The sequence below is a fragment of the Adiantum capillus-veneris genome, chromosome 8 (assembly GCF_014529385.1).
Source record: "Adiantum capillus-veneris isolate H3 chromosome 8, ASM1452938v2, whole genome shotgun sequence".
NCBI classification, from domain to species: domain Eukaryota; kingdom Viridiplantae; phylum Streptophyta; class Polypodiopsida; order Polypodiales; family Pteridaceae; genus Adiantum; species Adiantum capillus-veneris.
This window is the reverse complement of record NC_140938.1, coordinates 51,997,837-52,049,984: the sequence shown is the minus strand read 5'-3', so window position 1 is coordinate 52,049,984 and position 52,148 is coordinate 51,997,837. Positions and strand designations below refer to the sequence as shown.

At 45.9% G+C, this 52,148-nt stretch overlaps 1 protein-coding gene and 1 pseudogene across 3 annotated transcripts; both read left to right on the top strand.

Annotated features, from left to right (window-relative positions):
* Positions 1-5,437: 5,437 nt before the first annotated feature.
* On the top strand, positions 5,438-51,462 carry LIP2 (lipoyltransferase 2). Of its 3 annotated transcripts, none has more exons than XM_086518888.1 (3): positions 5,438-5,805; positions 50,373-50,430; positions 50,530-51,462. In XM_086518888.1, exon 3 carries the CDS (start codon positions 50,560-50,562, stop codon positions 51,241-51,243), a length of 684 nt encoding a protein of 227 aa, XP_086375014.1. In that variant the 5' UTR covers positions 5,438-5,805; positions 50,373-50,430; positions 50,530-50,559; the 3' UTR covers positions 51,244-51,462. The 3 variants fall into 3 exon arrangements, with proteins under 3 accessions (XP_086375014.1, XP_086375013.1, XP_086375012.1); XM_086518887.1 differs by lacking the exon at positions 50,373-50,430 and adding an exon at positions 14,093-14,257; XM_086518886.1 differs by lacking the exon at positions 50,373-50,430 and having other exon boundaries at positions 5,445-5,805.
* LOC147452132 (uncharacterized) lies at positions 14,435-16,021 on the top strand (annotated as a pseudogene).
* Positions 51,463-52,148: the final 686 nt, after the last annotated feature.

The following is a 52,148-nucleotide window of genomic DNA, read 5'->3' as shown; positions in this document are numbered from 1 at the left end:
ACCAAGATTTTGCAATGAACACTGAAGACCTGAAGGTCATTAATCTTGTCTTGATTTTTTGGGTTTCTTAAGAAACATTATCCATCAATTTGATCTATATGCTGCTTTAAATCTACCCCCCCCCCCCCCCCCCCCCCCCCCCCCCCCCCCCCTTCCTCCCAAAAAAAAAAAACAGGGGGATGATGCCCACCAACTTAAGCTACTAACGGTCTTCACCAAACATACAAATACACAAGGATTGGACCCCTTCATAACTTGTGATTTGCGATAGTGAAACACGAATCAAAACTCATCTTAAACAACTAATTTTTTTGAGCTAATTAAAGCCATAATTCCTAATGTATGGCATATGATACTAAAAAGTATGGAAGTCATCATAGTATGCAAAGCCTTATAATGATTGCACCTAGAAGTGAAATCCTAACAATAACCATACAATATATGAAGTAGCAATAAGCAAAAACAATTAGATTTTGAGCTAATTAAAGCCATAATTCCTAATGGAAACGTGGATGAATGGAGGATGAAAATGTCATGGTAAAAAAACCCAAGTACTTGAGATTCCTTTTGAATCAAATCCCATTTTATTTCCCTAGATAAAACCTAGGCTTGAACATAAATTTAGAAAGAATAGTGGAAGATAGCAATGAATAACATGAATGATAATTAGTGAGTAAAAACCTTTGAGAGAGTGTACCTTCATCACAAAATTAAGATTGACATTCAAACATAACTTGATTGTTTGCACTTATTCTAAAATCACGGCTCAACATGGCTATTAGAAGTTACCCAAATAGATTCATGTAGGCAAACATTTGTGGCTTTGCGTGGCTACAACGCTTTCTTAGCTTCTCGTATGTGTCCTTCAAACATTAGTGGCTTTGATTTTGTTTCCTTAACTTTGCTCTTCTTAGTGTTAAAGCTATTCTATAAAGACCCAAGAATCGAGCTAGCAAAAAGCAAGAGGATTCTACTTCATGGCCTTGAAAAAAACATGGTGTCTTGGGGGCCTCGAAACCCTCCAAAATACTTAAAACCAAACCATTTTACAAATTGATTGAAATTACACTTGTTTTTATAGCATTTTTATTCATTTTCAAACTTCAGTGTGCCATTTTTTCTCTCAAATATAAGAAAGGAGTTTCATTTGTAGCCTCGAAAGTCTACACTAATACCAACTTTTTGTGCACACAGCCCTACACTTTTTGGCATGTTAAAACATGCCTTGGAGGACAAGGAGAAATGCGTACAAGGGTCTAAATCCAACCCTTTTTGCCAGGTTTTGTTGAGTTTAGTTCAGCTTTGAAGCTTTGACCATCCATTTTGTAACTTTTCAGAGTTATGGTCTTTGGTACCAAAATAAGGTTTTGGTCAGTTTGTACCATGATCCTTTTGGCCCCAATCGATGGTGGAAATTGTTACTCAACCTACTCATATGTATTCACAAACATAAATAAGTTAAACGGTGCAAAAATGACAACGAAATGTATGGTGAAACAATCCTTTTCAAGCATGGAAAAATTAAAGAACAAAATACTTTTTTGTACTTCACTCACAGCTTTCTTTGCTCATAAGGAGTAGCACTGGGTGGTCCTTGACTCCAGTCTCTACTAAGCACTAAACCTACGTTTAGCTGTTTTGCTATCTAAGTATAAATAAAATGGGTGTCAAAAAATCTCTGGAAAGGATTTTTCGTACAACTAGGCCACTCACCACCTAAAGATTGACTTCCCCGGCAGTGGCACCAATCTCAGCAAGTCGCCGCGAGACGGACGTCTACAACATAGCTATGTGGTACTAACATAATGTCAATACGCAAGGAAGTGACTCGGGATGGGACACGGAGACTCAATGAGATCATGAATATCAAAGAAGTGAACCTAAAGGACTATTCATACGTCTACAATAGCAAATCAACCACTTTCTAGTCAGAAAATAAGCCTATGTCCAATCTCACCGCTCTAGGTCATGACGCCTTTTCAACATCCAAACAAATTCGGAATGCAACGAAACTTAAGGAGAGGTGTTACAACACCTAAGGGAATATTCTTACCAAGTTTTGCAGTCATCTAAGAAGGTACATAAATCACGATCCATCCCAAAAAATGTATAGAAAACTGAAACAGAACTACACGGAAAGGTTCCCTTAGAAACACTCTTCCAAGGTCAAAATATCAAAAAATAACCAATCAAGATCTAAATTCAGTGCATTTAGCTAACAGACAAGACGTCGCGAATCACAATAAAATTGAGAATGATCACACTTAGATTAAAGAGCAAGAGACAAGGAACACAATGTGCTATTTGGAATCGAATTCTGATTACGAGACAAGGAGAAAAATTGATTACAACTTATAGCAGAAATGCAGCTCTCAGTCGGCATCCAATAATTCCAAAGATAATGATAATGTGTCTCTCAAAACTAAGGGGTTTAAATTAAAAACTTGGGACCCTTTCCCATGGCCATTGGCCACTTACAAGGCTTGTAGGCTTCTCTGAGTGAATAATAGGGAATGATAGACTATATTACAATTTGAGAATCATCAACAGCAGAATTGCATAGCTTCTTTTGAAAAGATGATTGAATACAACAAAGTTTGGCGTGTATTTGGCTTTTAGGTGACATTCACATACACACAGATTCTGGCGCTACTAGTGAAACAAAAAAATTGGGATTGGTGCTACAGACCTCCCAAGGCAAAATTGCCTTTCATCAAGTCTTATTATTTATCTCTCACACACACAGACCTCCTGACTACATAAAGCAACCCTTGCAAACCACTGCAACCTACGCTTCTCAATATCCACACACACACACACACACACACACAAAGTAACATAGAAGCATCGAATACATGATCATAGGCTTGTTTACTTGAGAGCAAAATCCTGTAAGATTTGGTTTAAACAAAAACCAAAGCATATTATCATAGGACTATATGGATAGAGAATATAATAGTACATTGCCCCGTGCATAAGGTAACCACTCCTTGCATGAGCGTGCCCACCCTCTTCTTTTCTTCCCCCATCACCCCAGTCACCCATAACAAAGAAGCCGCCAGCTCCTCTTCCATGGACCCACCCATTGGCTACTTAAGAGCATTTTCATGGAATCCTATGAGCCTAAGATTGGACATTCTCCTTGGCCCCTACACTGCCACTACAACCTCTCCAACCATGGCCAACTACATCCTCGCATATCCTCAATCTCTTTATGTGGACATCTATAACATGCACTTTAATCTTATGACACCTGTAGTCCATAAAGTAAGAGGCTAATTGTAGTTTTTTTGGTTTATGATGGATGCAAGTACCACGATTAATGCTTTCATAAGTTGGGTTTGTGGATAAAAGTTGAAGGGGTTACTCAGTTTTTCCAAATTGTTGTACTCAATGGCCTTTTTATGAATGCATCAATTTCTCTAAGCCATTGTCTTGAGTTTGGATTAATGTAGTCATTGTAATATTCATCACTTAAACACACTAATGGTTATTTGGTACTTATACCATCAACAACCCTTTGATAATGCTACATTAACAAGTCCTTGTGGCATGCAAGAAATTGTGCAGACATGGGATATAGCATTACAATCCTTGGGTTATGGAGATAAGTTTCATGTAGCCCTCAGTCTAATACAAGGGCTTTTTCTCTTCATTAAGGAACCAACCTTTGACAACATCATTATCCAGCATGATCCACAGAACATCGAACATGATGAACATCGTGAGCTAATGTGGCTAGCCATGTTAGTATCCCAGATTGGCTTAGATTGTATGCCGTAGAAAAAGAAAATCCACCTACTACTATTTATAGATTTCATGATTTGATAGCTAACATTAACGTTATTCTTGAGGAAGATACCCAAGAGAAGAAAGAATGGCAAGAAAACTCCCCCTCTGTCATGCGGAATTTCATCGAGAAGCATGGGAGAAAGCTAAGGAACAACACACTCATGAGGCAATGAAGGCGGAGCTTGCTATAGGGCACTATCGAATTCCCATTTTCCCCCTTCTATGAATACCACGAGCAACCTAATCCTTGTAGAGCTTGATGCGGGCAAGGTCGAAGTCATAAGGCAAGAATTCTCTATTAATAATATGAACAAAATTACCCCACCGACCCTTTCATACTAGATCGCCTGTTGGAGGTTATGCTTCAAGACACAAACCAAAAGGTATGGGACTTTGGTTTTTTTGCCTTGCTAGCTCCCATCATGAAGGTTTTTTGCTCACTTTGTTGAATGACAAAGACAAAGCTACTGCAACACTTCGCTTGAACCAAATCTTAACCACCAACTCCTTTGATATCTTGGAATCCTTCTTGATGGGTTGTCCATTCACCATGTCTATTTTTGAGACTCAAAGGTGTTCACAAAACCTAGGGTGTGTTCTTGGTGTAAAGGGAGTGATCTCTCCTAGTTCCTGCCCTTGCAATGCACGCGAACATCTCTAGGACCTCATGGTCCTCACATGAAGCCTTACCACTATGCTATCATGCGTCACATGTCCTTGTGGGCATGGCAATTGTACACTACCCTAGTTTACAATTTATTTTTCTCCTTAGTTCACTGCAATTTCTTGATCCCTAGTTTACTTGCGATACAATGGTGGAAATCAAGCCTGTGTAGCATCGCTTCATTTGGGCTCTAAATCCCCCATAAGGGACCCCCTGTGAGAAAGTGACAAGGGGCCTCACTAAATGTTTGGTGGGTCGAGAAGTTTTGCTCATCCATTTGCTTCTTTTCTCTACCGTCAGCCCTCCAAACTATCTTACATGGGTCCTTGTGATGTATTTTTGCAAATTCAAGAGATTTGATGAATTGGGGCAAAAAGGAAAGTTCATGCAAGTTGGTAAACTCAAGTTCTCTCACTTGAACCCACAACCCCTCCCTTGCAACCCATGTGCTCTAGCCACTGTAACCCCTTCCTTACAGCCCATGTCCTCTAGCCACTACGCCTATGGCATTTAAATGCATAATGTTGTAAATCTAGTAAATTCGAAGGGCAACATTGTAAATTTGGGGCATGATTTACAAGTCATCTGCTCTTTTTTTAAAACAATTATTAGATAATGGATCCATGAGTGGTATCAGGTATGTGGCTTCTCTAAGCTCTCACTCTCTTGTAATGAGCACATAGAGGCGGGAGAACCGGCTAGCCAACATTTACAAGGTAGGGATTGATGTAACTCACTTTATTGTTGGTTGGAGGCCAAAGTAAGCAAGCGCTCTTGCCATCAAGTTAGATAGTCCTCTTGGTTTCTCAATCTTCAATGTTCGAGCTCTACTCTTACAATTGGCATAAACATCTTCACAAAAGTGTTCAACCTCGTTGTTGGTATGAGAGTGTGATCAATCTGCATCCCTCAACTACCCATCTAGAAGGCTTTGGTCACTGCTTATGATATTGACCGATTGCATCTCTATAGGGACATGTGGTTATGTGGAGTTTTCCGCTATTGTGGCATGAGGTTGGAATAGTTCAAGGGTCTATCATTCCAACCGGTTGGCATCTCATGGCCGCACTCATCATCTTTCTTGTTTCCAGTTGTGTGCGTAGTCCCCGAATGAAAGTGCTATTGTACAAAACCTAGTTGGTCTTTGTGCTCAATCCGCTGCTCTAGAGCCGACTAGATGTCTCTTGCAATGAGCACATGACAAGTGCTCAGTTGGCCAGCCATAAAAGTATGTGGCGAGAAAAGTAAGTGTCAGCACCATTAGGCTATATGAAAAGAAATTAGTTGTCGAAGGACAGTCAGCAGTAGAATTCAGATCGACCAGCTCGCCTTAACGAGCTATCCAACAGGTCCTGACCTCAATTCTTGTTTTTTTTTTTGTGTGCGTGTGTGTGTGTGGAGAGAGAGAGAGGGGGAGGGGGGGGGGGGGGGGGGGGGGGGGGGGGGGGGTACAAAAGTAGGCTTGAGCAGCAATTGAGGGGTTTCACTCTGGTCACCCACAAATGTGAGCACATAAACACACTTGAAGAAGAGTAAGAAGAGTGGTTGGCTGCGAAATTTAGCCTAGGCTTCAATTTTTACCTGGTAAGCCAATGGCTCTTTTGCCTCTATCTTGTCGCAAAAGCCACCACGTGGCACATGGTTCAATAAAAAATTAAAGCAAGTTTTTTTTTAATAGCAAAACTCACAATTGTGAGTGAATTATATTACTCAACCTAAATAATTACAAGGTCTTGTCATGCTCGTGTTGAGCCATGACATCATCCAGGAACCATAATTACATCGGCTATCTGGGCAGCCATCCCAACCAACTCGCCCCCTTATCCTTGATACATAGGGTCCATTATCATGTTCTTCTGAGATCTTTTACTTACCGATAGCCAAGATTTTCTCCCGTCTTAGGCATGCCCTCTGCTGCAACAAGGCACAAGTAGTCCTCAACCAATCCTCCGAGTGTTGCTTGCGCCCGAGCGTCCATATTAGCACTGTGCTTTCTTGTATAATTTCTGCGAAGCTTGCTACCTCAAGACCTCCTTCAAACACACGGTGGTTCCTTGTTTGCCATACATTATATAAGAAGAAGTACCTAACGATTTGAGCGCTGATGAGGATGGCAGGACCACCCGAATTCTTCCCTCCAAGGAATAGATTAGTCTTGTAAAGACCAATTTTCCATATTCTTTGGACCCACTTGCATATTTTCCCTACGAGGCCTTTGATAGTTGGGCAATCCATGAAGAGGTGGGCCAGATCTTCACTAGCCAACCTGCACCCCAAGCATTCATCTGACCCAATCCCTCTTTCCTGAATCTTCACCCCCGTCGGTAGAGCACCCCAAATTACCTTCCATAAAAATACCTTCATGTGCTGCGGAACCTTTGGCTTCTAGATGTTCTCCATTACTTGCTCCCACCTTTCCTGCGGCCATTGTTTTTTCCATAACTTGTTAAGCGGGCTAGACCAATTTTTCTTATGCATCATTGTATGGTAAATGTCTTTAGGATGGGGTTTCCATAAGAGACTGCTTTCGGGCCATTTTCAGGCATTCTAGTCAAACTCTGAATCACAGATAGGCATCACTATATTGTCAAGCTCTTTCCTCACTTTGTGGACCAACAAGACCTCCAAGCTATTCAGTTGGTACTGGGTAACCAGAAGGTCAATGGTTTTCCAACTCTTGTTGTCACTGTCCCAGAAGTGTCCCAGTCGATTCAGACCCCTATTATTCAGCTTCCTGGCTGTCTCTATCCAATAGGGAATTTGTGGCGGAGCTACAAATTTGGAAAGCCAAGGGGACCAATGCAAAATGGAGTTCTTGAAGTATCTGGTTTTTTCCCCCCACTTTAAGACTCCTGCTGCTCTATTGCATTTTCTTACCAATTCTCCTGAGCTGCCCGCCTATCTTAGGGTAGTCCACGTCGGGGCTAACAACTTGTCATGAACCTCCACTCCTCTCCACTTTCCACCTTTCGAGCCAAGTTTAGCTGCTTCTATCATATCTTTGATCATGACAGCCCAAACTTGATCCTGTTTAGCCAAGGAAACAACAAATTTGGTGCAACAAGCTTCTGCATGGGCCACAACATTCAGAATTCTGAGGCCTCCTTGATTCCCCGACCGAGCAAGTGATTCCCAACGGGCCCATTGCCATGGCCTGGAGGATTTTGTGTTGTTCTTCCATAAAAACCTTTTCACTGGTTTTAAGAACTCCTTCCAGTGACACTTAGCCATCTTGAGAAGCGGGCTAGTGGAGGCAATATAAGAAATCATAAAGGCATTTATCACTTTTATCCGACTTGGGAATGGGAGAAGAGTATACTCCCACCTACTCATTTTTGTTTTGATTTTTTCAAGCACCCACTCAAATCTTTGCTTGTGAGTTACGTCCACCCCCAAGGGGGCTCCCATATGTCTAAAGATATTCCCTTTTGTTACAATCTCCCCCGCCCAGTCAGAAGGGTCAAATGAGTCATTTTCCGATAGGGAGATCAGCCTTGACTTCTCTATATTACACAGGGACCCCGAAGCTACTGAGAATATTTGTACAATCTCCAGAGCTTTCCTGATGACTTGGGGGCACGCCTTCAAGAAGAGGAGAGAATTGTCTGCAAAAAGTTTTACTAGGAGTTGGCTATTTCTTGGCAAAGCCAGGCCTTGCAACTCCCCTCGTTCTGCACTAGCTTCGAGTGTCGTGATTAAAGGATGTGATCCTATGGCGAAAAGCAGGGGGGGAAAGGGCATCCCTGCTTAATAGACCTTTTGACCTCAAAAGAGCCCAAAATTCTATCATTGAATAGGAGCTCTGACTGGCTTCGAGCTCCCAGTACACTTACCAGACGACATAGGCGCGGCCCAAAGCCCAGAGCTTCCATGACGGCTTCTATATATGTCCATGTTATTCTGTCATAAGCCTTATCAAGGTCCAATTGTAGCAATACACACTCCTGCTTTGTGACAGTTGCGTACTCGATGCCCACCATTGCTGCCAAGATGTTATCATAAATGGACCTTCCTTTGATGAAGCCATGTTGATGGGGAGAGATGATCTTGGCTAGTAAGGGGGCTAGTCTGAGGGCTACAGCTTTAGCAATAATTTTATAGGCCACCGACATCATCGTTATAGGGCGCCAGTGTTTCAGTTGAGAACAACAACTCTATTTGGGGATGGGTTTGATAAGCCCTCTCTTTACACTTATCTCGACAATGGCTTTATTGGCCAACCTTGTGATTGGAACCTTGAGATTGTCCCAGAATTCTCTATAGAATTCCACTGGCATCCCATCCCAACCAGGGGACTTTTCCTTGCCAAGGGCTTGCAATGCTAGTGAATATTCGTCTTCGAAAAATGCCCTTTTCAAGAAATTAGCTTCTGAGTGGGGAATCTTCTTCTTGACACTTTGAGGTAAGGACCCTCTGGCTTCTTCCACTTCTTGGGACTGGATCTCTGGCCGTCCAATGATTTGACTAAGATAGCTCAGCATCAAACCAGCCATTTCATCCTGGTTATGAATTTTTGTCCCTTTCTCATCATCGAGCGAGTGGACGTGGCCTCGGCTCTTCTTGATTTTTAAAGCCCTAAAAAAATGAGCTTGATTAGAGGCTTCAGGTTGAAGGGAAATCTCCCTGGAGAGAAGCCTTGCCTTTTTGATATCTTCTAACTGCTCAGTAGCAAGGTTAGATTTGGCTTCGAGCCATTGTTTGTGATCATCCTCAGTAGCAAGCCCATTGACTTTTTGGGAGGTAAGCAACTGTACCTCCACTGTAAGATGTCGAAGGTGTGCCTCCCTAACTTTCTTGATTCGAGGGCCCGAGGTTTTGATTGCTTTCTGGATGCTCCGAGCAAAGAGGTCCCACGCTTTGTGTTTGTTGAGGTCGATATCTTTTTTGAGCTTACCTAGTGCTTTCTTGGTTAGATTCCTGAAAAGAGGGTCTTTGAATAGGTGTGCCCCTGTTACTAACAGTTTTTTCCCACCTCTTGGGGTCTGCTCCTCCCCTGTATTCTTCTTAAAATGTATGTGCAGAGATATGTGATCCGAAAGGCTTTTTGTTTGGGACTACCTCTTCATCTCCATCAACGACGGTATCCAGTCAGCTTGGTGTGAGCAATAGCACTTGTCCAGCCTGGAGGCAGTGCGGGCATACTGGAGGCTTGTGTAGGTGAACCTAGGCGTGCTATTCCATGGGCCGATTTCCCATAGGTCAATCATCGCCCATTTTTCGCACAAACTCACCAACCAACAACCACTCACCTTCAATAGGAGTATCTCTAAGATGCATCCATAGGTTAGCTCTATCTTTTGCATTGCAAGGGCCGTACACGTTCACAATGGTGAAGGGATGCCCTTCCCATCTGACTCTAATCCCTAGGATTCTGCCGGATGGGTGGTTTAGAACCAACTTCGGCTCCAATTCTCTGTCCACAATGCTGAGGATGCCACTGAAACCGTTACTTCCTTCTCCATAGAATACTAGTTTCTTTCCTAGCGCCTGCTTTCTCTTGCTATGGGCATCTAAGTGGTGTTCCTAGATGGCCCAACATTTGACTGCCTTCTCTTTTTTAATCTCCTCCCAGAATAGGGTACTCTTCTTACGGGTTTTCAACCCCTTTACGTTCCAAGATTGGATAGTGAGAGACTCCATCATTAATGGGGGGTTTATTGGGAAAGAGGAACGAATTCTTCAGCATCCAAATCATCCCCCCCCCCCCCCCCCCCTTCCTTTGGTCTCAAAAGAATCCGGGGGTTCGAAGTCCGGGGATTTCTTTTCTTGCAGTGCTGCAAGTGGATTTTGCAGTGGGACAGTGAACCCCCCTCCTTTCAATGGGGTGGAGGACGGACTAGAACCTTTCACCTCAAGTGTTCTCATGACTTGAAATACTTTGGAGTCTCTTGCTACTACCTTCACCCTTTTGGCTCTTTTCAGACCAGGGACTTGAACATCCATCACCGTTGTCATTGTCATAAATTTCGGGGTAGCAGCGGGAGTAATGATCTTATTATTATTACATGCACCTTCGGTAATTTGTTGTATGGTAATTGATTCCTCCACAATCTTTTCCTGCATTTTTATATCTGTCATACCTTCTTTATCCTTCCCTGCATTTGCCCCTTCGTTACTACCTCCTTGCTTCTCTAGCCCTTCCATCTGGGTTTCCATTTCATTGTTGGCCTATGCTGTTGGAGCTGCAGTACCATTAGACTTTAAGGGGCAATCCTTGGCGAAGTGTCCAAAGTTGTTGCATTCAAAACATGCTCCAAAGTATGTTCCAAAGGTGAGCGGAATAGTAACAAGCCCAGCTCCGACAATGATTACCATGCTCTTAGGTGGCATTTTAGACACATCCCAGCCTATACAAACCCGGTTTGAGGTTCTGCCAAACCCTCTCTTGCTAGGTATAAATAAGGGAGTGCCCAGTTGACTAGCGAGCATCTTAGGATTATCCGACAGCCAGCTAGACAGTCCCACAAACTCAACCCAGACCGGATGAAACCCTTGTAGAGATTCAACTGAGTCGAACATTGGCTCCCAAGGCACCACACAGACCGTAGTCCTATTAAATACTAGGGGCCCTTTGTCGAGGATCTTTTCCACATCGGAGGCCTCTTTGAATCTCACTGAACAAAACCCTGTAGCTAGGTAAAAAGTACTTTCAACTGCTCCTCCATGACCAAGAATTTGAGGGCCCTGAAGCCATTGGATCATCTTAAACCGGTTTGGGATTCTTCCACTGAACCCAAATACCAGCGTTAGCGGAGCTTGCCTGGCTAATTGTTTTTTGATAAGTGTTGGTGGAATCGCTACAGTAATAGCCTAGGCAACCTCCACCTACTGTGGCAAAGACTTTCTTAAAGCAGAATAGGCCCGATCTGCCAACCTGTCTTCAACCAGCCCACTGTAATCTGTTTGGGAGTAAGTTCTTTTGTTGTTGTTAGGGCCAGACTCAATTTATTGACTTCCATGAGCTCTTGCTGAAGTCTAGCTCTTGTATTCTGTAGTTTTTCGATATCTCCTTCACTCAACATCCCTTTTGATGAGCCTTTTCCATAATCCTTAGAGTTAGGCCCCTTGAGTATGCTAGCAAATGAGATGCCTGGCCTACAAGCTGCAGATGCACTTGACGCCTTATTAACGTTCGTACAAATGGGACCCTGAGGGACCCCGTCTTTGAGGGTTTTTACCTTGAATTTGAACCCTTGAGCTAAGGCCATTTTCTCCTTTGTTTCCTCAAAGGGAACTTTTTCGATCGAGACAGTCTTGTCCTTTTTTTTGGTTGGAGCTTTTGGCGAATTGGGGCTCGACATTGTCGCATCATTAGAGAGGGAGAGGAGTGCCTATGAATACAAAGAACCTTAGTAGATGTGGACTTGCAACACCTTCTTGCTCAACATGGTGCTGCTCTTGGGCACCTGCTCATCTTGTGAAAGATCGTCAGGGGCCTTCAAATGAAAGAAGGGTTTCCCTTTCCAACCCCTCTCCTTCTAGTCCCCTCTCCCTACTTTACTGTGCATCCATCCTTCTTGCAACAAATACGAGGTCTCTCTCTCTCTCTCTCTCTCTCTCTCTCTCTCACACACACACACACACACACACACACACACAGATATGAGGCCTCTTTCACTATCTATTCAGAGAGGACTTTGGACCGCTGGCTAGAGTCATGAGATATCAGGATCATAGATGCCTCAGGTTGTTTTTGCTAGAGTTGCACATACATAGGCAAAGTCTCTTGAGGAGACCACGCAATGAAAGACATTCACAGAGGGAGATCACTGACTTCTTTAGAGCAGGGACTCAGCAGCTGAATGAGCATGCTTCACAGCAGACTTCAGAGCCCACATCTACCAGAGGTATTATTAGTGGATAGAGCCACTGAGCTCGAGAGAGCTAGACGCCCACATCTACGGGGGCGACCACGACATCGACAGAGGCTTCATCGAAGAATTAAGACTATTCTAGCATGACATGGGAGACGCCCAGTACGACTATTTACAGAGGCGGACATTGACGAAGCTCTTCAACGATCGATGCAATACTTTCTCGGACAACGCCCGATGCCAAGCATCCTCAAGCATGGATGATGATGATGATGATGATGATTTAAGTTTGACAATTTTAGTCTTTTAGTTTATTCTTTCACTTTAGTTCATTTTTGTACCCAGACAATAAATTAGATCCACAAGGATTGGATCAGTTTGGTCTCATAGGTCACTTTGGCCTTTTGAAGGCGTTTAATATAACATTTAACGTTTCATTCTCTCATTCTCTCTCTCTCTCTCTCTCTCTCTCTCTCTCTCTCTCTCTCTCTCTCTCACAAAGGGTGGCCAAAAACACACCTGAAGAACGCAGTTCGCAGGTTTGCACATCATCGCACAAGGCCAATTCGCAGGTCTGTAGAGGCAGTTTAATAAGCTTTTCACGACGGCGCTTTCAACTTTTCAAGGCAGAGCGCAAGGGAGCTTTGATACCACTTCTGAACACGCCGTCAACACTTGAGACAGATTTTGGGCGCTCTCCTGACCTCATGCCGCTTTGGCAGCGTTAAGTCTTGCCTGTGAAGGCACGCATAAGATCAACTTGGCTCTGATCTTGGCCTTCACCTCAACTCACGCTGCTGCTGCTGCTGCAATGGCCGCGGCCGCCGCCGCCGCCGCCGGCAACGTTAGGATTTGACGGCCGTCCACCATGCCAAAGGTTTTCAAATTGTCATAGGAACGGCAAACGGTGGAATGGAAAATCGCCCGTCCACGTGGATTAAGAGGATTTTGAGTATATTGTCTACGGAATGGCATCCACAAAAATTGCTTGTCCAAAACAAATTTTGATAAATATATTTATATATATGTTAAATAGTTATAAAAGACACTACAGACTTCAAATTTTAAGGCTAAAGCAGCAGCAAGCTCACTGCTTCAAAGAGTCAAAGGCTAAAGCTCAATGGGGCCTGGGCCAAAATGGGGACGAGAGGGAATTTAGAGGGAAAATCGATTTAGGGGCAAGGACCAAGGTGCCTTGTGGCTTGGCTACGGAGTCCGGACATCAATTTGAAACCTGGGTCTTGCTTTCAGCCTTACACCCAATTTTTAATTTGAAGGATAATATTATCTATAGGCTTTAGCAAATTAGCTTGCGCCTGGTTCGAAGTTCGAACGAAACGCCTGCGCACTGCGCAGTGCGGCCTCATTCAAACACTCAGCAGTTGTGCGTTTAGTCGAGACTCGACCTGCTCCTTGCCAACGCAATGGCGCCCCACTTGCTACCTGCTCTGCTGCCCCAGTGCCCACCTTCATGCTGCAATCATCGAACTAGAAGCTTGGGCAGCAGAACCGTGGTCTGCAGAACTCACTTGCAAGTTGCACCCTATCCCACTTTGAACCAGTGTGTGCAATGGCCCGTGCTCTGCAAACTCAATCGGTAGCAGCGCAGGCTCATCGCTGGTCCCTGGAGTTCTTCAAATTTCAATCTAGATTCTACGTTCAAACTTTAGACTTCAAGACTCGAGTACAGTGGCAAGTTGCAACTTGGCAAGTGCCCATGGGCCATCGTTTATTTTCAATTTTGAAAGCTATGAAATGTTCATTGTTCACCTTGGTCCTTTATCACAGAGAGAGTCTGATCAAAACTATTTCCTTTGAACAGTCTACAGAAACTTGAAAAGTTATAACTCGGTCACGTGCATTGTGGTCCGTGAAGCAAGAAGCCAACAACATCGACTCCTGAGCGTGGTGCACCGTTTGATGAAGAGATTGGGACAAGAGATTGAAAAGAAGTGTGGTCTTTGTCATCGTGAGGTCAACCCCGCAGGTGCAATATTTATCTTTTTTCTTCGGTATTGTGTCTCAAAGAGTCTTTGGAATGGTATTGTTACAGTATTTGTTTTGCTTTCAAACTGTTTTGTCTCCTTGATTTTGTCTTTGAATTGCAAACTGAGCTATACTTAGTATGTTTTATTTTGTTATCCTTAGCAGCTAGAGTCAAGTTATGGCTGCTCTAGGGCGTCCTAAGAAAAGCAAAAAGCATAGGACCCTTTATGAGTCTATTGGTTTGCACGCTTTGCCTAAGGAGACCGGAGAGGAGGCACTTCAAAAGGAGGAAGCAGAAAATAAGAAACACCATCGAGTGTTTCTAGAGAGCTGGAAAATAGCTCATCCATGGGCTTATTGTATCATCGACAAAGATGGTAATGAACGAGCCAAGTGTAAGTGGTGTACGTTCACTCATAGGAAAAATGTTTATGCAAAGCCGGAAGGGGCTCACTCATTGCAAAAACCTGCTCTTCAAGTGCATGAAGACTCTAAAGAGCATCATAATGCAAAGCTTTTGTGGTTAGAGCATGAGCGAAGAAGCACTTTACCCATTGAAAAGCATGTTGCTGTTATGACAGATAGCGAAAAGGAACACATTTTGCCATGCATGCAAACAAGCTGGTATGTAATGAAAAGGTTCTTGCCTCTTGAGGAGTATCCTAATTTATGCAGTTTTCAAAGATTTATGAGAACTCCAAATATGCCACTTGCCAATGAGTATTCATCTTACACTCGGAAAGATGCAGGCAAACAGTTTGGCAAGGCGATTCAGCATGTATACTTTGAGAGACTGATGCAGGATGTAAAGAGTAGTCCATATTTCTCCATTCAAGTGGATGAGAGTACGGACATTAGTGTCAAGCAATATATGATTCTCTATGTCACATACATTGAAGATGCTAGCAATGGGGCCGTATGTACAAAGTTTGTGAAGCTTCTAGAGCCTCGGGATGCTACTGCAGAAGCTCTTTATGATGTTTTGATTGAGTTTTTTAAGAGCCAAAATGTAGCTATAGCCAAGATGGTTGGCATTGCAATAGATGGTGCAACTGTCATGACAGGTTCACATATAGGGGTAGTGACAAGGCTTAAACGAGTGGTTCCCCATCTTGTAAGCTTTCATTGCATAGCTCATAGAGAAGCTCTTGCATCCAATGATGCTTTTAGTAAGCATAAAGAGTTCAAGTACACTGACAAAATTGCAAGAAAGCTTATGAATGGACTTCGAGGTCTGCAAAGAGACATGCTTTTCTCGCGGATGTGGTGAAAGCTTTTGGAATTGGTAGAAGGGGAAAATTGAGACCCCAAAAGATGCATGATGTAAGATGGCTCTCAAAGGGTGAAGTCTTGATTAAGGTTATGCGACTGATGCCTGCGTACTTGAATGTAATGAGGAGTGCAGATGCCTCTTTATATGCATCACCTCACTAATTACAAGGTGCAATTTCTTCTTCACTTTTTTGCCGATGTACTTGGAGAGTTGAATATCTTGAATTGCAAGTTTCAAGAGGCTCATGTTGACATATGTACATTGGAGACCATATTACATCCGTTATGGAGACCTTTCGTTTGTTGTTCTTGGGTCCTAACTTTGCAAGTGGAACAAGACACATTGAAAGCTTCATAAAAACAATACATTCACAAATGGGGGTAATGATGTACAAGGATGAGAAGGATGTAGTACACTCTCATTACTTGCACTTAGGTCCGATGTATGAAGGAGATGTAGCAAATCTGCAGGAAACATGTGATAGTGCAATAATTTACATGATGTATTTGTGTCAAAGCTATGTGAGAAGCATAATTCAATCTTTGTGGGATCGCTTCAAATCTGACTTTGACATTTTTCAAAAGTACTTCTCACCCAAAGATTATGACAATGACTTGGCAAAGATAAATGTAATATCACAACAATGGCTGGAAGTTTTATGCACACACTTTGGGGAAGATCAAAGTTCATTGCTCAATAGCTGAGAGTGCAAAGGAGAACGCCTATCTTTTATTACCAGACTGAGGAACTGCTTTAAAGGCAAGGATATGTATACAGCTTGGTTGGATACATGTAATCATGTAGAATGGGAGAATTCTTTTCCTTGGACTATGAAGCTTTGGAGAGCTTTGTTAGTGCTTCCTCTTTCAAGTGTAGCATGCGAACGGGGATTTTCAAAGATGAACAAGATCAAGAGCAAGTTTTGTAATCAATTGTCGCTTGATACGCTTAATTTGGCGATGTTTGTTGGCATGAATACTCCCAAGGTAGCGAATCCAAAAAACGTCTTATGGGATGAATGCTTTGAGGGTTGGAAGGGCATGAAGAATAGGAGGAGTGGAGATGCAAAGACAACATGATGTGAAGATGATGTATCTTTTTATTGGGCTTTCTCATTGCACAATGGCGATCGTAAAATGAGGTTGTCCATTGCAAATAAGGGGTGCTTAGCAAATCCTAATGTTGCTCGTGCAACACAATAGAAAGGGTAAAAAATAAAATCGCGCTTATTTTGTCCAGCAACAAGATGTAAGCTTTACGATTATTAGCTCTATGTTAATAATCGTGAGCGTCATCAAAAGCCTATTGTTGTTGGTGTTTTACTTTAGAGCATTGTTTTGCTTCTCAAAATCTTTGCAGTATCTAGCTTGGAGTCAAAGCGATTATCATCTCCCATGCGTTTCTTGTTTAAGTGCTTTAAAGCCTTGTTGCTCCTAGGGTCTTGAGGTTAACCAAGGCACTGGATAATGGAACCCGATATTGTCGAATTTTCAAAGAACTTAAGTGGCGGGTAAAATAATTGAAATGGAGCTAGCCGTGCCGATGGATGAAGGCGACGGTCCGACGGGAAGTCACTTAAATTAATAAGTGAAAAATGCCAAAAATAGGTAAAATAGGCTAAATGCGCCGGAAAGTTCCCTTGATAGAATCTGATGGATTCTGATGGGAATGCTTATGATCATGCTGTGTGCAACCAGAGGATATGCATCTATACTAAGTGACTGGACATGCATGGTCTACGAATAAACTCACAAAAGTGCCAGATCACTTCTAAATCTAGACTGGCTGGAATGACTGAACCCTGATAATGCTTTAGCTTATCCACGGACACAAAGGGTTGGATGTGTCACGTGACATCCCCTCCTTTTCAAAGTGAGGTACTGGTACCGAACTGTATGGCGTCGAGAGAGATCGCCAATAGCATCCAAAATCCTGGAAGGGACTTGTCGCCGGTCCACTTTGATGTGTGGGTCGTGCGGTACTTGAACTTCATAAAGGTCTGCAACGCTTGCTTCTTTGGGCCGCACTGAAAGCGACACAAAGTCTTGTGTGGCTCCTTCAATGCTTCTACTTCGTCGAGTGTCATGCTTCTTTCTTCTTCAAGAATCTCCATGGCTGAAAATTCTTGAAACCACTTCCAACACAAAACTATGAACATACCTATTCCATGTAAAGTGAGTGGAAAAAATCTCGTCTTCCTCAAAGACTGTGCATGCAATGTAGATGAACAAAGAGACGGAATGCTAAACCGTTCAGCACATACACACAAACAATGAGATCGAATCTTTCTCTTATGATCTAGATCAATCAACTGTGGCAATTCACAACGGAAATGCCCATGCTTGGTGCTAATGCTTTCATGTGCTCGTTCGGGTAGTGTGTCATGTCCAGGAAGAGACATGGAATGTGACTTCCTTACATACATACTTTTCATGAACAATCCGCATACATTCGTGCTCATTCATGAGTGAAACGTGCTCAACGTACAATATGTCATGCTTAGAAAAAGGGATCACATAAAGATGTTGACTAAAATACAGGAAACGATCACGAATGAAACACTCGAACAATGCGTGCGTATCAATCATGCGAACACATAATACTTCCTGTGAGGTTCATTGGACCTAGGCTCGAGAGCCAAGATCGGTTCTTCCTGAATGATCGAATCGTCCTGTGGGGGTTCTTTGGACCTCGACTCGAAAGCCAAGATCGGTTCTTCGTGATTGATCGAATCTACAACGAGGTTAGCTTTACTAGAAAAAGCATCCACTAACACATCATCCTTGTGAACAATCACATCATCTTCATGCAACTCATCATGCTTGTGAGAAATCACATCTTGATCATGCAAATCATCATGCTCGTCATTGGCATCCTGTTCATCATGCTTAGCAATATCATTCAAATCATCATGCTTATCTTTGTCATCCAATTCATCATGCTTCTCATAATCATGCAAATCCTGTGTGTCATGCTTTGGAGAAGAAGAGACGGAGAGAGGTGCTTTGCCAGTAGACGAATGCACCATATTATTGTACGCATACTCAAGCATAGGCAAATACTGTTCCCATTTGCCCTTATTATCTGACACATAGCATTTCAACAGATCTAAGACAGTAGAATTAGCCTCTTCTGACTATCCATTAGTTTGTGGATGAAAAGAAGACGAGAACTCGAGCGTAGTGCCCATGTTCTCAAACAATCCTCTCCAGAACAAACTGGTCATGCGAGGATCACGATCACTGATAATTGATTGTGGCATACCATGGTACTTAAACACATTGTACATGAACAAGCGTGCCATCTGAACAGATTTTATCTTGTTCCTGATAGGGATAAAATGGGCCTGCTTGCTGAACCTGCAGATAATGGTCCATATACCATCACTCTCTGTTGGCGTCCTTGGAAGATCAAAGATAAAGTCCATAGCAATGCTTTCCCATGGCTTATCCGGAATCGGCAGTGGTTGTAACAAGCCTAGTGTCTTTTGCTTGTCAAACTTGACCTTTTGGCAAACTATGCATGCTCGCACAAAGGCATCCACATCTCTCCTCAAGGTAGGCCAATAGAAGAACGTCTCTACCGCTTTAACTGTTGCATCAATGCCACGATGCCCTGCATACGGTGGGACATGACTCTCTTCCATGACCTTATGTCGCAGTGGCCTAGTGACACAAAGTCTGCCATGCATCATCATAAAAACATCTCTGAGGAGGTAGTGCTCGTGATGTTGCCCCTCTTGTAAATGTTCAAAGATCCTTGCAAAATCTTCATCAGCAGTATACTGTTCCTTCATGTCATCTAACTCATGATGATAAGAAATGGACACAACTGAAATTTGTGGCTTTCTTGATAATGCATCAGCCACAACATTCTTCTTGCCTTCCACATGCATAATCTGGAAGTGGAACATGGAAAGAATGTTTGCCCATCGCATATGCTTTTCGGATAACTTTGACTGTGTCAAGAAGTACCGCAAGGTCTGATGATCTGTTTAGACAACAAAATGAACACCTAAGAGGTAGTGCTTCCAGCTAGAAAGCGCATGAATCACGGCCAGGAGCTCTTTCTCACAGACTTGCATAGTCCTCTATGGCCCTTGCAAAATTCAGCTTTCAGAAGCTACTACCCGTCCATCTTGCATTAGCACTGCTCTGATGCTACTGCCACACGCGTCACACTGGACCACAAATGACTTCCTGAGATCTGGCAAAACAATTAATGGATCTGAAGTCAACTTTTTCTTTAGGAGACTAAAAGCCGAAATCTCTTTTTGGGTCCATGTGAAAGTGACCTCTTTCTTTTGCAAAGCGTGAAGAGGCGATGCTATCTCTGCAAAATTTCTGATAAACCTCCTATAGTAGGAACACAATCCCAAGAAGCTTTTGACATCGTGCACAATCTTCAAGTCTGGCCATGTCTGGATAGCTTCGACCTTTGTGGGATCCATTCTAACACCATTCTTTGAGACTATGTGGCCAAGAAAGTGGATCTCTTCGAGGAAGAATTCACTTTTCTTAGGATTGACAAGTAACCTGACTGCGCAACTCTTTGAACACAATGGTCAAGTGACGCCTATGCTCCTCTTCATTCTTCGAATACACTATCATGTCATCGAAGAACGTTCCAACAAACTGTTGATGCGAGCGGAAAATCCGGTCCATCATTGTGTTGAACGTGGCAGGAGCATTTGTTAGCCCAAATGGCATCACTAGAAACTCATAAAGACCAACTGCCGTTCTAAACGCAGTCTTGTGCACATCCTCTGGCCTTATACGAATCTGATGGTACCCACTCTTAAGGTCTATCCTGTTGAAAATTGCAGCACCCTCTAAACGGTCAAGAATATCATGAATTCTAGGAATAGGGAACCTATTCTTGATGGTATTCTTATTCAACGCACGGTAATCAATACACATGCACCATGAGCCATCCTTCTTCTGCACTAGGAGCACTGGGGAGCAAAAGGGTGAAGAACTAGGCCGAATCAGCCCCTTCTCTAATAACTCCTCAACCTGGCCCATAATCTCTTTCTGCTGCGCCGCACTAACCCTGTAGGGAGGTCTATTTGGTGGGCTATACCCTCGCACCAAATCTATCCGATGGTCCTCAGGTCTCTCTGGCGGCAATTGCGACGGTAATGAATCAGAAAAACAGTCACTAAACTTTTGCAAAAATGCTGACCTTTCTTTATCTAACACAGATAAATTTGACTGATCTCTATCTGAGACATCACGTGCAAAAATCAAGTACACAGAAAGATGATTCTTTATTACAGAAGTGATAGCAGAAGCAGATACAATAGGGACTGATTCTCCTTTAAGCTTTACATCCAAGATGTGAGTTTTGCCCCTATGCTGTACAGTGATCTTTTTGTTGTAGGCATCCAAGACTCCATGCACTCGGAACATCCACGGGATCCCCAACAAGGCGTCACAACCTTCCAGCGGCATGATGTAAAACTCTTCAGTGTCCACATACGACTGAATATGTAGACGCAGTTTTCGAATGATGGGAGTAACACACTCTGAGTGGCCAGGACATGCAAACCCCACCTCTGTTGTGTACCCCATCTCTTCAGCTCTGATGCCCAGCGTCATAGCTAACTCTGGTGAGATAAAGTTGGCTTTGGCACTTGGATCAAAGAAGATGAGTGCCGTCTGATCCCTAACTTTACCCCATGCTCTGCATAACTCACTGGCATCTGTGCCGGGCCTGTCACCCACCATGTCTGGCACTAAACCTGCCGTGGGTTTAGGCTTCTTGCCTTTCTGGTCTTCCTTATCCTCTGAGTCGGTTGGTCTTTTCCTTTGTGGACAATTGATAGAAAAGTGACCAGGCTGCTCGCATATAAAGCATTTGTTCTCAGCCATTAGGACCTTCTTTTCCTCGAGCGACTTGCGCACAAAAGGCTTCCTTTTCTGTTTCTTTGCCTGCGCTCCAAAAGTCCTGGCTGAATCCTTGTCTTTGGTGGCCTTCTCTGACCCCTGTGATGCATCAGGAGCCGTTTTCAGAAAGGGATTCTTCGCTGAATTTTTCTTTTGCTGCCCTCCTTTGTCACTGCTCGGAAATCCACTGTCCTCTCCTTTCAACAAGGAAAGACCAGTGTTCGCAACTTCCATAAGCTGAGTAAGGGTAGCCACTCTGTTCTTTGTACAGTAATCGCGAAGCCCTTTAGGCAGCCCACAACAGTACTTCTCTATCTGCTCTGTCAATGGCACAAATTTGTAGGAGGTCACTGAGAGTAACGCTTTATGTCACAAAACGGGAGCGTACACGAGCACTTAGAAATCTGAAAAATAAAATACTTTGCAAATGTGAGAGAAGGGAGAAGATCGACACAGTATTGGGGACCAGAAGATGGGCTGGTCCCCCCCCCCGTCAAGAGTATTCTTTATTCAGGGAGAGTTCATATACAAGCACAAGAATCCGAGGAAACCCCTCCGTTCGGTAATCTTAGACCCGAAGGTCGTTCTTTTCCCGCGAAGGACTTAGGCACGAGGCCGTACTTTCCCGTAAGGGACTTAGGCGCGAAGCCGTACTTCCCGAGAGGGACTTAGACGCAAAGGTCGTACTTCCCGTGAGGGAGGATTCCTGCAAAACAACCACACAAAGCAATAGTTCGCAATGCGTATCAACAAATTATACCTGTAGCTCCTTGCTCGGAAAAGCGACCTCAGTACTCAGTCGTCACACGAACACTTGCTGAATTTCCTTCGCAATGACTGCTCCAAATTCTCAGTGCTAACTCCTCCTGCTGCTACAGGCGTGTGTAAAACTGGAACGCTAACTGCCCTTTTATAGGCCCTTGCACCCGGCGGGAATAGGAGCCGAAAAGCAAAAGCCTGGCGCCCCTAGTGAGAGGAGAGAGAGAGAGATCGCTGAATTCAGCCAGCCTTGCGTAGGCTTTTTTTGTAGAGTTTTAACGTAGGATTTTTAGAGCATTGCTTTTTTTATTATAAGAGGGCTGGTCACTTAAAAGTGACTGGCCACTTTATAAAATAAAGTGTGTACTTGTTTAAACTTTAAAAACTCATTGAGTTAGTGAAAACAATGCTACACGAACACATTCCAGGCGTCCCCGGGTGCAGAACACGGGCACAGATGCAATGCAGACACAGACTCCTCGCGGGAAAGCATCTGCCCTCCCGCGAAAGTTCCTGCTTTTCGTAAAAAGCTTCTTTGAACCCATCTTTATTCATGTGCTTGCGTTCTTACGCGTATTTTCTTACTCAGTTCGGATTTCCTCCTCAGCCTACGGAATGCCCCCTTTCTGATGCACCCGTCACCCATCATGTGACGCATCAGGGGCACTCATAACCCGACCCTTTCCACCAAACTTCCGGAAACTCCTTCGCGATGTTTACCGTCACCCATCAAATGACACATCAGAGTTGTCCATTCTTGATGGCGCTTCCTGTAGCTACAATCTTTTAACAGTTCTTAGTGTACACAATAAAATATCCTAGAGAAAGAAATTAATCATTAAAAATTAGAAAATAGTCCAATTAGCAACATCTCTCTGGCTTCTAAACAGTTGACCTCAACTGTAGTGCTTGAACATATACCTCCAGTATCTCGGGATAAGCTGGTAATTCCTCCTGCGTCATCCACTGAGCATCTAGATTCGAATAGTTCTTAAACTTAATCAAATACTTCCGTGTTATTTTTCCGGACTTGAGGGGCCGCTCCTCATGACTTACTATCTGTTCCGGTTGGAGTATTTCTTCTGTTTCCTCAACCTCAGGAGGTTTCTCAGTACTAGGCTGACTCGGAGGCGGTCCCACATACGGCCGGAGTAAACTGACATGGAAAGCATTATGAATCCTCCAATTAGGCGATAGCTCTAATCGGAAGGTGGCATCATTCACTTGCTCAGTGATCTTAAACGGCCCATAATAACGGGTAGAAAGTTTTACCACCTTCCCCTTATGAGACGCGTGTTTCTTAAGTCTTGCCTTCTCAAACTTGAGTAAGACTAACTGTTCGACTGTTAAGTCTAGATTCCTCCTGTGCTTGTCTGCAGCTTTCTTATGCTTTTCCTGAGAGCGTAGAATAGCTCTCCTAACTTGCCCGTAGGCCGTGTCCAAATTCCGGACAAATTCATCTGCTGCAAAGATCTTATCCTTAGTTAAAAGGATCGGTGGAAGCAAAGGCTTACCATAGAGAATCTCAAAAGGTGCTTTCCCCGTCGATGAGTGTATGGTATTGTTATACGCATACTCGACAAGGGGCAAATATTTCTCCCAGTCATATTGCCGGTCTGACACATAAGCTTTTAACATATCCAATACTGTGGAATTGGTTATCTCACTTTGCCCGTCCGTTTGAGGATGGTAGGCAGATGAAAAATTCAACTTCGTACCAAGATTATCCATCAAGATGTTATAACTTTATCTGGTGGATACAGCTCGCTGCTGCTGTTGCGCTACCCACTCGCCATCGCAACCTCCCCCTGCCCCTCCCCCCCCTGCCGTCGCGCGCCACCGCTGCCCATTCCCCCCCTGCCCTCGCCGCCCGCACCTGCTGCGCGTACGCCAGCGCGCTGCCCAGCCTGCCCGCAGCCCTATGCCCGCCCTGCCCACCTGCTCGCCAGCTTTCCCCCACTCCCGCCTGCCGCCCCGTTTTCTGCCTCAGCCCCCGAGCCCCGCCTCCCAATCCTACCTCACGACGGCCATCCTGCTTGTCGGGCCTCGCCAGTACCAGTGACGGGTTCGGTCCTGCAAAAGCTTCGTTTTTCGACTACGTTTCTCCGCCCCTCCCCTACAGCAGCAGACACAAATGGAGGCTCCAGCTTCGCCACAGAGGGACTCTGATGAAGCCCCCTCGCCCGACCCCGCTGAGCCCACCATTCGACTTGCTCTCTCGCCTACAGAGCAAGCGAGCCTTGCCGCAGAGGTAGAGAGATTGCAGGCGACTTCAGTCATCTGCAAGGTTCTCGGCACTCGACCTAGCAGAGGAGGGCTGCGAGACCTTCTCCAGGCCCGCCTTCTCTCAGAGGTGGGCAAGATCTTGGATGTCCAGATTCTCGGACGGGGGTACTACCAGATTGAGTTCGAGACTTCCGAGATGGCTTCCAAGGTCATTGCTATGAGTCCACTGGCCATCCGAGCATCACGCGTCCACTTTCGACAGTGGCGACATGGTTTTGACCCGACTTCGGATGTGCTAGTAGAGGAGGCAGACATCCCCATCTCAGTCTGCTTTCCGGGTTTACGGAGGGAGTACCTTCCACTTCTCTCCAGGATTGGCTCCGCCATCGGGACAGTCCTGGAGACACCTCGTACGGCAGCATCAGTAGCTGCCAAGGCGGCTGGCATCCCTTCAGTTCGAGTTTTGGTCAGAGATACCCACACGCTCCCGAAGGTCATCCTTTTGCCTCGGGTGAGTGGGGGTTGGTTTCGACAGAGTGTGGAGTACTCGGGTCTCCCGAACCAGTGCTTCATTTGCAGACAAATGGGCCACCTAGCGAAGGCCTGTCCACGGAGGAGACCACGACCCGCACCCCAGCCTCAGCCCCAACCTGCCAAGGCTGGGCCGCAGCCACAGCCAGCGACACAGAGCACAGATTCAGCGCCACCCTCCGAGCCTGGGGCTCCAGCGGAGGAGGGGTGGTAGCAGGCCCGTGGCTGTCGACGCCAGGGGCCACAGCGTCAGCCTGGCACTCAGAGTGGCCCCCAGGTGCCTACTCAGCAGCAGTGGGTTCCCACGGGGAACCGCTTCGGGCCTCTTGACCTCCGCTTCACCCTCGCCAGCCGCTCCGCCTTCCGATCTCCCCTCCTCCTCCTCATGCCCTCCCCCGCCCTCTGCTACCGCTCACCCCCCACCTCGCCCCCCCCATGTCTCTGCCGCCCCACCCCGCTTCTCCTCTCCCCCGCCCCCCCCAGCCCCTTCTCCCCCTCCTCCTGCTTCAGTACCTCAGTCGGCTCAGGAGACTGGACCCTCGCCGGCGGCTAGGAGATCTCTTGGCAGCGCCTTTGCCACGAGTCGCCTAGCGAGAGAGGGTCAGCCCTTCATGCGGCCCCCTCTGCAGATTCAGACATCTTCTCTTGCAGCTATCCCGTGTGGTTTGACGAGCATTGACCTCCGACGCCGCTGGGATTTCTTCGATTACGGGTTTACTCGTTTTCTTCGCGACTCCGCAGCAGACCACGAGGCAGCCTGCTTCAGAGTCCACGCTTTGTTCCTCGCCGCTAGGGGGACAGAGGCCTTGGACTCAGCAGTTGGTTTCTCCTTCCCCCTCTGTGGCAGGACTGAGACAGAGTGGTCCCTCGACTCAGTGGTGGGATGGTTGCATACACAGGTTCTCGAGTTCTCTCACCACATGGGAGAACTTGGCGTTACAGATTTGTTGCAGACGTTGTGGCCACTGGCCAAGTTTGCGGTGACACCCCCAGACTCAGCAGGATGTAGACACATTGTGGTGTACTTTTTTGCTGATACGCAGTGTTTGCCTTGCTATGTATTCATTCATGAGGACTCCTGGACAGAGGAGGTTGCTTTACGCACGGCTCGCTCTGCTTGGGCTTGGACCAGGCACTCACTGCAGTCTCGCCTATCTAGAGGACGCTCGGATGCGGATTACTCCCCATCCAAGCCTGCTTCGAAGATAGCTCGTCTTGCTGCTGCTGCAGCATCTGTTCTCTCTCGCTCCCCATGAGGATCGTCTTGTGGAACGTGCAGACTAGGTGGGCCCCAGTTTCAGCGACAGCGGGGCCGATTGCGTCAGGAGCTTCAGCGTTGCCTTGTGGGAGGAGAGATTGATCTCCTTATGCTTCAGGAGCACCATTTGTCTGAGAGCCGCATTCGGCGATGTGGTCAGATTTTGCGTGGACGCTATGATACCTTTTGGTCAGCTGCTTTTGGACCTGGAGGCATCCAGGGTGGGGTATGTATGACTATTGCGGACTCACTACAACAAGCCATTGTGGGCAGAGGGATTATTGTACCAGGCAGGGCTCAGTGGATTACTTTGCAGGTTCAGGGTAGCCTTGTGGGTTTCCTGAACATCTATGCGCCCAATGTGGCGAGTGCTCGTGCAGAGTTTTGGTCACAGATTGTTGAGTCTTTGCCATAGGTTGACCAGTGGTGTGTAGGAGGGGACTTCAACATGTTGGAGGACCCTTCTGACAGGATCGGAGGCAGCCATGCTACTGTGCATGGAGTCGAGTTAGCAGCTTGGGAGAGGTTTTGTATGGCGCTGAGGGTCTCGGATACATGGCAGCATTCTGGCTTTGTGAGGCCTCCAGAGAGTCTTGCCTTCTCTAGATCGGACCGCAGAGTGGGAGGAGTGAATCTATCGCGCATAGATCGCTTCTACACTAGTGACCACTTCAGTGACTTGGGGGGATCAGTGGGCATCTTGGCAGGGACATCCTTCTCGGACCATGCACCAGTGATTCTCACAGTGGCAGATAGGCAGAGGAGTGGGAGCACGATGCTTCGCATCCCAGAGCGGGTCTTGTTGGACTCTGCACTCAGAGAGAGGGTCGAGGCTCTATGGACAGAGGGCATGGACAGCCAGGCTCCACCTGCAGACAGAGTGGCCTCAGGCCTAGCTCAGCTTAGCCACTTCTTTCTCCAGGAGTCTCTGGCTCGACGGGCTGCAGCGAGAGAGGAGCAGCAGCGTCTCAGACGAGGCATTGCTTCACTACAGAGGATGCAGGAGCAGCATCCAGACAGTCCATGGTTGGAGGAGTAGTTATAGCAGGCTCGACAGGAGCTTGCTTGCACAGAGGAGAGGCGCCATGAGTTTGCCTTTCATCGACAGGCATCTCAGTGGACTCAGGTGGGTGACAGGGTGACAGGTGGTTTTTTTGAGACAGTGGGACCTCGGCACTCGCATGCCAAGGTCAATCAGTTGAGGAGACCCGATGGGTCAGTTGTTTGTGAGCCTGAGGATATGCGTGCAGTCGCTACTGACTTTTACCGTGAGCTACTGTCGGCTGAGCCCGAGTCAGAGAGACAGGATGTATGCAGGGAGCAGGTTTGGGCACAGATGCCCTGTCTTGTGACTAAGGAGATGCGGCAGAGGCTTGAGTTACCTCTTCAGCTTGAGGAGCTGCACACGGCTCTTAGGGCCCTCCCTCGTGGTAGCTGTCCAGGTGAGGATGGGCTGACTCCCAGCTTCTTCTTGGAGTACTGGGACCTGCTTGGCCCAGATCTTTGTAGTGCCTTTCAGTACATTCTGCACACAGGAGTGATGCCGGATAGCATGAGTGAGGGCCTGATTTACCTCATTCCAAAGGAGGGTGGCTCCTTGGATGAGATTCGACAGTGGCGCCCCATCACCGTTCTCAACTCAGCCTACAAAATTCTTGCCAAGGCTCTGAGTTTTCGGATTCAGCCACTTTTGGAGAGCCTTATACATGGGACTCAGACAGGTTTTGTCAAGGAACGCAGTATCCTTGACAACATCTTCACTTTTTGGGAGGCTTCTGCCCTTGCACGGCTCCGTGGGGAGGACCTTGTGATTCTTCTTCTCGATTTTGAGAAGGCATACGACAGAGTCGACTGGGACTTTCTAGAGGGCACGCTACGCAGGATGGGCTTCTCAGAGGCTTGGATCAGAGAGGTGTCAGCTTTGTACAGACAGGCTCACAGTCAGGTGCTTTTGGCAGGAGGTAGAGGTGAGCGCTTCATGCTCACACGATCGGTCAGACAGGGTTGTCCTCTTGCCCCCTTTCTCTTTCTATTCTATGCGGAGGCGATGAGCAGATTTTTGGTGTCACAGCAGGTTGGTTTGAGGGGCTTAGCACTCCCTCTACGGGGAGATGAGCTTCTGGACGCTGAGTTTGCTGACGACTCAGCCTTGTACTTAGAGGGCCAGGAGGCCAATTTACATAGATGTGGGTAGGCTTTGGAGACCTTCTGCTGTGCATCGGGCGCACTGATCAACTGGAGAAAGACAGTGGCTTTCTCGGTTGGTAGTGCTCCTGTGCCAGATTGGATGCCAGGAGAGGGTTTCAGGTGGATTCCTCCAGGGACTGCAGCTCGGTACTTGGGTTGTCAGGTTGGTTTGGATTTGTCCCCCGAGCAGCAGATTGCTCCTCTTCTCCTGTCCATCAGGAGAAAGCTGTTACATTGGAGCTCAGCCCGACTTTCGCTGGCTGGTAGAGTAGTAGTTGCCAACCAGGTGTTGTTGGCGACTATGTGGTACATCACTTCTTGCTGGATCTTCTCGAGTTCTTGCGTCAGCCAGGTACAGAGGCTGATCAGGAACTTCCTTTGGTCAGGTCGCGACACTCAGATTGCCCGAGCCAAGGTGGCTTGGTCGGTCATCACACTTCCTTGTTCTCAGGGAGGGCTTGGGATCATTGATCCAGCACAACAGAGCAGAGCCCTTCTTGGGAAGTTCGTCGTCAGAGGACTTCTTCCAGGCGAGGAGCCCTTGAAGGAGTTCTTGTTGCAGAGGCTTCGTGCCAGGGTGCCTCAGTCAGGAGGCCCTTGGCAACCTTCGACCAGATGGATCTTTACAGAGTTGCGTCGAGTTGGTTTGAGCAGGAGACTGGAGGACCGATTCACTGTGAGTCTGCTTCGTTCTTGGGAGCTATTACGGCGTGGCCTAGAGCAGAGACAGCCGACGTGCACGGAGGAGCGCCTACGGCAGCCCCTCGTCTGGAACCCCATGGTTAGCACTCAGCGAGGCCACTTGGTTGGGAGTAGGCCTCATGTTTCTTGGGGTCCCATGGCAGGAGGTCCAGCGCGCTCTCTAGGTGACTGGCTAGAGTTCACAGGTTTGTCAGAGGAGGTGCAGGTTGTCCAGCTACAGGGCATGAGAGGGGTTCAGAGCATGTGTCAGGACATCTCAGAGTCAGTTCCAGCTGACTGGCTCACGCCTCTCGAGCCAGTGGCACCCCGGTGGATGGGAGCCTTCACACGACTGGAGGTTCTCATTTCAGTCAGGGCTTGCTCAGAGACTGTCCCAGCCCTGTTCTTCGAGCCTCAAGGTGGGGGACGACTACAGAGAGTTGCAGTAGAGGCCCCGCAGGTAGCAGAGTGTTGTTTCCAGAGGATCCGAGTTGTGGGCATCTGTGGGAGGACTTGCGTCATAGACCCTGACCCAGCAGCTCTCTGGAGACAGGACACTGGAGGCTATGGGCTTGGGAGTGCTGTCCACTGGCACGAGTACAGTGGGATCTTGGTGAGTGGCTTTGGAGGGACCCATTCTCTTCTGCAGACCGCCCAGGAGTCCCTTTCTTTCAGTACACTGTTCGGCTTGGACGTCATATACTTGCAGCACAGAGTGAGGCCCGCCCCGCTGCAGCACGTCATTGGCAGGAGGAGGGTCTCACAGTTGAGTTCTTGGCAGCTTTTTGGCAGAGGCTGTGGGACTCCAGACAGCCGAGGCGCGTCACCTTGTTCCAGTGGTTGGTTGCACACAGAGCCACAGCAGTAGGGAGCTGGCTTGTACATAGTGGTCTCTTGGCCGCATGTACAGCCCGTGACCAGTTGGTGGAGAGCCAGCGTCACTGTCTTTGGGACTGTCCCTCGGCCCAGCAGGTGTGGCTACGAGTTCTTCGGCTGATGCCTGCCCTCTCCACGGCTCGACAGTACACTTGGGGGGCTGCGGCTTCGTCCACCCTCACGGGCCCGGCACTTCAGTTTGAGCTATCATCCACCAGCAGGATGATAGTGATACAGGGGGGTCGACCTACACTCCAGCTTGCTACAGACCTTACTCCACAGGAGTGGAGCAGTGAGAGAGCGGAGTGTTGGGAGCTCATCAGCGGCCTAGCTCTCTGGTTCATCTGGCGGGCCCGTTGTTTCCGCATCTTTGAGGCTCGCCTTGTACCACCAGCAGAGATTGTTCGTGACTTTTGGCTAGAGCTGATCCATACTCTCAGAGGACAGCTTGAGGGACTACAGGGCAGCTCCGACCGCATGCGGGAGCGCCGCGAGGCTTTCCTTCGACTCTGGCGCCCTGGGCCGTTCTACTCCATGGTCCAGGGGGTGCTCAGATGGCACTACTGTCCACCTGTGTGGCTTTTCCCTCCTCCCATCTCTTGATTTAGCCCCATTGTACATTTGTTGTTTTTTCATTGGGAGAGTCTCCCCACCATACTTGTTGTAGCCCTCTCTTGCAGAGGTGGATGTAGCCCTATGGACAGTTTTCATTAACTAATAGAAGGATCTTTTTCTAAAAAAAAAAAGATTATCCATCAAGGCACGCCAAAAATTTCCGGTCATGCGAGGATCTCGATCACTCACAATAGACTTAGGCATTCCATGATGCTTAAAGATCTGTGCCAGAAAAACCCTAGCCATATGATCTGCTTTGATCGTTTTCTTGACTGGTATAAAGTGTGCTTGCTTGCTAAACCTGTCCACAATGGTCCAGATCGCATCATTTCCAGTCTGAGTTCTAGGGAGGTCCATGATGAAGTCCATGGCAATACTTTCCCAAGGTTCATTAGGCACAGGCAATGGTTGTAGCAACCGAGGCGTCTTATGCCGATCATACTTCACTTTTTGGCAAACCAAGCATTCCCTGACATACTTATCAATGTCTACTTTAAGGCTAGGCCAAAAGAAATATCTTTCCATTGCTAAGGTCGTAGGGAGAATACCCCGATGACCCGCATAAGGCGAAGCGTGTGCTTCATCCATGATCTTCTTTCTTAATGGTTCCGCCACACATATGGTCTGATGGTGGTAGAGATAACCGTCCCGAATGGAATAGGGAAACTCATTCTCTCCACGATGTAGCTTTCCCCAAACGGTGGAGAAGTCTGGATCATTCGGATACAAATCCGGTAGTGCTTCTAATTCTTGGTGATACACCGAAGTGATAGCGTTCACCCTTGGCCTCCTAGACAATGCGTTTGCGACCACATTCTTACTCCCAGCCGTGTGAAGGATCTGGAAGTGAAACATAGACAAAAAGTTTGCCCATCTCATCTGCTTCTCAGATAGTTTCCTTTGCGTAAGAAAATACTGCAAACTCTGGTGATCAGTCTTGATCACAAAATCCGCTCCTAGAAGATAGTGCTTCCAGTCGGGTAAGGCGTGAATCACAACCGTGAGTTCCTTTTCGTAGATTGATGCATGCAACTCTGCATCCTTGAGCTGTCTGCTTTCGTAGGCCACTGCATGGCCTTCTTGGTTTAACACTGCTCTGATGCAATCGCCTGACGCATCGCAGTGAACCTCAAATGGTTTCCTTAAGTCAGGCACTATCAAAATAGGTCCATGGCTTAGCAAGTACTTGAGCTGATCAAAAGCTCCTTGTTGTCTCGATCCCCATCTGAAAGGAATGTTCTTCTTTGTCAAATCATGAAGTGGTCCTGCTACATGGGCAAATCCTCGGACAAACCTTCGATAATACGAACATAATCCCAGGAAGCTACGTACATCATGTACCGTAGTGGGAATAGGCCAATCTTCTACCACTCGGATCTTGGCAGGATCCATACTCACTTGATTGTGAGAGACTATATGGCGGAGATAGTGTATCTCTGAGAGAAAGAACTCGCTCTTCTTTGCATTCACATGCAACTCATGCTTTCGCAATTCTTGAAACACTAGGTCCAAGTGCTTCCGATGTTCCTCTTCTGACTTAGAGAAGATGAGTATGTCGTCAAAGAATACTCCCGTAAAAGCTCGATACGGGCTGAAAATGCGGTCCATCATGCGATTGAATGTCGCAGGAGCATTGGTCAAGCCGAAAGGCATTACCAAAAATTCATATAGTCCAAAGGTTGTGCGGAAAGCAGTCTTATGGACATCCTCATGGGCGATCCGTATCTGATGATACCCACTCTTTAAGTCTATGCGACTAAAGACACTTGCACCCTGCAACTTATCAAGTATATCATCAATCCGAGGGATCGGAAAGCGATTCTTGACCGTGATCTTGTTTAAAGACCTATAGTCTATGCACATTCCAAACGTGCCATCTTTCTTCTGCACCAGTAGAACTGGAGAGCAGTAGGGTGAAGCACTTGGCCGTACTAACCCTTTATCTAGAAGCTCGTTGACTTGCTTCAAAATTTCCTCTTGCTGAGCAAGACTCACCCGATAAGGGGGTTGATTGGGAGGCGAGCTACCCGGTATGAGATCTATGCGGTGATCTTCAGGGCGTACCGGAGGTAGTTCATCAGGGAGTGTTTCTGTGAAACAATCTTTGTACTTTTCAATAAATTGAAAACGCTTAATTTCCAGACTAGAGAGTGAATCCCCACTAGTTTTATCCTTCTCACGTGCAAAAATCAAGTAGGCAGAAACACACTTCTTCATTTCTTTCTTAATGGAGATATGACTTACAATTGGGAACTGCCAATCTCCTCCATCAGCATGAATCTTTATTTTCTTACCCCCATGATCAAAAGTGAGGGTCTTTTCCACATAATCGGGGACAGGTGTCATGTGGAAGTGCCATGGCATACCCAAGATGATATCACATCCCTCGATGGGTGCCATAAAAAATGATTCGCGGTCCTTGTACTCGCCAATCCGAAGATTGAGCTGTCCTTGCACGGGAGTCGCATTGGTTGTCAACCCCTCAAATGCCGATCCGGATGTAACCGGTGTGCCAAGCTGAGCCGGTGTGAGGCACAAACGTTCTGCAGTATCTAGGGAGATGAAGTTATCCGTGGATCCTGGATCATAAAGAATCAGTACTCGCTTGTTGTTCAAAGACCCCCAGCCCTTCAGAAGCTGACGCTTCCCTTTCTCCGTTTCTGTGTTTCCTTGAACATCTGGAATAGAGTTCGAGCTTGGTGGAGCGGGTTCCTTCCTTGCTTTATCTTGCCTCGTAGGGGCTTGTTCTTGCCGTTGCTGCTTTAAAGGGCAGTCCGGCTTCATATGTCCTTTCTCTCCACAGTAGAAGCATCTTCCTTCCTCTCTGAAGGTTTGGAGTTGAGTAGGAGAGAGATACTTAGTTCGCTTGCCATTGCCCTCTGGCTTCTTAGAATGATCATGGTCCCTAGATGGAGGACGTTTTCTTCCTTGGCTCCCTTGGTCATCGTAGACCCCTCTTTGTCTCGCACGGTAAGTGCTATGCTCCATTTCTTTGGGCGTCCCAGTTGAGTGCAAATCCTCAGCAATGATTGCTGACTCCATCATCCTTTGAAGAGGGTCATGCGGATACACTTTCATACTCTTTCGAAGCTGTGGTTGGAGACCCGCTTCGAACTTTCGTTTCTTTTCCTCGTCGGCAATCTTCATGAAGGGAGTGACCTTCAGAAGAACCGACCAATACTTGTCCACATAGGTCGTGACTCTCTCATGTTCCTTCTGGGCGAGCCAGTCCCATTCCTTCCGTATGTCCTGCTTGAAGTTGGGTGGAAGAAACTGTTCATAAAATTCAGATTTGAATCTCTCCCAAGTTCTGGCCTGAGAACCTTCCAAAATCTTGGCTAACCACCAATTACTGGCCGTTTCCTTGAGGTGCATCCCCACATGGCGCAATTTGGATCTTTCTGTGAAGTGCCCATTGGTAAAGCGACTTCCAACTGTCTGATGAAGGACAGTGCTTTGGATATATCTCTCCGTCCGTTGTAGGTTTCGAACTTGATGTCCTTGTCGCCCGATTTGAAGACTCTCATGCGATGTTGAGACTTGCGACCATGCTTCTTGAATCGAGGCTTATCTTTAGGTTGATGTAGGGTAGTAGTAGTAGCAGCTTCCTTCTTTTGGCGAGAAGATTGAGAAGTAGAAGTATAATCAGGGGAGTAAGATGGAGATGAAATAGAGATATCCTTGCTCTCGTCTAGCAAAGAGAGCGCTTTTTCCTGGCCTTTCCTTGGAGTAGGCTGTTCATTCCGATCCGAAGATCCTTTGTGCAGCTCGGCACGTTCTTCTTCTCTTTCTTCCTGTGGTCTCACGCCAACAGTGTGGTCTGGATGCCCGGCTGCATCAGTTCCATTCGTTCTCTTCATTCCGCCCAAGAGCTTTTGGACATCTGGCAATAGTCTTCCCGGAATCGTCCTTCTTTGCAGAGAAAGAGAGGAGTCCGAGCTCTGATACCACTGTCACAAAACGGGAGCGTACACGAGCACTTAAAAATCTGAAAAATAAAATACTTTGCAAATGTGAGAGAAGGGAGAAGATCGACACAGTATTGGGGACCAGATGATGGGTTGGTCCACCCCCGTCAAGAGTTCATAGACAAGCACAAGAATCCGAGGAAACCCCTCCGTTCGGTAATCTTAGACCCGAAGGTCGTTCTTTTCCCATGAAGGACTTAGGCACGAGGCCGTACTTTCCCGTAAGGGACTTAGGCGCGAACCCGTACTTCCCGAGAGGGACTTAGACGCAAAGGTCGTACTTCCCGTGAGGGAGGATTCCTGCAAAACAACCACACAAAGCAATAGCTCGCAATGCGTATCAACAAATTATACCTGTAGCTCCTTGCTCGGAAAAGCGACCTCCATACTTAGTCGTCACACGAACACTTGCTGAATTTCCTTTGCAATGACTGCTCCAAATTCTCAGCGCTAACTCCTGCTGCTGCTCCTGGCGTGTGTAAAACTGGAACGCTAACTGCCCTTTTATAGGGCCTTGCACCCGGCGGGAATAGGAGCCAAAAAGCAAAAGCTTGGCGCCCCTAGCGAGAGGAGAGAGAGAGATCGTTGAATTCAGCCAACCTTGCGTAGGCTTTTTTTGTAGAGTTTTAACGTAGGATTTTTAGAGCATTGCTTTTTTTATTATAAGAGGGCTGGTCACTTAAAAGTGACCGGCCACTTTATAAAATAAAGTGTGAACTTGTTTAAACTTTAAAAACTCACTCAGTTAGTGAAAACAATGCTACACGAACACATTCCAGGCGTCCCAAGGTGTAGAACACGGGCACAGATGCAATGCAGACACAGACTCCTCGCGGGAAAGCATCTGCACTCCCGCGAAAGTTACTACTTTTCGTAAAAAGCTTCTTTGAACCCATCTTTATTCTTGTGCTTGCGTTCTTAGGCGTATTTTCTTACTCAGTTCGGATTTCCTCCTCAGCCTACGGAATGCCCCCTTTCTGATGCACCCGTCACCCATCATGTGACGCATCAGGGGCACTTGTAACCCGGCCCTTTCCACCGAACTTACGGAAACTCCTTCGCGATGTTTACCATCACCCATCAAATGACACATCAGAGTTGTTCGTTCTTGATGACGCTTCCTGTAGCTACAATCTTTTAACAGTTCTTAGTGTACACAATAAAATATCCTAGAGAAAGAAATTAATCATTAAAAATTAGAAAATAGTCCAATTAGCAACACTTTACAAAACCTCCTATTGTACTCTAGCAAGCTCTTGCACGAAGTTGAAGTAAGCTGGTGCCCATCTGTCATGACGTCGGCTTCAAATTGATTTGATAGCCAAGCAGATGCAAACATTTGCTTGAAGTAAACCCAAGTGGCGGGTGCCTGTCCTTGCATTAACAATGTCGTCCACCATGTAAGCGCATTGTCCTTCAAGAAAGTGGCAGCTTTCCTGACCTTCGAGGCCTCTGTAAAATTCCCTCCCGCATAAGCTGTATCAAACTGCTGGAGGAAAGTGAGGGCCTTTGTCTTATCCTCGAAACCACTAAAGGTACTGAACTTTATTGCTGCACCACCTTCTTTGTAAGCCTTCGACTTCTCTAGTGCCCCCAAGTTTTCATACGGAATGGTCTGCAACATGGGCACTGTAGTAGGCATGATCGGCACATCTTGGCCATTCACATTTTGCGTCAGAGGTGTGATATCTGGCTGTTGTCCAGAAAAACCAGCCATGCCAAAATGACCCTGTGGCACCCAAAACTGGCCCTGGTTGCAGTGGAAACCTTGCTGCATGCCGATACTACTATACATGGGGTTTGGCATGATGCCTTGCATACCCCCGAACACTGTTCCTGGCATGTACGGTTGACTTCCAGGCGCATAACCAGCCATACTTTGGAACACTGATCCACCCCCGAAATACCCAGGATGTACCGTGGGTGGTGGAAAAACTGAGTGCATTGCCTGGTATCCAGCTCCCTGTCCATTCAAGACAGCATGCTGGCTCTGAAAGGTGGCGGGCTAAACTGACATAACTTGTGGAATAGGCGTTCTAGCCACCTGTTCAAGCACGGGAGGAACCTGCTTTGGAGCCCCCGACTCTGCAATATGCGAGTGTTCCCTTTCCTCCTGTGCCACATGAAGTACCTGGGCTTGAGCATCAACAAGCTTCGTACGTGGCGTAGGTTGCCTATTTTGCTGTTGCACTGGTGGCGCTTGCAAGAACTCCATAAACCTCGGATTCTGCACCAGCTGCGAAAAGACATTCACCGCGGCAACTAACTGAGTCTTGAACGTATCATCCTCAAGTTGCCCAGTCATAAAGCCCTGTACTACTGGAGGGACATTCACGTTGACAGGAGGTATAGACTGACGTGGCCGTGAGCTCTCGCCAATCTCAAAAACCATAGGAATCTCCTGCCTGTCCTTTGAAGAGGAACCCTCTTCCATAATTCCCTTCCCCTTGTCGGCCATAGTGTAATCCCCGCGTTCCTGCACTCTGTGTCTTTACCCAAAACAATCCAGGCTCACTCTTTAAGGAAAAAGCGATTGATGTGCCGGCGACGGAACCATGAAACCGGCCCGTAGGGCGGTAGGCGTTCGCTTTCACCGAAATTCTTTACTTTAGACACACACACAAAGCACTTTGCAAAGGTAACCTGCAACGGGGATTAACACCTAAGTACACACACGGCTCGGAAGCTCGAATGCTCCGAGCAGACGCCGACAACCTGTAGGCCCCAAAATTGGCGCCCCTTTCGGTATTTCTTTATTCTTTAACAGAGGGAATAAAACCTGTGATCTCCTACAAGCTGCCCGGCACAATCCAGGCTAAGAAACACCTGTTCTGGCCCGATTTCGGCAGCATAACTATACTAGGACGCTTCACAGTCAGTATTCCCACCCAATAGGTGACTTTCCCGACGCATACGGACACTTTGCAAAACCTGGCGAGAATCTGCAGCACACTGAATTCTCTGTTTTCTGCCCTGAAAATGCGCCAATTCACCTGTACAGCGGTCCCCTTGTGTCCCCGAACCTCCTGGGGGTATGAGGGTCCGTTTAGGGCCGAAACCCTAAACCTGCAAAAATACACAGCAGGCTGTAATTCCCTGTTTTGGGCTCCGTTTTGCGTGCCGGTCGCATTTGTAGCAAGACCTCGAGCTCCGGCACCTGTAGGGCTACTTGCCCTTTGAATCGGATGAGATTTCTGGCGTGAAATCTCTCCGAATTCACCTGTACCTGCGGGGGATTAGCCGCTAGCTAATCCAGTACCTGTGCAAGAGGCTCTTGCCTCGGCAATCGCGCATGAACCCACATAACTGTACATTGGTCAAATGAAAAGCCCACTAGTGGGGCATAACATATTGCTTGTAGGGGAGAGAGAGGGCAGTGCGTAGCGTGCAGGGCATCACTCCTGGCACCGTACTGTACATAAGAGGGAAAGGAAGCACTCTATAGCTCTTAACCTGTGGACAGAGTGTTGCAAATGAGCCTCCCTTCTCTAAATTTAGCGCCAACTTCTCCTTGCATTGGAAAGTGCACAAAAATGCAACACTTGGCGCATTTTACAAGCATTTTCCCGTTTCGGGTTCGCCGCTTAAAAATATCCTGACCGATTGCCTAGTTGACTTCGCGGCAGAGTAGTAAAATGTTCCACTAGTCATACCAGAGGTAATGACACGAACACATTGCTCGGCCCAAAATAGCAGTTCCCTAAATTTTAGGAGATGCTTCCATTGGGCTCCCACTGGTCTTCTAACTATCTATCCTCATTGGGACCGCATCCAAAAATGCAATGTGGCCCAACTGTTGGATACTTTTTTGTTGATAGTCACACCTTGACTTTAGGCCTTTATTGAGTTCACTTCCTAGTATCCACCAACTTGCTAAGTGCGACGGGGGGACCTATATGATCTTGCTCTGAGCCTAGACATCCTCTTACCATACGAATTCCAGTGCCGACCACTACCCATCTGCGGATGAAACTACCGTTCACATTGGCCATGCAATGTCCGACCGTTTGCTACTTCAAGAAGAGGGTCTCAAAAATAAAACAAAACCCCTTGGAAAGAAACCAACAACTAAAGTTAGCAGTTGTCACGTCCTTGTGACATAGTTAACAGTTGCCACGTCCCCGTGACAGTCGCTCTTTTCTTTTATGGCTTTGTACTCGTGATCAAATTTTGCTTGACTTTCTTTGTTTTCGCGATCCAATTTGACTTGTCGTTCTTTGTCTTCCAAGTCGTACTTACACTCTATGGCTGCCATGCTTTCTTCGTATTCACGATCTATGTCTGCCATTTCTTCTTCGTAGGCCTTTCTGTCTGCTTCTCTTTCTGCTTTTCGTGCTTCGCGGTCTAACTTCATGTCCATCACCATCTTGTCGAAAGCCTCCATAGGAGTTAGTGCAATCCTTGACGTAGATGGGGAAGGGGGAGGGTCGGAAAAACCTCCCGGTGGGGAAAATTCTTCTTCGCCTCTCGCATGCTCATCACCTCCAAGCGAAGTATCCATTTCGCTTTGAGTGATGATCATCCATTGAAGTCGTGGGTTCTTGTGGTCCTGGGTTCTTAAGTTCACGAGGAACTTGGGTTCTTGGGGGTCTTGGTTCTTGAGGTTCTTCTTTCGCTTGCAATCTGTGTTAGAGAAGGATCTTCTCTTCACCCAAGTTCTACTCCTTTCCGCGGGCGCACCCCTTGGCGGCCTTGCGCTCATACCAAGGTTGCTTTTTGTCACAAAACGGGAGCGTACATGACCACTTAGAAATCTGAAAAATAAAATACTTTGCAAATGTGAGAGAAGGGAGAAGATCGACACAGTATTGGGGACCAGAAGATGGGCTGGTCTCCCCCCCGTCAAGAGTATTCTTTATTCAGGGAGAGTTCATATACAAGCACAAGAATCCGAGGAAACCCCTCCGTTCGGTAATCTTAGACCCGAATGTCGTTCTTTTCCCGTGAAGGACTTAGGCACGAGGCCGTACTTTCCCGTAAGGGACTTAGGCACGAAGCCGTACTTCCCGAGAGGGACTTAGATGCAAAGGTCGTACTTCCCGTGAGGGAGGATTCCTGCAAAACAACCACACAAAGCAATAGCTCGCAATGCGTATCAACAAATTATACCTGTAGCTCCTTGCTCGGAAAAGCGACCTCCGTACTCAGTCGTCACACGAACACTTGCTGAATTTCCTTCGCAATGACTGCTCCAAATTCTTAGCGCTAACTCTTGCTGCTGCTCCTGGCGTGTGTAAAACTGGAACGCTAACTGCCCTTTTATAGGCCCTTGCACCCGGCGGGAATAGGAGCCGAAAAGCAAAAGCCTGGCGCCCCTAGCGAGAGGAGAGAGAGAGATCGCTGAATTCAGCCAGCCTTGCGTAGGCTTTTTTTGTAGAGTTTTAACGTAGGATTTTTAGAGCATTGCTTTTTTTATTATAAGAGGGCTGGTCACTTAAAAGTGACCGGCCACTTTATAAAATAAAGTGTGAACTTGTTTAAACTTTCAAAACTCACTCAGTTAGTGAAAACAATGCTACACGAACACATTCCAGGCGTCCCAGGGTGCAGAACACGGGCAAAGATGCAACGCAGACACAGACTCCTCGCGGGAAAGCATCTGCCCTCCCGCGAAAGTTACTGCTTTTCGTAAAAAGCTTCTTTGAACCCATCTTTATTCTTGTGCTTGCGTTCTTACGTGTATTTTCTTACTTAGTTCGGATTTCCTCCTCAGCCTACGGAATGCCCCCTTTCTGATGCACCCGTCACCCATCATGTGACGCATCAGGGGCACTCGTAACCGGGCCCTTTCTACCGAACTTACGGAAACTCCTTCGCGATGTTTACCGTCACCCATCAAATGACACATCAGAGTTGTCCGTTCTTGATGGCGCTTCCTGTAGCTACAATCTTTACACAATAAAATATCCTAGAGAAAGAAATTGATCATTAAAAATTAGAAAATAGTCCAATTAGCAACACTTTTTCCCACCTCACGTCGATTGGCCGGCCGACCTCCTGTCACTCTTCCAAAACACGATTAGGAATCGACACGCCCAAGCGAACTTGGGTTCGTGCGACTGCAACAAGCAAAAATAACTCTTGTGATTCTTGTGGTTCTTTCCTTGAGTGATACAGAACACTGCCAAAGCTTTGATACCAATGTTAGGTGCAACGGAATGAATGTTTGCGCTTTGCTCAAGATGAGTGCTTTGAACTGTGCTCAAGGTTCCTTTTGTTCGTATGGAAGGGGGAGCCTTCCGTTCTTAATGAGAGAATGCTATGATCACAAACAAAGTGAATAGACACTGTGCGTGCAAGTGTATGAGACTGAGAGAGAAGAGAGATACGACACCAGAGACGTTGTAAAACCCTCCTCCGAAGGCCCCACTCTCGTCGGCGAGAGTGGTCTACTTATGACTGCACAATCTGGTACAAATGGTATGCATGAGACTGATGCAAGTCTAGGCTATGTCGACGATGACGACGAAGTCGACCTAAGGGCTGAAATCTGCAATCTTTCTACTGTTGTCCACAAACGCTATGGGCTGAAATCTGCTGCGGGTCCAAAAACTCTGATTTTTGGGGCTGTTTCTATGGGTCTTTTTCGCTGAAAATCTGCAGGTTTAGGGCTGAAAACTGAGGTTCCTAAATGCTGAAAACTGATGTCTTTACCGGCTGAATCTGCTACTTGTTGTGGGCTGAATCTGCAAGTCTTCTATTGCTGAAAACGGTGCTGAAATTCCAGCCGTCTGATGGTAATGGAAACCCTGCAAAGCTGGGGCTGAAATCCAAAAACGCTAGGTGTACTGAGAACCAAAAACGCTAGCAAGCTGAGGTCAACCAAAAACGCCAGGCATGTGATGGGCTTACCGGCGACGATGTGATGCAAAAACCCCAAGGGCTTGGCTTGCCGGCGATGAAGGCTGTTGAAAACGCTAGGGATATGAATTTGCTGCTTGGAGAAAACGCCAAGGCTTGGGATCTTGCTTGGAGGGAATTCACCAAGGTTCTGCTGAGAAGTTGCCTGCTGAGCTTGGCTCCTGTTGTCTCTTTTGCCATTGAGTGCTAACTTGGGTTTGCTTGTATACAAACTTAGCAAAATTGCCCTACCTACTTTTGTTATGAAGTCACTTAAATTAATAAGTGAAAAATGCCAAAAATAGGTAAAATAGGCTAAATGCACTGGAAAATAGGCTAAATGTACTGGAAAATTCCCCTGATGGAATCTGATGGATTCTGATGGGAATGCTTATGATCATGCTGTGTGCAACCAGAGGATATGCATCTATACTAAGTGACTGGACATGCACGGTCTACGAATAGACTCACAAAAGTGCCAGATCACTTCTAAATCTAGACTGACAAGAATGACTGAACCCTGATAATGCTTTAGTTTATCCACGGACACATAGGGTTGGATGTGTCACGTGACATCCCCTCCTTTTCAAAGTGAGGTACTGGTACCGAACTGTATGGCGTCGAGGGAGATCGCCAATAGCATCCAGAATCCTGGAAGGGACTCGTCGTCGGCCCACTTTGATGTGTGGGTCGTGCGGTACTTGAACTTCATAAAGGTCTGCAACGCTTGCTTCTTTGGGCCGCACTGAAAGCGACACAAAGTCTTGTGTGGCTCTTTCAATGCTTCTACTTCGTCGAGTGTCATGCTTCTTTCTTCTTCAAGAATCTCCATGGCTGAAAATTCTTGAAACCACTTCCAACACAAAACTATGAACATACCTATTCCATGTAAAGTGAGTGGAAAAAATCTCGTCTTCCTCAAAGACTGTGCATGCAATGTAGATGAACAAAGAGACGGAGTGCTAAACCGTTCACCACATACACGCAAACAATGAGATCGAATCTTGCTCTTATGATTTAGATCAATCAACTGTGGCTATTCACAACGGAAATGCCCATACTTGGTGCTCATACTTTCATGTGCTCGTTCGGGTACTGTGTCATGCCAAGGAAGAGACATGGAATGTGACTTCCTTACATACATACTTTTCATGAACAATCCGCCTACATTCGTGCTCATTCATGAGTGAAACGTGCTCAACGTACAATATGTCATGCCTAGAAAAAGGGATCACATAAAGATGTTGACTGAAATACAGGAAACGATCACGAATGAAACACTCGAACAATGCGTGCGTATCAATCATGCGAACACATAATACTTCCTGTGAGGTTCATTGGACCTAGGCTCGAGAGCCAAGATCGGTTCTTCCTGAATGATCGAATCGTCCTGTGGGGGTTCTTTGGACCTCGACTCGAAAGCCAAGATCGGTTCTTCGTGATTGATCGAATCTACAATGAGGTTAGCTTTCACTAGAAAAAGCATCCACTAACACATCATCCTTGTGAACAATCACATCATCTTCATGCAACTCATCATGCTTGTGAGAAATCACATCTTGATCATGCAAATCATCATGCTCGTCATTGGCATCCTGTTCATCATGCTTAGCAATATCATTCAAATCATCATGCTTATCTTTGTCATCCAATTCATCATGCTTCTCATAATCATGCAAATCCTGTGTGTCATGCTTTGGAGAAGAAGAGACGGAGAGAGTCTCCTTTTCCCGAATCTCTTGCATCTGTGCTTGAACTTGAGAAAAGAGTCGCAAGAACTCTTTCATGTGTTGGTCGCTCTTTTCTTTTATGGCTTTGTACTCGCGATCAAATTTTGCTTGACTTTCTTTGTTTTCGCGATCCAATTTGACTCGTCGTTCTTTGTCTTCCAAGTCGTACTTACACTCAATGGCTGCTATGCTTTCTTCGTATTCACGATCTATGTCTGCCATTTCTTCTTCGTAGGCCTTTCTGTTTGCTTCTCTTTCTGCTTTTCGTGCCTCGCGGTCTAACTTCATGTCCATCACCATCTTGTCGAAAGCCTCCATAGGAGTTAGTGCAATCCTTAACGTAGATGGGAAAGGGGGAGGGTCGGAAAAACCTCCTGGTGGGAAAATTCTTCTTCGTCTCTTGCATGCTCATCACCTCCAAGCGAAGTAATCATTTCTCTTCGAGTGATGATCATCCGCTGAAGTCGTGGGTTCTTGTGGTGTTGGGTTCTTAAGTTCACGAGGAACTTGGGTTCTTGGGGGTCTCGGTTCTTGAGGTTGTTCTTTCGCTTGCAATTTGTGTTAGAGAAGGATCTTCTCTTCACCCAAGTTGTACTCCTTTCCGTGGATACATCTTCTCATCGCATGTATCCGCAAGAAAGGTCATAACATATAGATACAAATCTTAATGAGGCCTTCATACTTTTGTCATTTCCATCTATTACACTGAATTCATATGTACATTTGATGTACTAGCTCTATCATCACCCCTCCTTTGCACACGTTGGGTTGGGGCATAAGTAGGCTGTAACCCAAAGGCTTCAAGGTAAAGCTGCACTACATTTGGTGACTCTGATAGTTCATGCTCTTTCATCCACTTTGCATCCATAGGCGGATAGTTCTTGAACTTCACCAAATAGCGTCTTGCAACTTGTCCTTTAACTTTTCTGTCCTTATGTGCCAAAACTTGCTCAGGTACCAGGATCTCATCAAGTTCTTCAACTTCTGGCTTATCCTGATCTGGCATATCTTCTGGCACATCACCCACGAAGGGGCTTATGAATCTTCCACGCATCAGGCAATTTCAGTGTGTAAGCCACATCGTTGATCTTGTCAAGCACTTGAGAAGGCCCATAGTAACGCATGCTGAGCTTAGGAAATAGCCGTTCCTTGCCCTTCATCTTCTTTAACCTTGCCTTTTCGAACCTTACAGAACCCAATCACCAGGTGATAACAGCAATTCACGACGATGTCGATTAGTAGCCTTTTTCTGCTTTGCCTGAGTCTTCTCCAAGGCAACTTCAATCTTCTTATACATCTCATCCATGTTCTCAACATATCAATCTACCTCAAAGATCTTGTCCTTTGTATGCAAAATGGGAGGAACCTTTTTGCCGCCTTTAACAATTTCAAAAGGTGCTTTGCCAGTAGACGAATGCCCCGTATTATTGTACGCATACTCAAGCATAGGCAAATACTGTTCCCACTTGCCCTTATTATCTGACACATAGCATTTCAGCAGATCTAAGATAGTAGAATTAGCCTCTTCTGACTGTCCATCAGTTTGTGGATGAAACGAAGACGAGAACTTGAGTGTAGTCCCCATGTTCTCAAACAATCCTCTCCAGAACAAACTGGTCATGCGAGGATCACGATCACTGATAATCGATTGTGGCATACCATGGTACTTAAACACATTGTACATGAACAAGCGTGCCATCTGATCAGATTTTATCTTCAAATCATCATGCTCATCATTATCCTTCAATTCATCACGCTTCTCATAATCATGCAAATCCTGTGTCATGCTTTGGAGAAGAAGAGACTGAGAGAGTCCTCTTCTCCTGAATCCGTTCAATCTTCGCCTGCACATTAGCAATGAGAGAGGGAGAATGAACAACTTCCTCTGCACGAATGACAATGGGAGAGTCAGTTTTGGCATTGAGAGTGAAAGTGTTAGCCTCCCAATCAATGAGAGGGTTAAGCTCACGAAACCATTTTATGCCCAAAATCATATCACATTCTGAGAGAGGAGAGACAATTTTTTATTCAAAAAGTAGCTTGTTGAACTGTAAACACCACACCAAGGCACTCTTTCGTGATGAGAGAGTCCATACGGGAGCAAAGCCAGAGACCTCGAGAGGAGATTTTTGACTAACCTCTAGGTGGGCTTTCTCAACAAGAGAGGGACCGATCACATCATGCATACTACCTGGGTCAAACAATATGACAAAACGCTGCCCCGTCATATGACCATAACTTTTAAGGTCATATACATTTAATGAGAGAATCATCAATGGTAGGGTCAGGAGAAACTTGGGGCACACTCGTGTTATCATTAATTGCATTGGCAAAGGAAGTGGGTTCTGTGGATTCTTTAGATTCATTCGATTCAAGCTTAGGACATGTTCTTTTTATGTGAGCCTTAATGTGACAATGAAAACAATGACCGACCTTAGAATAAGTGCTTTGCTTTTCCGACTGATGTATCCTCCTAAAATTCCTTGTGCTACTTTTTCATCTGGATTGAGCTTAGGTTTAGCAATTGTGTTAGCCTTACCCTTAGGTTCATTGGAAGAATTCTTTTCCAAAGAGACTATTGGAAGATTGGTTAGAAGAGTGACTGTTCTTACCGTTCTAAGAAATCTGTGAGGTACTTGTGGAAGTCCTGTTCTCCTTAGGCTTTCCCTTGTTGTGCTTCATCTCTTGGGAGAGAGCAATTGCTACCGCCTTGTTGAGATCGATTGGGTCGAAGACTTCTACATCAAACTTGATATAATCGTCTAACCCAAAAAGGAATGCCTCTTTGCACTCATCATCCGACTTGCGTAATTGGGTACCTAGCTGCAAAACACGATTAGAAAAAGACATAACCGGCATACCATTTTGCTTCAGAGCACGCTAATCATCCTTCAATCGTGCGAGGTATTGAGGTGGCATAAACCGCACCTTGAGCTTGTCTTGGAAATCAGCCCAATTGAAGGAAAGGGGCGTGAAGTTGTCGGCTTCCTCTAGGTGCGCGGCTAACTGTGCCTCTTGCCATGCGTGGTACCAATTGATGGCATCACTGGCAAGGTACATAGCTGCCGTCAAAACCTTGCTATTCCCTGTCTTCTTAGTTGTCGCAAAATAAGCATTAAATTGATGCAACCGAGAATGAATAATCGTAGGATCCATCTTACCATCATACTTACTGAAAGTCAACTTCTCTCTGACTGGGTTGTTGGAGTCCGAATCGTGGCTTGCGCCACTTGAGGAATACCCACGATCTTTGGCTAGTTCGGACTTCGAGGCAAGTACTTGTCGAAGCAATCCTTGAGTGCGGAGTTCCCTCCCGATCGGCCTCCAAGGCCGCTCGTCTTGCTTCAAATTCCTCTTGTCTTTGTGCTTTCCTTTCTTTTCGTTCATCATGCTCGCGTTCCAAGGCAATGCGAGTCGCTTCTTGTTGTATGGCAATTCTTTCGTTGCGTTCTTCGCGCTCGCGTTTGAAGGCAATGTGAGTCGCTTCTTGTTGTATTGCACTTCTTTCGTTTCCTTCTTCGCGCTTGCGTTCCAAGACAATGCGAGTCGCTTCTTGTTGTGCCAGCGCAACTCGATTGGTTTCTTGTTGTGCCAGCACAACGCGAGTCGCTTCGCGATTCGCTTCTTGTTGTTGGGCCATCATGTCCAACATCGACTTAACCATCGCCTCCATGGAAGTTTGTACAACTCGTTGCGTAGATGGAGAAGGGGGAGGGTCGGAAAAATCTCTTGGTGGGGAAAATTCTTTGTGGCCTCTCTCATGCTCACCACCTGTATGCGAAGTATCCATTTTGCTTCGGGTGATGACCATGCACTATGATCTTTGGTTCTTAAGTTCACGAGGAACTTGGGTTCTTGGGTTCTTTTGGGTCTTGGGTTCTTGGGTTCTTGAGGGTCTTGAGGTTCTTGAGGTTTTCTTTCGCTTGCAATCTGTGTTTGAGAAGAATCTTCTCTTCACCAGAGTTCTACTCTTTTCCGTGGGTGCACCCCTTGGCGGCCTTGCGCTCACACCATGAGCATTGTCTATAGCTAGTGGGAATCAGTTAACTTAAAGGTACCAGTGAGAGGTTGTTGGGTATATAAAGGTCCTCTCCTCTCTCTTTATGTACACTAACTCACACCACTAACTCACAGGGTGGGAACGCACCCTTATACTCTAAATACCATTCATAATGTACACTTTAATTTTTTAGCGTATCCTCAAATGATACACGTAAATGCGCTCTCTCTCTCTCTCTCTCTCTCTCTCTCTCTCTCTCTCTCTCTCACGTACGCTTCTGTAGAAAGCCAGTGCTACCTCCTGCTGCTCCTTGCGCCTCCAACACTCAACACCTAACGTTTCTATCACCAAAACCCCAATATCATCAACATTTTGCATCAGCTCAGCCCAACGTTTTTGCATGAGACCAATCCAGCATTTTAGCATTGTAGTAATTTGTGCAAGTCAAGATTGCATAGGTACGTACGTACCTTACCTTTTGTACGGTACAACCGTACGGTACGGTAAGGTATGGTACCATACGGTGCTACAGATTAAAAAAAATCCGAAAGTGCAGTGTTAGTATGCGGACCTGGAACTTGAGCCGATTTGGGACCTTTTGGTGGTCTGGAATGCTAATAGGCTAATAGCCCAAGGCTGTATGCCTTATACTCACTGCACGTAACTTTCCAGAGAGCAACAGAAGACTGCAGAGAAGTTCACAGACAGGACTCAGGAGTTCGCAATGTCCTTGATGATGGGGGCATGCTCTCTACCGACGATTTATCTTCAGCATCTGGCACATACTTTTGAGGCTATAGGCATGCCGCCTAATAGCCTATGTGCATGCTTTGGAGAGCAACAGACTTTTATTGTGTTTCATTATTTTGTTTCAGTTTGTATGGCATATACAATGCCGGGTTGTGGCTGATGCCATAGACATTATGCTTGTAGTTGAGTTTGGACGGTTGTACCTGTGTTTCATTGTTTTGTTTTAGTTTGTATGGGATTTACAGTGCCAGCTTTTGGCTGACGCCAGAGACAATATGCTTGTAGTTGAACTTGGTTTTATGATTTATCATTGAGGCTTGAGGCATTTGAGTTTTATGTCCAATTGTCAATATGTTCATTTTCAGCATTATAATTTGTAATGTAAATTTGTTTATGAGTCTATGAGTTTTTCACTAAAACATGAGTTTTTAACAAATGGTACATACCTATTACGTACCTGAAAGGTGGTCAGTACGGAAGTACGTTCCTTAGGTACCTAAAACATGCCGTACACTACGTACCTTTCCACCTTGGTGCAAGTAATCAAAGCAAGTACTTGCTGTGCTTGAGGGTGGTTGGGACCCCAACGTGCGGTGCCATCTCTCTCTCTCTCTCTCTCTCTCTCTCTCTCTCACGCTTCTGTAGAAAGCCAGCGCTACCTCCTACTACTCCATGCGTCTCCAACACTCAACACCTAGGGTTTCTATCACCAACACCCCAATATCATCAACATTTTGCATCAGCTCAGCCCAACGTTTTTGCAATAGATCAGTCCAGCATTTAGCATTGTAATGAGGTTAAATTTTGACTTGCAATAATGTAATGAGAGGTGCAACATTAGTAAGATCCACTATAGTTAACAAGGCTTGCATGCTATGACGAAGTTTTCAAGGTTCATTTCTAAGCGGGCAATGACTATTTGGAAATGAAATTTTTGGTAGCTACAAGATCAAAGAAGATAAGTGCTTTTTGCCATGAACTGTGTCCCAAGCTCAGCAAAGCTCATGAGAATCATCGCAAACAGGGAGTCCCTTTCGCCATCAACTACTCAGATTGGGATTCATATCAACAAATTACAATGAGCCCAACTGAGAGTTTAGCCCGCTTGGAGTTACTGTATCTGTAGAAATAGAGGTGTCCAAAGTGTTGGGCAATGGTGGAAAAATGTCTCTGGCTGTCACAAACAGATGACGTTGCATGACCACCCGGGTAGACTATATGGACAAACATTACAGAGGTACTGACGTGGCAGTAGGACATGCCCGAATTTTGCACTGAAATGTTGACGTGGCAGATAGTATGGACTTACGCGATTTGCGTTGACAGGTGCTGATGTGGCAGTCTGTACGGATTTTCGCAAATTGTGCTGACTGCTTTTAGCAGTTTTGGGACTAGTTGCTTTTGGGACTTTGGCTCTGCTTTTGAGGCATCCATTGTAAGAATAAATAAGTCCAAGGGCCTCACTCTTCAGAGCATGTGGACGTCGAGTGTGAGAACAGAGATCCCGTCGGGAGTCTTACTTTGCTCAAGCATTAATATAAAAGAAATACCGAAAGGGACACCAGTCTTTGGGGCCACTCTCTTTGGTCACGGAACTACGTCGGGCCATGTCGACCAAAATTGAACTGTGATTTTGAAGTTGTGAAGTATTTTAAGTGATTCTCTCGTGTGTCGTGCCAAATTTTTGACTTGGGGTGCCCAAGCCTATGATAGTGGTATCAAAGCATCAGGCGTGTGCTTTTCTGAAAGCACACTGGTCCTATCAAAGAGCAGACAGGACACTTAGGGCACTTTGGAAATTGTTATTAAAGAATCTTCGTGTCCTGACCCGAGACTTATTAGCCACTCCCACCCTTACTTCATCGCGCATCGGGCGGGCTCCCGTCTTCATGGCTCTGTTTTAAAGGGTATAAGCCATAAAGAATCCTAGATTACACATGGGTTTTCGTGGAGAATCTGACAGAGATAACACCTTTCAGCAGGGAGGTTGAAATCCATTGCAGGAATTGAAGAAAAGAATGAAGAATATAACAAATTTTTGGCAAGGAAGTTCGCCAGAAGACCTTTAAAAATTTCTTCAACGGTTGAGAATTTGGATATGCGGCCGTGTCGATTAAAATTGAACCGTGATTTTAAAGTTGTGAAGTATTTTAAGTGATTCTCTCGCTTGTCGTGCCAGCTTTTCGACTTGGGGTGCCCAAGCCTATGACATTGGCATTTTCAAATTGAATTATCTGTATTTTAAAATTGGTGGTTTGTTCATGGTATCTTGCATCATTTTCAAGTTTTTTACGTATTTTTCAATTTTTATAATTCAATTATGTTTATTTCCTTTGCCTAATCTTGTCTCAAGCTGTCAAGAAATAGAGGGTTTTGGATGACAAAGTAGTAGTGCACATCCAATGTAAGGATTGTGTCCTTTTCAATGAATTGGTTTTTCTGCTATTGGTGTCTTCTTGTTGCTTCTCTCACTGCTATGCCCAATAAGTGGCCATGGCTTGCACTCATTTTTTGTTTTCGTTTGCTGGTTACAGTTGTGCAGATTGTTTAGGCTTACACTTGAAATAATTGGATTAGGGTAGGAAATCACAGGTGACAGAGTTCGTGAAGTTTGCGTATCTGCTAGCAAAAGTGTTTTTCCGGGTTCACGTATTTGAACCTTTTCATGTCTTCTTTGTGCATTGTATGCAGATCATTACCGTAAGGCAGCCTTGACAAATAATGGCCAGAAAGCTGGAGGTTTGGAGGATGGGTATGGTTAAATATATCGATGCCCTAGAATTGCAAAGTAAACTTGTGGAACAACGGCGACAAGGGAGCATTCCGGATACATTATTATCCCTGCAGCATCCACCCACATTTACTCTTGGAAAGCGGCACACAATTCATAACATCATTTCATCCCCTGATGTCCTTCAAAGCATTGGAGCTGAAGTGCACTTCACGGAGAGGGGGGGTGATGTCACCTTTCATGGTCCACATCAGGCTATTTTGTACCCTATCATTTCACTGCGGGAATCCAAACTGGGTGCAAGAAGGTATGTGGAGGGCCTAGAAGATACCATGATCAAGCTGGCTGCTCTCTATAAGGTGGAGGCAAAGGGGCGGATGGCGAAAGAGACAGGTGTATGGGTGGAAAATAGGAAGATAGGAGCAATTGGAGTGAGGATATCAAGTGGTGGCATCTCCTCACATGGTCTGGCTTTCAACATTGATCCTGACCTGAATTTTTTTTCCCACATCATTCCTTGTGGGATTCCTGACAAACAGGTGACCTCTTTGTGTAAGGAGAGCTCCTTACAGCTGCCTGATGAGGACACCATCACCCAAGAGCTAATCAAGAGCTTCGTAGAAGTTTTTTCCTATGAAGAAATACTATGGAAAGACGATCATTGGCGGTCCTAGTTTGTGAGGACGAGGGCGCTCCGAAGGCAAGTTTATGGACCCTAGATGCGTAAACAAACAAACTGGTTTGAGTTTGTATGTTGATCAAGTTCGTCAAAAGACTGTGTAGTCAAACATTTGTGGATATGTTGTGCGCAAAAATATATGCTAACCCTATCATCGACATTTGTCACTTGAAGTTCGTCTATTAATGAGACTAGGCAAAGCCACATGCTTGCACCTGAGTCCTCAATGATGGTGAAAGATCTAAATCATGAAGTATTTCCATGATTTCTTTTGATCCACGGCAGGTAATATTGAGTTTTTATGTTCTTTCCTTGAAGGTAGACCAAGAGAGCTTGCTCCATTTTGCTAGTAAATGATCACAAGTGGTTGAACGCGGTTTCTGTTTTATTCATGCAGAGGACTCCAAAGGAAGAGCACATTATCAGCCTAGCGGTGAATCTGTAGACCAAGCATCTTGGCTTATCATGAGGTAGATGTGACATTATCTCTGATGTATGCAAAATCTGGTCTACGCCTAGCAGACAATCAAGCCATGCATTGCAGAATGTGAAACACATGTTTATTGATGTGCTGTTGATGAGGATTCATTCACATGCTGGAGCTTGACCAAATAGCCAAAAATGTTAAGCTTCATGTAATGTGCTTTGATCAAGCTGTCAAAGTTAATGCCTGTTGTATATACCTCTGTCAATCGAATGACATGCTACCTGGGGAATCTTCAATATTATGCAGCTTGGAGAAAACTTATGAAGGTCAAATGTTTTCTTCAAGTGGGCGTTGTTAATATGCACCCATTGCTCTCTTGAGCCTTTGCATTGATGACCTTCATCTATCGTCATGCACTTGCGGTGTAGCTTGGCACCACGAGAAAATCTGTTGTGTTAAAACTGTAGCGGTTG

Coding starts and splice junctions, on each gene's coding strand:
- LIP2 (XM_086518888.1), top strand. CDS start 50,560: ATGGCCAGAAAGCTGGAGGTTTGGAGGATGGGTATGGTTAAATATATC.